Source organism: Silene latifolia, chromosome 10 (genome assembly GCF_048544455.1).
Source record: "Silene latifolia isolate original U9 population chromosome 10, ASM4854445v1, whole genome shotgun sequence".
NCBI classification, from domain to species: Eukaryota; Viridiplantae; Streptophyta; class Magnoliopsida; order Caryophyllales; family Caryophyllaceae; genus Silene; species Silene latifolia.
In genome coordinates this window covers 68,961,223-69,033,311 of record NC_133535.1, presented here as the reverse complement: position 1 = coordinate 69,033,311, position 72,089 = coordinate 68,961,223, and the positions used below count along the sequence as shown (strand labels likewise).

General features: G+C 36.7%; 1 protein-coding gene across 1 annotated transcript; it reads left to right on the top strand.

Annotated features, from left to right (window-relative positions):
* The first annotated feature begins 29,369 nt into the window (after window positions 1-29,369).
* LOC141607739 (uncharacterized) lies at window positions 29,370-44,955 on the top strand. Its single transcript, XM_074427089.1, has 2 exons — window positions 29,370-30,315; window positions 43,220-44,955. The coding sequence occupies exons 1-2, from the start codon at window positions 29,370-29,372 to the stop codon at window positions 44,953-44,955; spliced, it is 2,682 nt and encodes an 893-aa protein (XP_074283190.1).
* Window positions 44,956-72,089: the final 27,134 nt, after the last annotated feature.

Below are 72,089 nucleotides of genomic sequence, written 5' to 3'. Positions count from 1 at the left end.
TAATAAACAAGGACAAATGGTTTAAACAACGAGTCACAAGGACTAATGAACAAGGACAAATGACACAACGAGTCACAAGGACAAATGGTTTACACAAGGAGTCACAAGACTAATGAACAAGGACAAATTGTTTAAACAACGTGTCACAAAGACTAAAGAACTAGGACAAATGGTTCGCACAATGAGTCACAAGGTCTAAAGAACAAGGACAAATAGTTTACACAACGAGTCACAAGGACTAATGAACAAGGACAAATGGTTTACACAACGAGTCACAAGGACAAATGGTTTACACAACGAGTCACAAGAATAATGAACAAGGACAAATTGTTTAAACGAGTCACAAGGACAAATGGTTCACACAACGAGTCACAAGGTCTAAAGAACAAGGACAAATAGTTTACACAAGGAGTCACAAAGACTAATGAACAAGGACAAATGGATCACACAACGAGTCACAAGGACTAATGAGCAAGGATAAATGGTTCACACAGCAAGTCACAATAACAAGGACAAATGGTTTACACAACGAATCACAAGTACTAATAAACAAGGACAAATGGTTTAAACAACGAGTCACATAGACTAATGAAGAAGGACAAATGGTTTACACAACGAGTCACAAGACTAATGAACAAGGACAAATGGTTCACACAACGATTTACAAGGACTAATGAACAAGGACAAATGGCTCACACAACGAGTCACATGGACTAAAGAACAAGGACAGTTGGTTCACACAACGATTTAGAAGGACTAATGAACAAGGGCAAATAGTTTACACAACGAGTTAGAAGGACTAATGAACAAGGACAAATGATTCACACAACGAGTCACAAGGACTAATGAACAAGGAAAAATGGTTCACATAATAAGTCACAATAACAAGGACAATTGGTTTACACAACGAGTCACAAGAACTAAAAAACAAGGACAAATTGTTTAAACAACGAGTCACAAGGACTAAAGAACAAGGACAAATGGTTCACACAACGAGTCACAAGGTCTAAAGAACAAGGACAAATAGTTTACACAACGAGTCACAAGGACTAATGACCAAGGACAAATGGTTTACACAACGAGTCACAAGGACAAATGGTTAACACAACGAGTCACAAGACTAATGAACAAGGACAAATTATTTAAACAACGAGTCACAAGGACTAAAGAACAAGGACAAATGGTTCACTCAACGAGTCACAAGGTCTAAAGAACAAGGACAAATAGTTTACACAACGAGTCACAAGGACTAATGAACATGGACAAATGGTTCACACAACGAGTCACAAGGACTAATGAGCAAGGATAAATGGTTCACACAACAAGTCACAATAAAAAGGACAAATGGTTTATACAACGAATCAAAAGGACTAATAAACAAGGACAAATGGTTTAAACAACGAGTCACAAGGACTAATGAACAAGGACAAATGACACAACGAGTCACAAGGACAAATGGTTTACACAAGGAGTCACAAGACTAATGAACAAGGACAAATTGTTTAAACAACGTGTCACAAAGACTAAAGAACTAGGACAAATGGTTCGCACAATGAGTCACAAGGTCTAAAGAACAAGGACAAATAGTTTACACAACGAGTCACAAGGACTAATGAACAAGGACAAATGGTTTACACAACGAGTCACAAGGACAAATGGTTTACACAACGAGTCACAAGACTAATGAACAAGGACAAATTGTTTAAACGAGTCACAAGGACAAATGGTTCACACAACGAGTCACAAGGTCTAAAGAACAAGGACAAATAGTTTACACAAGGAGTCACAAAGACTAATGAACAAGGACAAATGGATCACACAACGAGTCACAAGGACTAATGAGCAAGGATAAATGGTTCACACCGCAAGTCACAATAACAAGGACAAATGGTTTACACAACGAATCACAAGTACTAATAAACAAGGACAAATGGTTCAAACAACGAGTCACATAGACTAATGAAGAAGGACAAATGGTTTACACAACGAGTCACAAGACTAATGAACAAGGACAAATGGTTAACACAACGAGTTACAAGGACTAACGAACAAGGACAAATGGCTCACACAACGAGTCACATGGACTAAAGAACAAGGACAGTTGGTTCACACAACGATTTAGAAGGACTAATGAACAAGGGCAAATAGTTTACACAACGAGTTAGAAGGACTAATGAACAAGGACAAATGATTCACACAACGAGTCACAAGGACTAATGAACAAGGAAAAATGGTTCACATAATAAGTCACAATAACAAGGACAAATGGTTTACACAACGAGTCACAAGAACTAAAAAACAAGGACAAATTGTTTAAACAACAAGTCACAAGGACTAAAGAACAAGGTCAAATGGTTCACACAACGAGTCACAAGGTCTAAAGAACAAGGACAAATAGTTTACACAACGAGTCACAAGGACTAATGAACAAGGACAAATGATTTACACGAGTCACAAGGACAAATGGTTTACACAACGAGTCACAAGACTAATGAACAATGACAAATTGTTTAAACAACGAGTCACAAGGACAAATGGTTCACACAACGAGTCACAAGGTCTAAAGAACAAGGACAAATAGTTTACACAAGGAGTCACAAGGACTAATGAACAAGGACAAATGGATCACACAACGAGTCACAAGGACTAATGAGCAAAGATAAATGGTTCACACAACAAGTCACAATAACAAGGACAAATGGTTTACACAACGAATCACAAGTACTAATAAACAAGGACAAATGGTTTAAACAACGACTCACATAGACTAATGAAGAAGGACAAATGGTTTACACAACGAGTCACAAGACTAATGAACAAGGACAAATGGTTCACACAACGAGTTACAAGGACTAATGAACAAGGACAAATGGCTCACACAACGAGTCACATGAACTAAAGAACAAGGACAGTTGGTTCACACAACGATTTAGAAGGACTAATGAACAAGGGCAAATAGTTTACACAACGATTTAGAAGGACTAATGAACAAGGACAAATGGTTTACACAACGAATCACAAGTACTAATAAACAAGGACAAATGGTTCAAACAACGAGTCACATAGACTAATGAAGAAGGACAAATGGTTTACACAACGAGTCACAAGACTAATGAACAAGGACAAATGGTTAACACAACGAGTTACAAGGACTAACGAACAAGGACAAATGGCTCACACAACGAGTCACATGGACTAAAGAACAAGGACAGTTGGTTCACCTAACGATTTAGAAGGACTAATGAACAAGGGCAAATAGTTTACACAACGAGTTAGAAGGACTAATGAACAAGGACAAATGATTCACACAACGAGTCACAAGGACTAATGAACAAGGAAAAATGGTTCACATAATAAGTCACAATAACAAGGACAAATGGTTTACACAACGAGTCACAAGAACTAAAAAACAAGGACAAATTGTTTAAACAACAAGTCACAAGGACTAAAGAACAAGGTCAAATGGTTCACACCACGAGTCACAAGGTCTAAAGAACAAGGACAAATAGTTTACACAACGAGTCACAAGGACTAATGAACAAGGACAAATGATTTACACGAGTCACAAGGACAAATGGTTTACACAACGAGTCACAAGACTAATGAACAAGGACAAATTGTTTAAACAACGAGTCACAAGGACAAATGGTTCACACAACAAGTCACAAGGTCTAAAGAACAAGGACAAATAGTTTACAGAAGGGGTCACAAAGACTAATGAACAAGGACAAATGGATCACACAACGAGTCACAAGGACTAATTAGCAAGGATAAATGAGTCACACAACAAGTCACAAAAACAAAAACAAATGGTTTACACAACGAATCACAAGTACTAATAAACAAGGACAAATGGTTTAAACAACGAGTCACATAGACTAATGAAGAAGGACAAATGGTTCACACAACGAGTAACATGGACTAAAGAACAAGGACAGTTGGTTCACACAACGATTTAGAAGGACTAATGAACAAGGGCAAATAGTTTACACAACGAGTTAGAAGGACTAATGAACAAGGACAAATGATTCACACAACGAGTCACAAGGACTAATGAACAAGGAAAAATGGTTCACATAATAAGTCACAATAACAAGGACAAATGGTTTACACAACGAGTTACAAGAACTAAAAAACAAGGACAAATTGTTTAAACAACGAGTCACAAGGACTAACGAACAAGGACAAATGGTTCACACAATGAGTCACAAGGTCTAAAGAACAAGGACAAATAGTTTACACAACGAGTCACAAGGACTAATGACCAAGGACAAATGGTTTACACAACGAGTCACAAGGACAAATGGTTAACACAACGAGTCACAAGGTCTAAAGAACAAGGACAAATAGTTTACACAATGAGTCCTAAGGACTAATGAACAAGGACAAATGGATCACACAACGAGTCACAAGGACTAATGAGCAAAGATAAATGGTTCACACAACAAGTCACAATAACAAGGACAAATGGTTTACACAACGAATCACAAGTACTAATAAACAAGGACAAATGGTTTAAACAACGACTCACATAGACTAATGAAGAAGGACAAATGGTTTACACAACGAGTCACAAGACTAATGAACAAGGACAAATGGTTCACACAACGAGTTACAAGGACTAATGAACAAGGACAAATGGCTCACACAACGAGTCACATGAACTAAAGAACAAGGACAGTTGGTTCACACAACGATTTAGAAGGACTAATGAACAAGGGCAAATAGTTTACACAACGATTTAGAAGGACTAATGAACAAGGACAAATGATTCACACAACGAGTCACAAGGACTAATGAACAAGGAAAAATGGTTCACATAATAAGTTACAATAACAAGGACAAATGGTTTACACAACGAGTCACAAGGACAAATGGTTTACACAACGAGTCACAAGACTAATGAACAAGGACAAATTGTTTAAACAACGAGTCACAAGGACAAATGGTTCACACAACAAGTCACAAGGTCTAAAGAACAAGGACAAATAGTTTACAGAAGGAGTCACAAAGACTAATGAACAAGGACAAATGGATCACACAACGAGTCACAAGGACTAATTAGCAAGGATAAATGGTTCACACAACAAGTCACAAAAACAAGGACAAATGGTTTACACAACGAATCACAAGTACTAATAAACAAGGACAAATGGTTTAAACAACGAGTCACATAGACTAATGAAGAAGGACAAATGGTTCACACAACGAGTCACATGGACTAAAGAACAAGGACAGTTGGTTCACACAACGATTTAGAAGGACTAATGAACAAGGGCAAATAGTTTACACAACGAGTTAGAAGGACTAATGAACATGGACAAATGATTCACACAACGAGTCACAAGGACTAATGAACAAGGAAAAATGGTTCACATAATAAGTCACAATAACAAGGACAAATGGTTTACACAACGAGTTACAAGAACTAAAAAACAAGGACAAATTGTTTAAACAACGAGTCACAAGGACTAACGAACAAGGACAAATGGTTCACACAACGAGTCACAAGGTCTAAAGAACAAGGACAAATAGTTTACACAACGAGTCACAAGGACTAATGACCAAGGACAAATGGTTTACACAACGAGTCACAAGGACAAATGGTTAACACAACGAGTCACAAGACTAATGAACAAGGACAAATTGTTTAAACAACGAGTCACAAGGACTAAAGAACAAGGACAAATGGTTCACTCAACGAGTCACAAGGTCTAAAGAACAAGGACAAATAGTTTACACAACGAGTCACAAGGACTAATGAACATGGACAAATGGTTCACACAACGAGTCACAAGGACTAATGAGCAAGGATAAATGGTTCACACAACAAGTCACAATAAAAAGGACAAATGGTTTATACAACGAATCAAAAGGACTAATAAACAAGGACAAATGGTTTAAACAACGAGTCACAAGGACTAATGAACAAGGACAAATGGTTTACACAACGAGTCACAAGGACAAATGGTCTACACAACGAGTCACAAGACTAATGAACAAGGACAAATTGTTTAAACAACGTGTCACAAAGACTAAAGAACTAGGACAAATGGTTCACACAACGAGTCACAAGGTCTAAAGAAAAAGGACAAATAGTTTACACAACGAGTCACAAGGACTAATGAACAAGGACAAATGGTTTACACAACGAGTCACAAGGACAAATGGTTAACACAACGAGTCACAAGACTAATGAACAAGGACAAATTGTTTAAACAACGAGTCACAAGGACTAAAGAACAAGGACAAATGGTTCACTCAACGAGTCACAAGGTCTAAAGAACAAGGACAAATAGTTTACACAACGAGTCACAAGAACTAAAAAACAAGGACAAATTGTTTAAACAACGAGTCACAAGGACTAAAGAACAAGGACAAATGGTTCACACAACGAGTCACAAGGTCTAAAGAACAAGGACAAATAGTTTACACAACGAGTCACAAGGACTAATGACCAAGGACAAATGGTTTACACAACGTGTCACAAGGACAAATGGTTAACACAACGAGTCACAAGACTAATGAACAAGGACAAATTGTTTAAACAACGAGTCACAAGGACTAAAGAACAAGGACAAATGGTTCACTCAACGAGTCACAAGGTCTAAAGAACAAGGAGTAATAGTTTACACAACGAGTCACAAGGACTAATGAACATGGACAAATGGTTCACACAACGAGTCACAAGGACTAATGAGCAAGGATAAATGGTTCACACAACAAGTCACATGAACTAAAGAACAAGGACAGTTGGTTCACACAACAATTTAGAAGGACTAATGAACAAGGGCAAATAGTTTACACAACGATTTAGAAGGACTAATGAACAAGGACAAATGATTCACACAACGAGTCACAAGGACTAATGAACAAGGAAAAATGGTTCACATAATAAGTTACAATAACAAGGACAAATGGTTTACACAACGAGTCACAAGGACAAATGGTTTACACAACGAGTCACAAGACTAATGAACAAGGACAAATTGTTTAAACAACAAGTCACAAGGACAAATGGTTCACACAACAAGTCACAAGGTCTAAAGAACAAGGACAAATAGTTTACAGAAGGAGTCACAAAGACTAATGAACAAGGACAAATGGATCACACAACGAGTCACAAGGACTAATTAGCAAGGATAAATGGTTCACACAACAAGTCACAAAAACAAGGACAAATGGTTTACACAACGAATCACAAGTACTAATAAACAAGGACAAATGGTTTAAACAATGAGTCACATAGACTAATGAAGAAGGACAAATGGTTCACACAACGAGTCACATGGACTAAAGAACAAGGACAGTTGGTTCACACAACGATTTAGAAGGACTAATGAACAAGGGCAAATAGTTTACACAACGAGTTAGAAGGACTAATGAACAAGGACAAATGATTCACACAACGAGTCACAAGGACTAATGAACAAGGAAAAATGGTTCACATAATAAGTCACAATAACAAGGACAAATGGTTTACACAACGAGTTACAAGAACTAAAAAACAAGGACAAATTGTTTAAACAACGAGTCACAAGGACTAACGAACAAGGACAAATGGTTCACACAACGAGTCACAAGGTCTAAAGAACGAGGACAAATAGTTTACACAACGAGTCACAAGGACTAATGACCAAGGACAAATGGTTTACACAACGAGTCACAAGGACAAATGGTTAACACAACGAGTCACAAGACTAATGAACAAGGACAAATTGTTTAAACAACGAGTCACAAGGACTAAAGAACAAGGACAAATGGTTCACTCAACGAGTCACAAGGTCTAAAGAACAAGGACAAATAGTTTACACAACGAGTCACAAGGACTAATGAACATGGACAAATGGTTCACACAACGAGTCACAAGGACTAATGAGCAAGGATAAATGGTTCACACAACAAGTCACAATAAAAAGGACAAATGGTTTATACAACGAATCAAAAGGACTAATAAACAAGGACAAATGGTTTAAACAACGAGTCACAAGGACTAATAAACAAGGACAAATGGTTTACACAACGAGTCACAAGGACAAATGGTTTACACAACGAGTCACAAGACTAATGAACAAGGACAAATTGTTTAAACAACGTGTCACAAAGACTAAAGAACTAGGACAAATGGTTCACACAACGAGTCACAAGATCTAAAGAAAAAGGACAAATAGTTTACACAACGAGTCACAAGGACTAATGAACAAGGACAAATGGTTTACACAACGAGTCACAAGACTAATGAACAAGGACAAATTGTTTAAACGAGTCACAAGGACAAATGGTTCACACAACGAGTCACAAGGTCTAAAGAACAAGGACAAATAGTTTACACAAGGAGTCACAAAGACTAATGAACAAGGACAAATGGATCACACAACGAGTCACAAGGACTAATGAGCAAGGATAAATGGTTCACACAACAAGTCACAATAACAAGGACAAATGGTTTACACAACGAATCACAAGTACTAATAAACAAGGACAAATGGTTTAAACAACGAGTCACATAGACTAATGAAGAAGGACAAATGGTTTACACAACGAGTCACAAGACTAATGAACAAGGACAAATGGTTTAAACAACGAGTCACATAGACTAATGAAGAAGGACAAATGGTTCACACAACGAGTCACATGGACTAAAGAACAAGGACAGTTGGTTCACACAACGATTTAGAAGGACTAATGAACAAGGGCAAATAGTTTACACAACGAGTTAGAAGGACTAATGAACAAGGACAAATGATTCACACAACGAGTCACAAGGACTAATGAACAAGGAAAAATGGTTCACATAATAAGTCACAATAACAAGGACAAATGGTTTACACAACGAGTTACAAGAACTAAAAAACAAGGACAAATTGTTTAAACAACGAGTCACAAGGACTAACGAACAAGGACAAATGGTTCACACAACGAGTGAAGGAAATGTAGATTCATATACATGTTAACATATTCTTATATGTCTAAATAATTTGTCATAAAATAAATTACGGATCTTATGCATGCAAACAATAATATAAATAGAGGAGAAATCATGTCCATACATTGTAAATTTCGGCTATTAGGGCACAAGAGAGATCTCCTTTCTCTTCTTGTTCTTGAGCTTTTCCAATGGAAGAACAAAGATCTAAGTGTAAGATCTCTCCCTATGTATAATACCCAAGGCTCCTCTTAATAAAAATTAATATTACAAGTACTAGTTATAATATTAATCAAGGTAGAAAATGGAACCAAAATATTTATAAACTTCTTATGTATTTCGGTTTTTAGAGAGATAATTAGGAGGATTTTTCTTCTCTCTAAAACAATATTTTGGATGATGGAATGAGAATGAAAATAATACACTACCTTTAGTATATTATTAGGCAAAATAAAAGAAAAACAATGATCACATTTTTCTTCCCAAAACCGTGTAAGAGGAGAAGGAAAGGGAAGCCAATGCATGGACTTGTTGCTCTTAACAATGTTCATAGGCTTGCATGGCTAGACCTCTAGTTAATCATTATGTTTTCTTATTAAAATACAAACACAATATTAAGTCTATTCCTCCCCTTTATTTTCGGCACTTTACATAATATGGTGTCCATATTATTTTTGTCAATTGTCTATATGTTACATGTCACATGTCACATATATTTGTTATGTATTTTTAACTTATTAAAAATCAACGTATTAATAAAAACACGTCATATACAAAATCGACTTGGTAATATCATAATTACTTGTACCAAAAATATTTTACCATTTATAAATCACAACAGATTGTATTTATAACAATTCATTCAAATTTAATTGTTACATTAAACAATTTATTTCATCCGAGTAATTATACAATTTAATCACTCAGACCGTATCTTATTTAATCACATTTCAATATGATACGTAAATTTTACTTCCAAAATCGTCCGTCAATTTTCTAGTAATTTAATTAACTCGTAACATTATACGATTAATTAAATAATCAATTAAGAGTATTGCCCTTTAGGTATGACCTAGGGGGTCAACTGATCACCACCGTCACACGACAGTAATGTCAAACTCTAGTCACCCAATCATTACCGATATATGTTGACCAGTTGACAGTAACAATATTACTTCCCAATTGTATTCATTTTAATGAGACTTAAACATGTGATCATCATGATCAACAGTCGTGATCGCATTATTGTCGGAGGACACATATTCCAACAATCTCCCACTTGTCCTCGACAAGTGTGCGTCACCAAATCTCTTGTCCTATTACTATCTCCCACTCAATGCAAGGTGTCTTTCAGGTCGTACTTGCAAGTGATCATATCGAGAGTGGTTTCCTCGATCTGGAGAATAACTGATTGACCGGATTTATCCACTCTGGATACCTTCCGAGCGTGGCCACGCATTTCCAGTTCATTACTCCTCGAGTGGCCCTGAGATATTGTTATAACCCTGACTAGGGGTGGACAATTCCTATCGCACTCATTCCCTTCGACTAGCCACAGCCATCATAACCCAAAATATGCCCATTTGACCCCATTTACGAAGGTCGTAGTAACACAAATCAAAGTTAATCAAACTGTGCCATCTTAGGTGAATAGTCTTTAGTCAAAAGAATCGACTCATTTGAATACTATAGTAGCTCTCGCCACGACCAGGCTATATAAATTTGCCAGAACTCTATAAGCGGTCATAAGGCCCGACAGAAAGTTCCTAACAATCTGCCTATGTGATCGACTAGTCATCTCACATGACTGTATGGCACTTGAACTTGCCATCAATCGCCTCACACTCTAGTCACTTCGAGACGTCACCTCATATAAGTAACTATGGGCAAAACAATGTTAATCCATGTTCACTTTAACGGGGTTCAATTGTCTCCACAACCCGTTTGGATGTAACAATGTACAAGGTGAGTTAATAATAACTCAAACGACAAATGTCGACATCACACTCGGGTAGTCAATATCATATTACAACCTTGTGATGTTTATCATAAGTGTAAACACTCATTGATTGCAATAGAAGTTTAACATCCCATGTGTCCATGTGTTCAAACATCTTACACTTGCTTCTTCCTTTACATTCATGTTCTCTCTCATAACATGAATCTTACCAAGCACACATCAAGGTTCCCAACCTTGGTTTTGGTTCTTTAACTTGAAAGAACTTTCTTATCGATCATCTCATAACGAACGAATTTGCTATGAATAATACAACTTGCACCGATCAAGTATTTCATCCACACACAATGCACTAGGTATATGTTTTGTAGAATCTTGTAACAATTGACAAGATTATTTAGCATAGCACTTCTCATAAGTCCTAGCTTTTACTAGGAAAGATTGTTATTGAATAACCTCTTATTCAACCAAGCATCTTTCCAAAAACTTCTCATTTCTCTTTCTAGGCTTGAAAGAATTGGGATTCTCATAAATCCTCACATTGTTCTCGGATTTTCTATAATATGTGCAACTTCTTGAAACATAATAGAACATTCCGTCAAACACTGAAATCGCTCATCGGATTCTACTCGAGAATTCATGACGTTTTTATTATGGCTCACCAAGTCAATCATCATGCTCTTATGCATATGATTCATAATTGGACATGTACATGATTATTCTAATGGCGGAAACATTAGTTACTAATAATCATGAGATCAACCGTTCTCAGGTTCAATGAACTACCATGACTGCTAAAGGTAATCCCATTTTTCATTCATATGAATAACCTATGTAAATGTTGATACGATGTGTATCTCTTTAATACTAATCCAACATCTCATGATGTAATTGGATTCATCATTGTCCATTTTTATCCAGAATTGAAAACTCAAAAGCTTCTTTATGAAAGAAGGTATTAGCTCGTCATTCTTTAATGAGTAATGAGTTTTATACATTCAAGGATGATAGCTCCCACTAAATTCCATGTCTTCACATGAGAATTTCCCAACTCCCACTCAATTCTACATATTTCAAAATTGACTTCTCAATCAAAATTTGTCAAGAATATAAATATAAATCGCTTTGCCAAGTTACTAGGATAAAACCATATATGTTCCCATCATATCCTTTCAAAATGCCTATTTTGAAGTGGTCTCATCTCAACCTTACGGAAAGAGATTTTAAATCTCTAACTCACTCATGTCATAATGATGTGTAGCAATGTCATTATTCAAATACAAATAATATTTAGAATAGGTCCTTTGGAATACCCTTTCGGAAGGAGGTTTAACCATTTCATAGCGAGGTTAAACAATGACATTTGCGTGGTTGTTGGCTATTGAAGATATCGGAATATCAATCTTTGCAACTTGATCATAACTAGTATGTTACTATGATTCATTTAGGCTCTTAAGTAAAACTCATGATTGAAACTATTGGTCAATTGATTCATAACCTTAGTCAAAAGCTTGTTAAGACTTTACATTAGTCATTTTTCTTCCAAAACTTCTTTTGGTCTCCTCGTGTAGTAATCTTGAGAATAAACTTTTATGATTACTTCACTTGGTCTCTTAAGTCATTTAGAACTAACTTGAGACTATAGATCTCATCTATTTGGTATACTATGTAAATAGATATACCTTCATTCAAATCATTCTCTTTTGCGTAGATCTTCATTTACACAAGTACACAATTATATCTTGCCTTGTGTGTTGTGTCCTCATTTTTCTCCCACTCTATCTTTAGAATGAATACACTAAACATTCAAAGATAGCATATGAGACACAAATTAATGATGTTGAAGTATAAGGAGAACTATCTCATAGATTAGACTAATAGTTATTGTATTCATATGTATACTTGGTGATTGCCATACCTTTAGGAGAGTTCATAGACTCAAAATCACTTTATAAGTGATCATACACACGCCTTAAGCATGTGGACATATAATGAAACCGGTCATTATATTTGTCTATTAGATCACTTTGAGTGAATAATCTTATGTTTCAAAACGCAAGCATTTTAAAGATGAATTTTAGAACATTAAAAGGATAAATGATAAAACGGGTGACTTGGGTTGCAAACCAAGTCACTATCATCCAAAATACAAATCATCATCCAAAATACCTTTCCATGTCGAACACGGAAACTAAAGTTCTAAAAATTCAAAGCATAACTTAAAATAAGACAATGAAAAACAAAGCTCCACAAGAGCTATCCTTAGCTTCTCCATGGTTTATCATGCTTGTTTTTCTTTTCCTTTGTCTTTGCTTGGTGGAGGCCCTATTTACAATAAAAAGGGAGATACATTATCACAACTTTGCATCATAATACCATAGTTGAATTTAGAAACATAAAAGAAGGTTAGTCATTTACCTACTGGAGTGATCTTTCCAGCTTTGATATCACCAAGGTATTTGGAACAATTCCTCTTCCAATGTCCCATGCCATTACAATAATGGCATTTGTCAAGAGGACCCTTCTTGACTTTGGAGGTGCTAGCTTCACAAGACTTAGCTTTGGTGAATGTGGGAGCTTGCTTTTTACCCTTTCTCCCATTCTTCTTGAACTTCCCCTTACTCTTTGTGCTTATGTTAAGCACATCCTTGGGAGGGTTCACATTTAACCCCATGTCCCTTTCGGCTTGCACAAGTAACTTGTGCAACTCCTCAAGAGATACATCCTTGTCTTGCATATTGAAATTCACCCGGAATTGCACATATGCCTTGACCTTAGACAAGGAGTGTAGAATCCTATCTACGATGAGTTCTTTGGGGATTTCAACCTTTTGAATTTTCAAGGTCTCGACAAGCTCCATGAGTTTGAGCACATGAGGGCTAACCTTTTGGCCCTCTTTGAAGTCGAGATCAAAAAATGCCGCGGCCGCCTCATATTGGACGATCCGCGGAGTTTGTGAAAACATGGTCACAAGTTTGGAGTAAATCTCATTAGCATTGCCCATTTTGAAGGCTCTCCGTTGGAGTTCCGCCTCCATCGCAAATATTAAGACATTTTTCATTGCGGCGGACTCCTTTTGGTAAGCCTCATAGGCTTCCCTAGTGGCCGCGGTGGACCTAGTGGAGGGCTCGGGTGGAGAGGCCTCGGTAAGGTAACGAAGCTTGTCGTCACCCTCGGCGGCTAATTTGAGTTGGGCATCCCACTCGGAGAAATTTGACCCATTCTTTTCAAGTTTACATCGATCCATAAAGGATCGGAGCCAAGATGAAGTAGCGAGTGGTGTAGCATTAGGAGTTGGTGTTGCCATTTGTTATGAATAAGAAGTGGTCTACAAAAAAAAATATAAGGAGTAAAACAATTGTCGTTTTAATTATACTCGTAAAAATGAATGATTTAAACAAGTTTTATGCATTTTTCTAGTGACCTCTACCCAACTAGAATAAATGATTCCAAGACCCAAATTCATATCGACTTAGGCACGGGGTAGCCGATGAAACCCTCATCAATATAACTCGGTGGATTAACCTTTTAATCGATTCTACTTTTAGAACTCTTGGTCGATAAAATTACTCTAATATTTATCTATAGCCCAAAACACATCAATAAGGGCACGGGGTAGCCGATGAAACCCTTATCAATTACTTTTGTTGAGTTCAATCCAAATTTCGAATAAATGTGTCCATTATCCAAACCCACATTAACTTAGGCACGGGGTAGCCGATGAAACCCTCATCAACATGAATTCGGTGGATTAGACATTTATCACCCACTTCCCCTACGTAACAAGGTTTGTACCCGGGGTAGCCGAGTGCACTCCCTCGCGAAATAGGTTTTCATGGTTTCTACTATTTGGTAAGGCTATGTCTCAATTGATAGTTTTAGCGTGAGGTCATGTCAATTTATTATCTATCACGTTTTAAGTGAACTAAAGCGGTGAACTACGATAATTCTAATTGACACGGTCGATAAACTCGATAAAATAACAATGCATGTTTAGTTATGGCGATTTAGCGATGCATGTGACATAAAATAAAATGCAAGCATAAAAGTAAATGAATCCTAGTATGGCCTTTCCTAAAATAGAAAAACTATTAATCTATTACATATTCGGAAACCAACTCCATTGGTCCCTTGAACTTCGGTTGTGGCACACATCTCGAGGTAACACCGTCTTTATGTATCGCCATTCTTGAAGAAATCCGTCTTTTGGAACTCCGGAATGAATAAAATTACATAATAAATTACATAATTTCCTATTATACATTTGTAACTAAAATAAAATAAATCTATTAAATTACAAAACGGTGATACGAGATCACAATAAAAATTACAACCGAATCGATATTCCCATACATTTCGGGAAATACCAATTAAAAATCTAAGGCCATACTAAGTAAATTACATAATTCAAAATTACATAAATTAAAATTATGACAATCATAAAGAAAAATGCAGCATTATAATATGTATGAACATGCTCAATTTTTATGCTAAATCGCCTTTAATTAGCCAATATCATATATTACTCGGTTTTTACGGGTTTGCGTGATTTCAACATTTTATAATCACAAAAATGCATAAACTCATATTTATGCATAAGTTAATTACCCTAACCTCTTAGGACTCAAAATATAGTCTCCACTAGTAATTTGACCATAATTAACTTTTATTTACAAAATTGTTCATAAAAGGACCAAAATTACAAAAATAAGCTATTAAACTTCAAATAAATCACAAAATTTCAAATAAATTCAAAATTTGAAATTTAAATTCATGAACATTCTGGAAAAATTCCATGACACTCATAATGTTCAAAATCTTAGGTTAAAATTTTGAAAATTTTAGGAAAAACAATGTTGCGGTTTATCGATATTTAATAAAATAATCATAAAAACATGGAAAAATTATTTTCATTAACTTTTCAATTTTAGATCTGAAAAATACAATAAAATGCAACATTAGACGTTTTTCCTAAGTCATAGAATATATTTTATTAATTTTCACTAATAATGTCACTATTTATGTCATTTTTCTTCAAAAATTCATAAATCATGCTAAAAGACTTCTTTATAGCCAATTATTTTACACACATCTTGTAAAATTGCATGTGACAACATATAAATTTTCTATGACCAGATTCGAAATTTAACTCATATTAACCTATTTTTCTCTTAAATCCATATTTAATAATGAAAAATTCATTTTTCGAGCATAACAAGTGCAAAAATTATGAAAAATTACAGGTTATCTCAAAATAGTATGTGTGACAACATATCCAAAAACCAAGTGAAAATTCGAAGTATAGCTAATTTTCGACCAAAAATGACATTTTTACTCATAAAATCACATTTAAATGTCATTATTATTAAATATGAACAATAAAAATCCGAAAAATTAACCAAAATATCCTAAAACACTTTAGGACCAGAAATATTAACATGCATGTAATTATTTCGTGATATATCATAATAACACAAATTTTACAAGTTTTATTTTGTTATTCATATAACTCGGAAAAACTTTTAACCAATTTGCATGCAAACAACCGTGGCTCTTGATACCGATTGAAGGAAATGTAGATTCATATACATGTTAACATATTCTTATATGTCTAAATAATTTGTCATAAAATAAATTACGGATCTTACGCATGCAAACAATAATATAAATAGAGGAGAAATCATGTCCATACATTGTAAATTTCGGCTATTAGGGCACAAGAGAGATCTCCTTTCTCTTCTTGTTCTTGAGCTTTTCCAATGGAAGAACAAAGATCTAAGTGTAAGATCTCTCCCTATGTATAATACCCAAGGCTCCTCTTAATAAAAATTAATATTACAAGTACTAGTTATAATATTAATCAAGGTAGAAAATGGAACCAAAATATTTATAAACTTCTTATGTATTTCGGTTTTTAGAGAGATAATTAGGAGGATTTTTCTTCTCTCTAAAACAATATTTTGGATGATGGAATGAGAATGAAAATAATACACTACCTTTAGTATATTATTAGGCAAAATAAAAGAAAAACAATGATCACATTTTTCTTCCCAAAACCGTGTAAGAGGAGAAGGAAAGGGAAGCCAATGCATGGACTTGTTGCTCTTAACAATGTTCATAGGCTTGCATGGCTAGACCTCTAGTTAATCATTATGTTTTCTTATTAAAATACAAACACAATATTAAGTCTATTCCTCCCCTTTATTTTCGGCACTTTACATAATATGGTGTCCATATTATTTTTGTCAATTGTCTATATGTTACATGTCACATGTCACATATATTTGTTATGTATTTTTAACTTATTAAAAATCAACGTATTAATAAAAACACGTCATATACAAAATCGACTTGGTAATATCATAATTACTTGTACCAAAAATATTTTACCATTTATAAATCACAACAGATTGTATTTATAACAATTCATTCAAATTTAATTGTTACATTAAACAATTTATTTCATCCGAGTAATTATACAATTTAATCACTCAGACCGTATCTTATTTAATCACATTTCAATATGATACGTAAATTTTACTTCCAAAATCGTCCGTCAATTTTCTAGTAATTTAATTAACTCGTAACATTATACGATTAATTAAATAATCAATTAAGAGTATTGCCCTTTAGGTATGACCTAGGGGGTCAACTGATCACCACCGTCACACGACAGTAATGTCAAACTCTAGTCAGCCAATCATTACCGATATATGTTGACCAGTTGACAGTAACAATATTACTTCCCAATTGTATTCATTTTAATGAGACTTAAACATGTGATCATCATGATCAACAGTCGTGATCGCATTATTGTCGGAGGACACATATTCCAACAACGAGTCACAAGGTCTAAAGAACAAGGACAAATAGTTTACACAACGAGTCACAAGGACTAATGACCAAGGACAAATGGTTTACACAACGAGTCACAAGGACAAATGGTTAACACAACGAGTCACAAGACTAATGAACAAGGACAAATTGTTTAAACAACGAGTCACAAGGACTAAAGAACAAGGACAAATGGTTCACTCAACGAGTCACAAGGTCTAAAGAACAAGGACAAATAGTTTACACAATGAGTCACAAGGACTAATGAACATGGACAAATGGTTCACACAACGAGTCACAAGGACTAATGAGCAAGGATAAATGGTTCACACAACAAGTCACAATAAAAAGGACAAATGGTTTATACAACGAATCAAAAGGACTAATAAACAAGGACAAATGGTTTAAACAACGAGTCACAAGGACTAATGAACAAGGGCAAATGGTTTACACAACGAGTCACAAGGACAAATGGTCTACACAACGAGTCACAAGACTAATGAACAAGGACAAATTGTTTAAACAACGTGTCACAAAGACTAAAGAACTAGGACAAATGGTTCACACAACGAGTCACAAGGTCTAAAGAAAAAGGACAAATAGTTTACACAACGAGTCACAAGGACTAATGAACAAGGACAAATGGTTTACACAACGAGTCACAAGGACAAATGGTTAACACAACGAGTCACAAGACTAATGAACAAGGACAAATTGTTTAAACAACGAGTCACAAGGACTAAAGAACAAGGACAAATGGTTCACTCAACGAGTCACAAGGTCTAAAGAACAAGGACAAATAGTTTACACAACGAGTCACAAGAACTAAAAAACAAGGACAAATTGTTTAAACAACGAGTCACAAGGACTAAAGAACAAGGACAAATGGTTCACACAACGAGTCACAAGGTCTAAAGAACAAGGACAAATAGTTTACACAACGAGTCACAAGGACTAATGACCAAGGACAAATGGTTTACACAACGTGTCACAAGGACAAATGTTTAACACAACGAGTCACAAGACTAATGAACAAGGACAAATTGTTTAAACAACGAGTCACAAGGACTAAAGAACAAGGACAAATGGTTCACTCAACGAGTCACAAGGTCTAAAGAACAAGGACAAATAGTTTACACAACGAGTCACAAGGACTAATGAACATGGACAAATGGTTCACACAACGAGTCACAAGGACTAATGATCAAGGATAAATGGTTCACACAACAAGTCACAATAAAAAGGACAACTGGTTTATACAACGAATCAAAAGGACTAATAAACAAGGACAAATGGTTTAAACAACGAGTCACAAGGACTAATGAACAAGGACAAATGGTTTACACAACGAGTCACAAGGACAAATGGTTTACACAAGGAGTCACAAGACTAATGAACAAGGACAAATTGTTTAAACAACGTGTCACAAAGACTAAAGAACAAGGACAAATGGTTTACACAACGAGTCACAAGGTCTAAAGAACAAGGACAAATAGTTTACACAACGAGTCACAAGGACTAATGACCAAGGACAAATGGTTTACACAACGAGTCACAAGGACAAATGGTTTACACAACGAGTCACAAGACTAATGAACAAGGACAAATTGTTTAAACAACGAGTCACAAGGACTAAATAACAAGGACAAATGGTTCACACAACGAGTCACAAGGTCTAAAGAACAAGGACAAATAGTTTACACAACGAGTCACAAGGACTAATGAACATGGACAAATGGTTCCCACAACGAGTCACAAGGACTAATGAGCAAGGATAAATGGTTCACACAACAAGTCACAAAAAAAAAGACAAATGGTTTATACAACGAATCACAAGGACTAATAAACAAGGACAAATGGTTTAAACAACGAGTCACAAGGACTAATGAACAAGGACAAATTGTTTAAACGAGTCACAAGGACAAATGGTTCACACAACGAGTCACAAGGTCTAAAGAACAAGGACAAATAGTTTACACAAGGAGTCACAAAGACTAATGAACAAGGACAAATGGATCACACAACGAGTCACAAGGACTAATGAGCAAGGATAAATGGTTCACACAACAAGTCACAATAACAAGGACAAATGGTTTACACAACGAATCACAAGTACTAATAAACAAGGACAAATGGTTTAAACAACGAGTCACATAGACTAATGAAGAAGGGCAAATGGTTTACACAACGAGTCACAAGACTAATGAACAAGGACAAATGGTTGAAACAACGAGTCACATAGACTAATGAAGAAGGACAAATGGTTCACACAACGAGTCACAAGGACTAATTAGCAAGGATAAATGGTTCACACAACAAGTCACAAAAACAAGGACAAATGGTTTACACAACGAATCACAAGTACTAATAAACAAGGACAAATGGTTTAAACAACGAGTCACATAGACTAATGAAGAAGGACAAATGGTTCACACAACGAGTCACATGGACTAAAGAACAAGGACAGTTGGTTCACACAACGATTTAGAAGGACTAATGAACAAGGGCAAATAGTTTACACAACGAGTTAAAAGGACTAATGAACAAGGACAAATGATTCACACAACGAGTCACAAGGACTAATGAACGAGGAAAAATGGTTCACATAATAAGTCACAATAACAAGGACAAATGGTTTACACAACGAGTTACAAGAACTAAAAAACAAGGACAAATTGTTTAAACAACGAGTCACAAGGACTAACGAACAAGGACAAATGGTTCACACAACGAGTCACAAGGTCTAAAGAACAAGGACAAATAGTTTACACAACGAGTCACAAGGACTAATGACCAAGGACAAATGGTTTACACAACGAGTCACAAGGACAAATGGTTAACACAACGAGTCACAAGACTAATGAACAAGGACAAATTATTTAAACAACGAGTCACAAGGACTAAAGAACAAGGACAAATGGTTCACTCAACGAGTCACAAGGTCTAAAGAACAAGGACAAATAGTTTACACAACGAGTCACAAGGACTAATGAACATGGACAAATGGTTCACACAACGAGTCACAAGGACTAATGAGCAAGGATAAATGGTTCACACAACAAGTCACAATAAAAAGGACAAATGGTTTATACAACGAATCAAAAGGACTAATAAACAAGGACAAATGGTTTAAACAACGAGTCACAAGGACTAATAAACAAGGACAAATGGTTTACACAACGAGTCACAAGGACAAATGGTTTACACAACGAGTCACAAGACTAATGAATAAGGACAAATTGTTTAAACAACGTGTCACAAAGACTAAAGAACTAGGAAAAATGGTTCACACAACGAGTCACAAGGTCTAAAGAAAAAGGACAAATAGTTTACACAACGAGTCACAAGGACTAATGAACAAGGACAAATGGTTTACACAACGAGTCACAAGGACAAATGGTTAACACAACGAGTCACAAGACTAATGAACAAGGACAAATTGTTTAAACAACGAGTCACAAGGACTAAAGAACAAGGACAAATGGTTCACTCAACGAGTCACAAGGTCTAAAGAACAAGGACAAATAGTTTACACAACGAGTCACAAGAACTAAAAAACAAGGACAAATTGTTTAAACAACGAGTCACAAGGACTAAAGAACAAGGACAAATGGTTCACACAACGAGTCACAAGGTCTAAAGAACAAGGACAAATAGTTTACACAACGAGTCACAAGGACTAATGACCAAGGACAAATGGTTTACACAACGTGTCACAAGGACAAATGTTTAACACAACGAGTCACAAGACTAATGAACAAGGACAAATTGTTTAAACAACGAGTCACAAGGACTAAAGAACAAGGACAAATGGTTTACTCAACGAGTCACAAGGTCTAAAGAACAAGGACAAATAGTTTACACAACGAGTCACAAGGACTAATGAACATGGACAAATGGTTCACACAACGAGTCACAAGGACTAATGAGCAAGGATAAATGGTTCACACAACAAGTCACAATAAAAAGGACAACTGGTTTATACAACGAATCAAAAGGACTAATAAACAATGACAAATGGTTTAAACAACGAGTCACAAGGACTAATGAACAAGGACAAATGGTTTACACAACGAGTCACAAGGACAAATGGTTTACACAAGGAGTCACAAGACTAATGAACAAGGACAAATTGTTTAAACAACGTGTCACAAAGACTAAAGAACAAGGACAAATGGTTTACACAACGAGTCACAAGGTCTAAAGAACAAGGACAAATAGTTTACACAACGAGTCACAAGGACTAATGACCAAGGACAAATGGTTTACACAACGAGTCACAAGAACAAATGGTTTACACAACGAGTCACAAGACTAATGAACAAGGACAAATTGTTTAAACAACGAGTCACAAGGACTAAAGAACAAGGACAAATGGTTCACACAACGAGTCACAAGGTCTAAAGAACAAGGACAAATAGTTTACACAACGAGTCACAAGGACTAATGAACATGGACAAATGGTTCCCAAAACGAGTCACAAGGACTAATGAGCAAGGATAAATGGTTCACACAACAAGTCACAAAAAAAAAGACAAATGGTTTATACCACGAATCACAAGGACTAATAAACAAGGACAAATGGTTTAAACAACGAGTCACAAGGACTAATGAACAAGGACAAATTGTTTAAACGAGTCACAAGGACAAATGGTTCACACAACCAGTCACAAGGTCTAAAGAACAAGGACAAATAGTTTACACAAGGAGTCACAAAGACTAATGAACAAGGACAAATGGATCACACAACGAGTCACAAGGACTAATGAGCAAGGATAAATGGTTCACACAACAAGTCACAATAATAAGGACAAATGGTTTACACAACGAATCACAAGTACTAATAAACAAGGACAAATGGTTTAAACAACGAGTCACATAGACTAATGAAGAAGGACAAATGGTTTACACAACGAGTCACAAGACTAATGAACAAGGACATATGGTTTAAACAACGAGTCACATAGACTAATGAAGAAGGACAAATGGTTCACACAACGAGTCACAAGGACTAATTAGCAAGGATAAATGGTTCACACAACAAGTCACAAAAACAAGGACAAATGGTTTACACAACGAATCACAAGTACTAATAAACAAGGACAAATGGTTTAAACAACGAGTCACATAGACTAATGAAGAAGGACAAATGGTTCACACAACGAGTCACATGGACTAAAGAACAAGGACAGTTGGTTCACACAACGATTTAGAAGGACTAATGAACAAGGGCAACTAGTTTACACAACGAGTTAGAAGGACTAATGAACAAGGACAAATGATTCACACAACGAGTCACAAGGACTAATGAACAAGGAAAAATGGTTCACATAATAAGTCACAATAACAAGGACAAATGGTTTACACAACGAGTTACAAGAACTAAAAAACAAGGACAAATTGTTTAAACAACGAGTCACAAGGACTAACGAACAAGGACAAATGGTTCACACAACGAGTCACATGTTCTAAAGAACAAGGACAAATAGTTTACACAACGAGTCACAAGGACTAATGACCAAGGATAAATGGTTTACACAACGAGTCACAAGGACAAATGGTTCACACAACGAGTCACAAGGTCTAAAGAACAAGGACAAATAGTTTACACAAGGAGTCACAAAGACTAATGAACAAGGACAAATGGATCACACAACGAGTCACAAGGACTAATGAGCAAGGATAAATGGTTCACACAACAAGTCACAATAACAAGGACAAATGGTTTACACAACGAATCACAAGTACTAATAAACAAGGACAAATGGTTTAAACAACGAGTCACATAGACTAATGAAGAAGGACAAATGGTTTACACAACGAGTCACAAGACTAATGAACAAGGACAAATGGTTGAAACAACGAGTCACATAGACTAATGAAGAAGGACAAATGGTTCACACAACGAGTCACAAGGACTAATTAGCAAGGATAAATGGTTCACACAACAAGTCACAAAAACAAGGACAAATGGTTTACACAACGAATCACAAGTACTAATAAACAAGGACAAATGGTTTAAACAACGAATCACATAGACTAATGAAGAAGGACAAATGGTTCACACAACGAGTCACATGGACTAAAGAACAAGGACAGTTGGTTCACACAACGATTTAGAAGGACTAATGAACAAGGGCAAATAGTTTACACAACGAGTTAAAAGGACTAATGAACAAGGACAAATGATTCACACAACGAGTCACAAGGACTAATGAACAAGGAAAAATGGTTCACATAATAAGTCACAATAACAAGGACAAATGGTTTACACAACGAGTTACAAGAACTAAAAAACAAGGACAAATTGTTTAAACAACGAGTCACAAGGACTAACGAACAAGGACAAATGGTTCACACAACGAGTCACAAGGTCTAAAGAACAAGGACAAATAGTTTACACAACGAGTCACAAGGACTAATGACCAAGGACAAATGGTTTACACAACGAGTCACAAGGACAAATGGTTAACACAACGAGTCACAAGACTAATGAACAAGGACAAATTATTTAAACAACGAGTCACAAGGACTAAAGAACAAGGACAAATGGTTCACTCAACGAGTCACAAGGTCTAAAGAACAAGGACAAATAGTTTACACAACGAGTCACAAGGACTAATGAACATGGACAAATGGTTCACACAACGAGTCACAAGGACTAATGAGCAAGGATAAATGGTTCACACAACAAGTCACAATAAAAAGGACAAATGGTTTATACAACGAATCAAAAGGACTAATAAACAAGGACAAATGGTTTAAACAACGAGTCACAAGGACTAATAAACAAGGACAAATGGTTTACACAACGAGTCACAAGGACAAATGGTTTACACAACGAGTCACAAGACTAATGAATAAGGACAAATTGTTTAAACAACGTGTCACAAAGACTAAAGAACTAGGAAAAATGGTTCACACAACGAGTCACAAGGTCTAAAGAAAAAGGACAAATAGTTTACACAACGAGTCACAAGGACTAATGAACAAGGACAAATGGTTTACACAACGAGTCACAAGGACAAATGGTTAACACAACGAGTCACAAGACTAATGAACAAGGACAAATTGTTTAAACAACGAGTCACAAGGACTAAAGAACAAGGACAAATGGTTCACTCAACGAGTCACAAGGTCTAAAGAACAAGGACAAATAGTTTACACAACGAGTCACAAGAACTAAAAAACAAGGACAAATTGTTTAAACAACGAGTCACAAGGACTAAAGAACAAGGACAAATGGTTCACACAACGAGTCACAAGGTCTAAAGAACAAGGACAAATAGTTTACACAACGAGTCACAAGGACTAATGACCAAGGACAAATGGTTTACACAACGTGTCACAAGGACAAATGTTTAACACAACGAGTCACAAGACTAATGAACAAGGACAAATTGTTTAAACAACGAGTCACAAGGACTAAAGAACAAGGACAAATGGTTTACTCAACGAGTCACAAGGTCTAAAGAACAAGGACAAATAGTTTACACAACGAGTCACAAGGACTAATGAACATGGACAAATGGTTCACACAACGAGTCACAAGGACTAATGAGCAAGGATAAATGGTTCACACAACAAGTCACAATAAAAAGGACAACTGGTTTATACAACGAATCAAAAGGACTAATAAACAAGGACAAATGGTTTAAACAACGAGTCACAAGGACTAATGAACAAGGACAAATGGTTTACACAACGAGTCACAAGGACAAATGGTTTACACAAGGAGTCACAAGACTAATGAACAAGGACAAATTGTTTAAACAACGTGTCACAAAGACTAAAGAACAAGGACAAATGGTTTACACAACGAGTCACAAGGTCTAAAGAACAAGGACAAATAGTTTACACAACGAGTCACAAGGACTAATGACCAAGGACAAATGGTTTACACAACGAGTCACAAGAACAAATGGTTTACACAACGAGTCACAAGACTAATGAACAAGGACAAATTGTTTAAACAACGAGTCACAAGGACTAAAGAACAAGGACAAATGGTTCACACAACGAGTCACAAGGTCTAAAGAACAAGGACAAATAGTTTACACAACGAGTCACAAGGACTAATGAACATGGACAAATGGTTCCCAAAACGAGTCACAAGGACTAATGAGCAAGGATAAATGGTTCACACAACAAGTCACAAAAAAAAAGACAAATGGTTTATACCACGAATCACAAGGACTAATAAACAAGGACAAATGGTTTAAACAACGAGTCACAAGGACTAATGAACAAGGACAAATTGTTTAAACGAGTCACAAGGACAAATGGTTCACACAACCAGTCACAAGGTCTAAAGAACAAGGACAAATAGTTTACACAAGGAGTCACAAAGACTAATGAACAAGGACAAATGGATCACACAACGAGTCACAAGGACTAATGAGCAAGGATAAATGGTTCACACAACAAGTCACAATAATAAGGACAAATGGTTTACACAACGAATCACAAGTACTAATAAACAAGGACAAATGGTTTAAACAACGAGTCACATAGACTAATGAAGAAGGACAAATGGTTTACACAACGAGTCACAAGACTAATGAACAAGGACATATGGTTTAAACAACGAGTCACATAGACTAATGAAGAAGGACAAATGGTTCACACAACGAGTCACAAGGACTAATTAGCAAGGATAAATGGTTCACACAACAAGTCACAAAAACAAGGACAAATGGTTTACACAACGAATCACAAGTACTAATAAACAAGGACAAATGGTTTAAACAACGAGTCACATAGACTAATGAAGAAGGACAAATGGTTCACACAACGAGTCACATGGACTAAAGAACAAGGACAGTTGGTTCACACAACGATTTAGAAGGACTAATGAACAAGGGCAACTAGTTTACACAACGAGTTAGAAGGACTAATGAACAAGGACAAATGATTCACACAACGAGTCACAAGGACTAATGAACAAGGAAAAATGGTTCACATAATAAGTCACAATAACAAGGACAAATGGTTTACACAACGAGTTACAAGAACTAAAAAACAAGGACAAATTGTTTAAACAACGAGTCACAAGGACTAACGAACAAGGACAAATGGTTCACACAACGAGTCACATGTTCTAAAGAACAAGGACAAATAGTTTACACAACGAGTCACAAGGACTAATGACCAAGGATAAATGGTTTACACAACGAGTCACAAGGACAAATGGTTCACACAACGAGTCACAAGGTCTAAAGAACAAGGACAAATAGTTTACACAAGGAGTCACAAAGACTAATGAACAAGGACAAATGGATCACACAACGAGTCACAAGGACTAATGAGCAAGGATAAATGGTTCACACAACAAGTCACAATAACAAGGACAAATGGTTTACACAACGAATCACAAGTACTAATAAACAAGGACAAATGGTTTAAACAACGAGTCACATAGACTAATGAAGAAGGACAAATGGTTTACACAACGAGTCACAAGACTAATGAACAAGGACAAATGGTTGAAACAACGAGTCACATAGACTAATGAAGAAGGACAAATGGTTCACACAACGAGTCACAAGGACTAATTAGCAAGGATAAATGGTTCACACAACAAGTCACAAAAACAAGGACAAATGGTTTACACAACGAATCACAAGTACTAATAAACAAGGACAAATGGTTTAAACAACGAATCACATAGACTAATGAAGAAGGACAAATGGTTCACACAACGAGTCACATGGACTAAAGAACAAGGACAGTTGGTTCACACAACGATTTAGAAGGACTAATGAACAAGGGCAAATAGTTTACACAACGAGTTAAAAGGACTAATGAACAAGGACAAATGATTCACACAACGAGTCACAAGGACTAATGAACAAGGAAAAATGGTTCACATAATAAGTCACAATAACAAGGACAAATGGTTTACACAACGAGTTACAAGAACTAAAAAACAAGGACAAATTGTTTAAACAACGAGTCACAAGGACTAACGAACAAGGACAAATGGTTCACACAACGAGTCACAAGGTCTAAAGAACAAGGACAAATAGTTTACACAACGAGTCACAAGGACTAATGACCAAGGACAAATGGTTTACACAACGAGTCACAAGGACAAATGGTTAACACAACGAGTCACAAGACTAATGAACAAGGACAAATTATTTAAACAACGAGTCACAAGGACTAAAGAACAAGGACAAATGGTTCACTCAACGAGTCACAAGGTCTAAAGAACAAGGACAAATAGTTTACACAACGAGTCACAAGGACTAATGAACATGGACAAATGGTTCACACAACGAGTCACAAGGACTAATGAGCAAGGATAAATGGTTCACACAACAAGTCACAATAAAAAGGACAAATGGTTTATACAACGAATCAAAAGGACTAATAAACAAGGACAAATGGTTTAAACAACGAGTCACAAGGACTAATAAACAAGGACAAATGGTTTACACAACGAGTCACAAGGACAAATGGTTTACACAACGAGTCACAAGACTAATGAATAAGGACAAATTGTTTAAACAACGTGTCACAAAGACTAAAGAACTAGGAAAAATGGTTCACACAACGAGTCACAAGGTCTAAAGAAAAAGGACAAATAGTTTACACAACGAGTCACAAGGACTAATGAACAAGGACAAATGGTTTACACAACGAGTCACAAGGACAAATGGTTAACACAACGAGTCACAAGACTAATGAAAAAGGACAAATTGTTTAAACAACGAGTCACAAGGACTAAAGAACAAGGACAAATGGTTCACTCAACGAGTCACAAGGTCTAAAGATGATGCGGGAGCAATGTCGAGCTCTAGCGTACTCTTACATAACGTTGATCTGAGTCCTTATTTTGGCGCTAAAAGAAATGCGAGTTATGTCACAATGATAAGTTGGACATCGAGCTCTAGCTGATCCAAGGAGTGCCGCCCAAGGAGAGTGCCGCCCAAGTTAGAGGATGATTTTAGTCTTCCTCACCTAGTTTTTACAAAAATCTAGCATATTTTTTTCTATATAATTTTAAATAATGCCTTGGTGCCCAAGCATGCCTAGGAAATAGTTTTTAGCATTTAATGTTGCCTTGGAGCCCAAGCACATATTTGCTATATAAGGGGCGAAAATCCTCATTTGTAATCATCCAATTTCAGAAATATAAACCCAAGTGTAGAGATTTTCTCTCAAACTTTGAATGCTTGCGAGTGTTCTTGTCTTCCTTGCGAGGTCGGCGCCATATTTCAACCTTGTTTACTGTGTGTTCTTGGTTGAAATATCCTTTGTTTCCCTCCTTGTTCTGTGTGGTCTTTGGTTGGGATTTCCAGTTTTAGTTGAGTTATCTTGCGAGGTTTCTTAGCTAATCCATATCCATTTTACTTAACATTTTCCGCTGCAATTTAAACTCTAAAAACACAAAAATATCACTCACAATACTTCACCAAATCAGTCCCCTTTTGTGTCTAACATTCACACCGATTTGGTATCCGATTTTACATCAAATTGGTTATCAGAGCTTTGTTCAAATTTGTTTCTTAACAAGTTTGTCTTGGGAAAAGCATAATCAAAAAAAAAAAAAAAAAAAAAAAAAAAAAAACTTCTTTGTTCACGTCGGTCTTTGTTCACCCGTGAAAAAAAAAAAAAAAAAAAAAAAAAAAAAAAAAAAAAAAAAAGATGTCTTATGATGGTTCATATCAAGAACCATGGGAGGAACGTATGGATGACTTAACAAAACGAATGGCACAAATGAATTACAAGATTGATCAGATTTGTAATCATACTCTTAGAAAGAAGGGGAAAAGGCATGTTGAAAGTTCAGATTCCGATGAGAGCCATCATTCCATTCCTGAACCAAGGAGGAATAATGATGATGATCGTGGATTAAAACTTGATATCCCGGAGTTTGAAGGGGAACTTGATGCTGAAAAATTCCTAGATTGGGTGAGACAAGCAGAGAGAGTCTTTGAATATAAAGGCTATGATGAACACAAGCAATTCAAGGTTGCTACCTTGAAAATGACCAAGTATGCATCCTTGTGGTATGAGAACCTTAAGAAGCAAAGAAGGCGTGAAAGAAAGAGTAAGATTGAGACTTGGGATAAGTTGAAGAAGCACTTGCAAAAACGCTTCGTGCCAAGAGACTATGAACAAGAGCAGTACTTGATGCTTACATCTCTTTCTCAAGGTAATTTAAGTGTGACTGATTACATTAAGGAGTTTGAAAGACTAATTATGGTGTGTGACCTTGAGGAACGGGAGGAGATGCAAATTGCTCGGTTCATTAAGGGTTTGAGTCCTTCATTGGCCCAACGAGTTGAAGTTCAGAATTTCCTTGATTTTAATGATGTGTGTAAGCTTGCTCTTAAGTTTGAAAAGCAGGACAAAGGAAAGAAACCCCTGGTTGCTCGTGATGGTTCTAAGGGTGTTAATCCTTTTTATAAGTCAAGCGCTACATCATCGTTCAATAAGGAAGCCAAAAAGGAAGAACCCAAAGACAAAGGCAAAGGAGTTGCTACTGATTTTAAAAATATGGGTGCTAGGAGATGCTTTAAATGCCAAGGTTATGGACACATCGCTAACGAATGTCCCCAAAAGAGAGCGCTTACTCTTCAAGAGTTAGGTGAGATTACTCCATGTTTCGTGGTGACAAATGAGACGGAGGTCAATGAAGGAAATGTAGATTCATATACATATTTAACATACTCATATATGTCTAATTAATTTGTCATAAAATTAAAACGGATTTTATGCATGCAAACATTAATAAAAGAGAAGAGAAATAATGTCCTTACATTGTATATTTCGGCTATTAGGGCACAAGAGAGATCTCCTTTCTCTTCTTGTTCTTGAGCTTTTCCAATGGAAGAACAAAGATCTAAGTGTAAGATCTCTCCCTATGTATTATACCCAAGGCTTCCTCTTAATCAAATTAATATTACAAGTACTAGTGTGATATTAATTTTGTAGAAAAATTGAACCAAAAATATTTGGTTTTGAGCTCTCAAAACCGGTTGAGAGAATAGGAGAGGAAGAGTGATTATTTTGTCACACTAAAATAATTTTTGATAAGAATGAATGAATGAATATCTTCACACACTAATCCATATAGTGCATAATAGAAAAATAAGAAAAGAACCCTTGTTCTTTTCTATGTGAAACCGGGTAGGGTGAGGAGAGATGGCCAATGCATGGTCTTTGTGGTCTTACACAAAAACACTAGGTGTGCATGCCTAAATTAGAGAAGCAATGATGAATTCCACTAATACAAATTAACACAATATGTTAATTAAGCCTCATTATTTCGGTCCATAATGTAATATGGATTTCATATTATTTTTGTCAAATGTCAATATGTCACATGTCATATGTAACATAAATTGTTTATGTATTTTTAATTAATACGTTGATTTTTAATACGTTGATTTGGTAATATGTCAAATGTCAAATGTCAATATGTATTTTTGTTAATTAATACGTTGATTTTTAATATATTAAAAATACATAAACAATTTATGTTACATATGACATGTGACATATTGACATTTGACAAAAATAATATGAAATCCATATTACATTATGGACCGAAATAATGAGGCTTAATTAACATATTGTGTTAATTTGTATTAGTGGAATTCATCATTGCTTCTCTAATTTAGGCATGCACACCTAGTGTTTTTGTGTAAGACCACAAAGACCATGCATTGGCCATCTCTCCTCACCCTACCCGGTTTCACATAGAAAAGAACAAGGGTTCTTTTCTTATTTTTCTATTATGCACTATATGGATTAGTGTGTGAAGATATTCATTCATTCATTCTTATCAAAAATTATTTTAGTGTGACAAAATAATCACTCTTCCTCTCCTATTCTCTCAACCGGTTTTGAGAGCTCAAAACCAAATATTTTTGGTTCAATTTTTCTACAAAATTAATATCACACTAGTACTTGTAATATTAATTTGATTAAGAGGAAGCCTTGGGTATAATACATAGGGAGAGATCTTACACTTAGATCTTTGTTCTTCCATTGAAAAGCTCAAGAACAAGAAGAGAAAGGAGATCTCTCTTGTGCCCTAATAGCCGAAATATACAATGTAAGGACATTATTTCTCTTCTCTTTTATTAATGTTTGCATGCATAAAATCCGTTTTAATTTTATGACAAATTAATTAGACATATATGAGTATGTTAAATATGTATATGAATCTACATTTCCTTCAATCGGTATCAAGAGCCACGGTTGTTTGCATGCAAATTGGTTAAAAGTTTTTCCGAGTTATATGAATAACAAAATAAAACTTGTAAAATTTGTGTTATTATGATATATCACGAAATAATTACATGCATGTTAATATTTCTGTTCCTAAAGTGTTTTAGGATATTTTGGTTATTTTTTCGGATTTTTATTGTTCATATTTAATAATAATGACATTTAAATGTGATTTTATGAGTAAAAATGTCATTTTTGGTCGAAAATTAGCTATACTTCGAATTTTCACTTGGTTTTTGGATATGTTGTCACATATATTATTTTGAGATAACCTGTAATTTTTCATAATTTTTGCACTTGTTATGCTCGAAAAATGAATTTTTCATTATTAAATATGGATTTAAGAGAAAAATAGGTTAATATGAATTAAATTTCGAATCTGGTCATAGAAAATTTATATGTTGTCACATGCAATTTTACAAGATGTGTGTAAAATAATTGGCTATAAAGAAGTCTTTTAGCATGATTTATGAATTTTTGAAGAAAAATGACATAAATAGTGACATTATTAGTGAAAATTAATAAAATATATTCTATGACTTAGGAAAAACGTCTAATGTTGCATTTTATTGTATTTTTTCAGATCTAAAATTGAAAAGTTAATGAAAATAATTTTTCCATGTTTTTATGATTATTTTATTAAATATCGATAAACCGCAACATTGTTTTTCCGGAAAATTTTCGAAATTTTTAACCTATGATTTTGAACATTATGAGTGTCATGGAATTTTTCCAGAATGTTCATGAATTTAAATTTCAAATTTTGAATTTATTTGAAATTTTTGGATTTATTTGAAGTTTAATAGCTTATTTTTGTAATTTTGGTCCATTTATGAACAATTTTGTAAATAAAAGTTAATTATGGTCAAAATAATTAGTGAAGACTATATTTTGAGTCCTAAGAGGTTAGGGTAATTAACTCATGCATAAATATGAGTTTATGTATTTTTGTGATTATAAAATGTTGAAATCACGCAAATCCGTAAAAACCGAGTAATATACGATATTGGCTAATTAAAGGCGATTTAGCATAAAAATTGAGCATGTTCATACATATTATAATGCTGCATTTTCTTTATGATTGTCATAATTTTAATTTATGTAATTTTGAATTATGTAATTTACTTAGTATGGCCTTAGATTTTTAATTGGTATTTCCAGAAATGTATGGGAATATCGATTCGGTTGTAATTTTTATTGTGATCTCGTATCACCGTTTTGTAATTTAATAGATTTATTTTATTTTAGTTACAAATGTATAATAGGAAATTATGTAATTTATTATGTAATTTTATTCATTCGGAGTTCCCAAAGACGGATTTCTTCAAGAATGGCGATACATAAAGACGGTGTTACCTCGAGATGCGTGCCACAACCGAAGTTCAAGGGACCAATGGAGTTGGTTTCCGAATATGTAATAGATTAATAGTTTTTCTATTTTAGGAAAGGCCATACTAGGATTTATTTATCTTTATGCTTGCATTTTATTTTATGTCACATGCATCGCTAAATCGCCATAACTTAACATGCATTGTTATTTTATCGAGTTTATCGACCGTGTCAATTCGAATTATCGTAGTTCACCGCTTTAGTTCACTTAAAACGTGATAGATAATAAATTGACATGACCTCTCGCTAAAACAACTAATTGAGACATAGCCTTACCAAATAGTAGAAACCATGAAAACCTATTTCGCGAGGGAGTGCACTCGGCTACCCCGGGTACAAACCTTGTTACGTAGGGGAAGTGGGTGATAAATGTCTAATCCACGAATTCATATTGATGAGGGTTTCATCGGCTACCCCGTGCCTAAATTGATATGGGTTTGGATAATGGACACATTTATTCGAAATTTGGATTGAACTCAACAAAAGTAATTGATAAGGGTTTCATCGGCTACCCCGTGCCCTTGTTGATGTGTTTTGGGCTATAGATAAATATTAGAGTAATTTTATCGACCAAGAGTTCTAAAAGTAGAATCGATTAAAAGTTAATCCACCGAGTTATATTGATGAGGGTTTCATCGGCTACCCCGTGCCTAAGTTGATATGAATTTGGGTCTTGGAATCATTTATTATAGTTGGGTAGAGGTCACTATATAAATGTTCATATCTTGTTATAATTGCAAGTATGATTTAAAAAGACAAATGTTAATATTTCCTTTCCTCCATATTTGTAGTGCATTACAATGAATCCCTCAAATGCTACCGCACCGATAACCATTGAGTCATATCACCATGTTCTTGACGACGTATGCTCCAACAATAATTTCGATACAACTAGAGAACTTCATTTCGGGATAGGTTCGGATGGAAACCTTAATTTCATCACCACTTCTAAACCACCCACTACTACTAGACCTCGTGTGAGTCCGTCTCGGGAAGACTACCTCATACGATCTATAGGGTCTTTATCTCTGGAAGATAAGGATGCCAAAGCTAGTGGGAGCTCTAGCAATCAAGTTCTTGCTTCAAAGGGCAAGAGGTTCAAGAAGAAAGGAAAGAAAATCAAAAACTTCAAGCAAGTTAATGATGAGTGCCATTATTGCTATGGCATGGGACATTGGCTTAGGAATTGCCCTATGTATTTGCGAAATATAAGGGAAGGACTCATTACTCCAAAAGGTACAATTCCTAAAGAAATTTATGTTATTGATATAAATTATACTTCCACTACGACATGGGTACTAGATACCGGTTGTGGTTCTCACCTTTGTAATCATTTACGGGGTTTAAGAGATGTGGAGAGGCTTAGCAAGGGAGATGTGGATCTTAGACTTGGAAATGGAGCTCGGGTAGCGGCCGAATCCAAAGGAACTTATGTTCTAGCTTTGCCAAACGGTTTTGAGTTGTATTTGCATAATTGTTTTTATGTTCCTACGCTCTCTAAAAACATTATTTCAATCGCCATGCTAGACATGGACGGTTTTTGTTTTGTCATTAAGAACAATCGTTGCTCTATTTCAAGGAATGATTTGGTTATTGGCCAAGCTACTTCCATTAATGGCATTTACATTTTAGAGACCTCAAATCCAACAAATGATATTTATAACATACAATCAAAGAAACTCAAAACAAGTGACCCAAGTGAAGCGTTCATTTGGCATTGTCGATTAGGTCACATAAACGAGAATCGCATCAAAAGATTAATTTCTACTAATGTGATTACCCCATTTGATTATCAATCATTTGGTACATGCGAATATTGCCTACTTGGCAAAATGACTCGTAATCCTTTTAGCGGTAAAGGGACACGAGCTAGTGAGCTATTAGGACTCATACACACCGATGTATGCGGACCAATGAGTATCACCGCTCGTGGTAATTATGACTACTTTATAACCTTCACCGATGACTTAAGTAGATATGGGTATATCTATTTAATGAAACACAAGAGTGAAGCATTTGAGAAATTCAAGGAATTCCAAAACGAAGTAGAGAACCAATTGAACAAAAGGATTAAGGCACTACGATCCGATCGTGGTGGTGAATACCTTAGCCTTGAATTTGATTCACACTTGAAAGGTTGTGGCATTATATCACAACTTTCTCCACCCGGAACACCACAACTGAATGGTGTTGCCGAAAGGAGGAATCGAACCCTACTTGATATGGTTCGATCCATGATGAGTCAAACCGAGTTACCGAACTCGTTTTGGGGATTTGCAATCAAACGCAATTCTATCTTTAAATAATAGTCCCACTAAGGCCACCGAAAAGACTCCATTTGAGACATGGAAAGGAAGGGTTCCAAATCTATCCTATATGAAAATTTGGGGATGTGATGCTTACGTCAAGGCTAAACCCGACAATAAGCTTGCCCCAAGATCCGAAAAATGCATCTTTGTAGGTTATCCTTTGACCTCTCGAGGTTACTACTTCTACAAACCTCAAGAAAACAAAGTGTTTGTGTCTAGTGAGGCTGTCTTCTTAGAAAGTCAATTTATTTCTAAGAGACAGAGTGGGAGAAATTTTGAACTTGACGAAGTTCAAGAGCCACAAACCGAGATAGAGACGCAAGAAGATGTTCCTTCGTCGTCTAACGCGGTTGCACCTCCTCCTCTAAGAAGGACGGGCCGAGTTATTCGCCATCCCGATCGATATGTGGGACTTATCGAAGAAGATGGAACGCTCGATGTGTTGCTTATGGAAAGTGACGAGCCCGCCACCTACAAGGCCGCAATCTCTAGTCCTAATTCCACCTTATGGCTTGAAGCCATGAAGTCCGAAATGGATTCTATGCTTGAAAACCAAGTTTGGGACTTGGTAGATTTGCCTAAAGGGGCAAGACCCCTCCAATGCAAATGGATATTCAAGGTCAAAAATGGCATAGAAGGACATGACGATGTCTACAAAGCTAGGCTAGTGGCAAAAGGATTTACCCAAGTCCAAGGTCTCCATTATGATGAGACCTTCGCCCCGTAGCCATGCTAAGATCCATACGGATTTTGTTAGCGATCGCCGCATTTCATGATTATGAAATTTGGCAAATGGATGTCAAAACCGCTTTTCTAAATGGGCATTTAGAAGAGGAGGTGTACATGATACAACCCGAAGGTTTTGTTGATTCTAAAAATCCTAACAAAGTGTGCAAGCTTAAGAGATCCATTTATGGTCTTAAGCAAGCATCTAGAAGTTGGAATCATCGATTCAATCATGTTATAAAAGAAAATGGTTTCACTCGAAATGTTGAGGAACCATGTTTATACATGATGAAATTGGGAGCAATGTTGTGTTCCTAATCTTGTATGTCGATGACATACTACTCATTGGAAATGATATTCCAATGTTGTCTTTGTTAAGAAGTGGTTAGGTAACCACTTCCAAATGAAGGATTTAGGAGAGGCACAACGCATATTAGGTATCCGGATCTATAGAGATAGACCCAAGAGGATATTGGCACTAAGTCAAGAGTCTTATGTTGATAAGATTCTTCGACGATTCAACATGGACAAATCCAAAAGGGGTTTGGTACCTATGGTAACCGGAACGATATTGAGCAGGACTCAATGTCCCTCCGAACCCCATGATGTTGAACGCATGAAGTTGATCCCTTACGCTTCGCATTTGTTGGATCAATCATGTATGCCATGATATGCACACGTCTCGATGTCTCGTATGCCTTGAGCATGACGAGTAGATATCAAGGAAATCCAGGTGTGAGAGTCACTGGATTCTTTGTCAAGAACATCCTTAAGTACTTGAGAAGAACTAAGGACTCTATCCTTGTGTTTGGAGGAGACACTGAGTTGCGTGTTACAGGATACACGGACTCAAGTTTTCAAACAGATAGAGATGACATGAAATCACAAGCTGGTTTTGTTTTCATACTCAATGGTGGTGCCGTAAGCTGGAGAAGCTTCAAGGAAGTCAGAATCGCGGATTCGACAACGGAGAGGTCGAGTACATAGCAAAGCATCGAAGCGCCAAGGAAGCTATGTGGATCAAGCAATTCACGGAAGGTCTAAAAGTAGTACCTACCGCCGATGATCCCATCACTCTCTATTGTGATAATAGTGGGACGATCTTCCAAGCTAAGGAGCCAAAGTCTAGTAATAGATCTAGACATGTACTTAGAAAGTATCATGTAATAAGAGATTTCATTGAAAGAAAGGAAATTGCGATTTGTAAGGTTGGGACGGATGACAACATAGCCGATCCGCTCACCAAGCCTTTATCGCAGGCTAAGCATGATGGGCATATTGCGTCCATGGGACTTAAACGTGTACCAAATTTTTGTTAGATTTTGAAATGAAATAAAAGTGTTATTTTTGTTCATGTTCATAATCGCATTTGTCTTTTATCCTTAATTTATACTTTGTTACATCCAAACGGGTTGTAGAGACAATTGAACCCCGTTAAAGTGAACATGGATTAACATTGTTTTGCCCATAGTTACTTATATGAGGTGACGTCTCGAAGTGACTAGAGTGTGAGGCGATTGATGGCAAGTTCAAGTGCCATACCGTCATGTGAGATGACTAGTCGATCACATAGGCGATGTTATTAGGAACATTTTGTCGGGCCTTATGACCGCTTATAGAGTTCGGCAAATTTATATAGCCTGGTCGTGGCGAGAGCTACTATAGTATTCGAATGAGTCGATTCTTTTGACTAAAGACTATTCTCCTAAGATGGCACGATTTGATTAACTTTGATTTGTGTTACTACGACCTTCGTAAATGGGGTCAAATGGGCATATTTTGGGTTATGATGGTGTGGCTAGTCGAAGGGAATGAGTGCGATAGGAATTGTCCACCCCTAGTCGGGGTTATAACAATATCTCGGGGCCACTCGAGGAGTAATGAATTGGAAATGCGTGGCCACGCTCGGAAGGTATCGAGTGGATAAATCCGGTCAATCAGTTATTCTCCGGATCGAGGAAACCACTCTCGATATGATCACTTGCAAGTACGACCGAAAGACACCTTGCATTGAGTGGGAGATAGTAATAGGACAAGAGAATTGGTGACGCACACTTGTCGAGGACAAGTGGGAGATTGTTGGGAAATGTGTCCTCAACAATAGTGCGATCACATGATTTAAATATCATTACTAAATCTCATTTTAAGAATACAATTGGGAAGTAATATTGTTACTGTCAACTGGTCAACATATATCGGTAATGATTGGCTGACTAGAGTTTGACATTACTGTCGTGTGACGGTGGTGATCAGTTGACCCCCTAGGTCATACCTATAGGGCAATTCTCTTAATTGATCATTTAATTAATCGCATAATGTTACGAGTTAATTAAATTATTTGAAAAATTGACGGACAATTTTGGAAGTAAAATTTACGTATCAAATTGAAATGTGATTAAATGAGATACGGTCTGAGTAATTGAATTGTATCATTACTCGGATGAAATTATTGTTTAAAGAAACGATTGGACTTGAATGAATTATTATAAATGCGATTTATAAAAGGGCAAAATATTTTGGTACAAGTAATTATGAATTGCTAGGTCAATTTTGTATATGACGTATTTTAATTAATACGTTGATTTTTAATATATTAAAAATACATAAACAATTTATGTTACATATGACATGTGACATATTGACATTTGACAAAAATAATATGAAATCCATATTACATTATGGACCGAAATAATGAGGCTTAATTAACATATTGTGTTAATTTGTATTAGTGGAATTCATCATTGCTTCTCTAATTTAGGCATGCACACCTAGTGTTTTTGTGTAAGACCACAAAGACCATGCATTGGCCATCTCTCCTCACCCTACCCGGTTTCACATAGAAAAGAACAAGGGTTCTTTTCTTATTTTTCTATTATGCACTATATGGATTAGTGTGTGAAGATATTCATTCATTCATTCTTATCAAAAATTATTTTAGTGTGACAAAATAATCACTCTTCCTCTCCTATTCTCTCAACCGGTTTTGAGAGCTCAAAACCAAATATTTTTGGTTCAATTTTTCTACAAAATTAATATCACACTAGTACTTGTAATATTAATTTGATTAAGAGGAAGCCTTGGGTATAATACATAGGGAGAGATCTTACACTTAGATCTTTGTTCTTCCATTGGAAAAGCTCAAGAACAAGAAGAGAAAGGAGATCTCTCTTGTGCCCTAATAGCCGAAATATACAATGTAAGGACATTATTTCTCTTCTCTTTTATTAATGTTTGCATGCATAAAATCCGTTTTAATTTTATGACAAATTAATTAGACATATATGAGTATGTTAAATATGTATATGAATCTACATTTCCTTCAATGAGCATTTGAGGGATTCATTGTAATGCACTACAAATATGGAGGAAAGGAAATATTAACATTTGTCTTTTTAAATCATACTTGCAATTATAACAAGATATGAACATTTATATAGTGACCTCTACCCAACTATAATAAATGATTCCAAGACCCAAATTCATATCAACTTAGGCACGGGGTAGCCGATGAAACCCTCATCAATATAACTCGGTGGATTAACTTTTAATCGATTCTACTTTTAGAACTCTTGGTCGATAAAATTACTCTAATATTTATCTATAGCCCAAAACACATCAACAAGGGCACGGGGTAGCCGATGAAACCCTTATCAATTACTTTTGTTGAGTTCAATCCAAATTTCGAATAAATGTGTCCATTATCCAAACCCATATCAATTTAGGCACGGGGTAGCCGATGAAACCCTCATCAATATGAATTCGGTGGATTAGACATTTATCACCCACTTCCCCTACGTAACAAGGTTTGTACCCCGGGGTAGCCGAGTGCACTCCCTCGCGAAATAGGTTTTCATGGTTTCTACTATTTGGTAAGGCTATGTCTCAATTAGTTGTTTTAGCGAGAGGTCATGTCAATTTATTATCTATCACGTTTTAAGTGAACTAAAGCGGTGAACTACGATAATTCGAATTGACACGGTCGATAAACTCGATAAAATAACAATGCATGTTAAGTTATGGCGATTTAGCGATGCATGTGACATAAAATAAAATGCAAGCATAAAGATAAATAAATCCTAGTATGGCCTTTCCTAAAATAGAAAAACTATTAATCTATTACATATTCGGAAACCAACTCCATTGGTCCCTTGAACTTCGGTTGTGGCACGCATCTCGAGGTAACACCGTCTTTATGTATCGCCATTCTTGAAGAAATCCGTCTTTTGGAACTCCGGAATGAATAAAATTACATAATAAATTACATAATTTCCTATTATACATTTGTAACTAAAATAAAATAAATCTATTAAATTACAAAACGGTGATACGAGATCACAATAAAAATTACAACCGAATCGATATTCCCATACATTTCGGGAAATACCAATTAAAAATCTAAGGCCATACTAAGTAAATTACATAATTCAAAATTACATAAATTAAAATTATGACAATCATAAAGAAAATGCAGCATTATAATATGTATGAACATGCTCAATTTTTATGCTAAATCGCCTTTAATTAGCCAATATCGTATATTACTCGGTTTTTACGGATTTGCGTGATTTCAACATTTTATAATCACAAAAATACATAAACTCATATTTATGCATGAGTTAATTACCCTAACCTCTTAGGACTCAAAATATAGTCTTCACTAATTATTTTGACCATAATTAACTTTTATTTACAAAATTGTTCATAAATGGACCAAAATTACAAAAATAAGCTATTAAACTTCAAATAAATCCAAAAATTTCAAATAAATTCAAAATTTGAAATTTAAATTCATGAACATTCTGGAAAAATTCCATGACACTCATAATGTTCAAAATCATAGGTTAAAAATTTCGAAAATTTTCCGGAAAAACAATGTTGCGGTTTATCGATATTTAATAAAATAATCATAAAAACATGGAAAAATTATTTTCATTAACTTTTCAATTTTAGATCTGAAAAAATACAATAAAATGCAACATTAGACGTTTTTCCTAAGTCATAGAATATATTTTATTAATTTTCACTAATAATGTCACTATTTATGTCATTTTTCTTCAAAAATTCATAAATCATGCTAAAAGACTTCTTTATAGCCAATTATTTTACACACATCTTGTAAAATTGCATGTGACAACATATAAATTTTCTATGACCAGATTCGAAATTTAATTCATATTAACCTATTTTTCTCTTAAATCCATATTTAATAATGAAAAATTCATTTTTCGAGCATAACAAGTGCAAAAATTATGAAAAATTACAGGTTATCTCAAAATAATATATGTGACAACATATCCAAAAACCAAGTGAAAATTCGAAGTATAGCTAATTTTCGACCAAAAATGACATTTTTACTCATAAAATCACATTTAAATGTCATTATTATTAAATATGAACAATAAAAATCCGAAAAAATAACCAAAATATCCTAAAACACTTTAGGACCAGAAATATTAACATGCATGTAATTATTTCGTGATATATCATAATAACACAAATTTTACAAGTTTTATTTTGTTATTCATATAACTCGGAAAAACTTTTAACCAATTTGCATGCAAACAACCGTGGCTCTTGATACCGATTGAAGGAAATGTAGATTCATATACATATTTAACATACTCATATATGTCTAATTAATTTGTCATAAAATTAAAACGGATTTTATGCATGCAAACATTAATAAAAGAGAAGAGAAATAATGTCCTTACATTGTATATTTCGGCTATTAGGGCACAAGAGAGATCTCCTTTCTCTTCTTGTTCTTGAGCTTTTCCAATGGAAGAACAAAGATCTAAGTGTAAGATCTCTCCCTATGTATTATACCCAAGGCTTCCTCTTAATCAAATTAATATTACAAGTACTAGTGTGATATTAATTTTGTAGAAAAATTGAACCAAAAATATTTGGTTTTGAGCTCTCAAAACCGGTTGAGAGAATAGGAGAGGAAGAGTGATTATTTTGTCACACTAAAATAATTTTTGATAAGAATGAATGAATGAATATCTTCACACACTAATCCATATAGTGCATAATAGAAAAATAAGAAAAGAACCCTTGTTCTTTTCTATGTGAAACCGGGTAGGGTGAGGAGAGATGGCCAATGCATGGTCTTTGTGGTCTTACACAAAAACACTAGGTGTGCATGCCTAAATTAGAGAAGCAATGATGAATTCCACTAATACAAATTAACACAATATGTTAATTAAGCCTCATTATTTCGGTCCATAATGTAATATGGATTTCATATTATTTTTGTCAAATGTCAATATGTCACATGTCATATGTAACATAAATTGTTTATGTATTTTTAATATATTAAAAATCAACGTATTAATTAAAATACGTCATATACAAAATTGACCTAGCAATTCATAATTACTTGTACCAAAATATTTTGCCCTTTTATAAATCGCATTTATAATAATTCATTCAAGTCCAATCGTTTCTTTAAACAATAATTTCATCCGAGTAATGATACAATTCAATTACTCAGACCGTATCTCATTTAATCACATTTCAATTTGATACGTAAATTTTACTTCCAAAATTGTCCGTCAATTTTTCAAATAATTTAATTAACTCGTAACATTATGCGATTAATTAAATGATCAATTAAGAGAATTGCCCTATAGGTATGACCTAGGGGGTCAACTGATCACCACCGTCACACGACAGTAATGTCAAACTCTAGTCAGCCAATCATTACCGATATATGTTGACCAGTTGACAGTAACAATATTACTTCCCAATTGTATTCTTAAAATGAGATTTAGTAATGATATTTAAATCATGTGATCGCACTATTGTTGAGGACACATTTCCCAACAGTCAATTCTGTCCAGAACGATGGAGATGAAGAAGATGATGAGGTTCACACTCATATTGTGGAACCATCATATGACACTGATAAGGAGATGTTCGTGGTGAGAAACTTGCATATTCAATCCACACCGATTGAAATGGAGCAACGTGAGCAGATTTTCCATGCTCGTTGTAAGGTGCGTGGTAAGAATTGCAATTTGATTATTGATAGTGGGTCTTGCACAAATGCGGTTGCTACTGAATTGGTGGATTCCTTTAAGCTTGAGACTCGTAATCACCATAAACCATACATGCTGCATTGGTTGAATGAAAACAGTGGGATTAAAGTCAAGAAACAAGCTTTGCTTTCATTTGTTATGGGTCCCTATGAAGATGAAGTATGGTGTGACGTGTTACCCATGAGTGCGTGTCATATTCTATTGGGACGACCATGGCAGTTTGATAGAGAAGTTGTTCATCAAGGAAGGGATAACATTTACATTGTTAGTAAGGGTAAAAACAGATTCCACTTGAAACCCTTGTCACCTAACAAAGTAAAGAAGAAAAATGAGAATTTGTTTATGAATGCTAAAGAATTTGTTGAAGCATTAGAACAAGGGGAACAAGCTTATGTTCTTATGGTTCGAGATGTGGAAGAGGGAATTGGAGTTCATGACGAGACTGTCCAAATGTTGTTGAATGAGTTTGGTGATGTGTTCCCGGAAGAGTTGCCACTTGGATTACCTCCTAAGCGTAGCATAGAGCACCAAATTGATCTTATTCCAGGAGCTACACTTCCAAACAAACCAGCCTATCGATGCAATCCAGAAGAGGCAAAAGAGTTGCAAAGACAAGTGCAAGAGTTGATTGATCGAGGCTATGTGCAAGAGAGTCTTAGTCCTTGTGCCGTACCTGCTCTTTTGGTACCCAAGAAGGATGGGACATGGCGTATGTGTATTGATAGCCGAGCAGTGAACAATATTACAATCAAGTATCGCTTTCCTATGCCGAGACTAGATGATATGCTTGATGAGTTGAATGGAGCTCGTGTGTTCTCGAAAATTGATCTTCGAAGTGGTTATCATCAAATGAGGATCCGAGAAGGTGACGAATGGAAAACAGCCTTCAAAACAAAGCAAGGGTTGTATGAGTGGCTTGTTATGCCATTTGGGTTATGCAATGCTCCTAGTTCTTTCATGCGGCTGATGAATGAGGTCCTAAGGCCATTTCTTAATAAGTTTGTTGTTGTTTATCTTGATGACATTCTTATTTACAGCAAAAATAAGGAGCAACACTTGGAACATTTGAGAAAGGTATTTGAGAAGTTAAGAGAACAGAAACTTTATGGAAAGCTCGAGAAATGCATGTTCATGGTGCCTAGTGTGACCTTTCTTGGTTATATCGTTGGAAAAGAAGGGGTGAGCGTTGATCCTTCAAAAGTGGAAGCAATTCAATCGTGGCCTATCCCTAAAACAACTACTGAAGTTAGAAGTTTTCATGGATTGGCTTCGTTTTATCGAAGGTTCATTCAGAATTTTAGCTCTATTGTTGCACCTATCACCGAGCTAACAAAGAAAGGAGAGTTTGTGTGGAATCCAAGTGCACAAAAGGCATTTGATGAGATCAAAGATAAGTTGTGTTCAGCACCTATTCTAGCTTTGCCCAACTTTGACAAATTGTTCGAAGTTGAATGCGACGCTAGCGGAGTTGGAGTTGGAGCTGTTCTAATCCAAGAGAAACGACCTCTTTGCATTCTTTCTTGAGAAATTGGGTGGAGCAAGGCTGAAGTATTCCACCTATGACAAAGAGTTCTATGCGATTGTGCGAAACTTTGGATCATTGGGCTCATTATCTTCGCCCAAAACCATTTGTTACGCATTTCGATCACGAAGCTCTAAAGCACATTCATGGGCAACAAAAGTTGAATGCAAGACATGCCAGATGGGTAGAGTTCCTACAATCCTTTACCTTTTCTTCAAAGTATAAAATGGGAAACTCTAATGTTGTGGCTGATGCGCTTTCAAGGAGGCATTGTTTGCTTGTTGCACTTGATGCGAGGTTACTTGGATTTGAGCAATTGAAAGAATTATACAAAGATGATCCTGATTTTTCAAACGAACTTATTAGTCCTACTAATTTGTTCTCGGTGCAAGAAGGATATTTGTTCAAAGGAAACAAGCTTTATATTCCTAAGAGCTCAATTCGAGAGCTATTGGTTAGAGAAGCGCATGGAGGAGCGTTGGCTGGACACTTTGGCGTCAATAAGACTTATGATATCCTTGGAGAGCACTTCTATTGGCCTAAGATGCTCAAGGATGTGCAAGATGTGATAACAAGGTGTGCTACATGCCAAATATCGAAAAGTTCATTCACTAAAGGGCTTTACACTCCCTTACCCGTCCCTACACAACCATGGAACGAGGTAAGCATGGATTTTATTGTTGGGTTGCCGCGAACTCAAAGAGGTAAAGATTCAATCATGGTGGTGGTTGATCGATTCTCAAAAATGGCTCATTTCATACCATGTCACAAAACTGATGATGCTTCTAAGGTTTTTGAGTTGTATTACAAGGAAGTTGTTCGTCTACATGGCATTCCTAAAACTATTGTTTCCGATCGAGACACTAAGTTTTTAAGCTACTTTTGGAAGACGTTGTGGCGTTTGGTTGGTACTAAGCTGTTATTTAGTACTTCTCACCATCTCCAAACTGATGGTCAAACGGAGGTGACAAATCGAACTCTTGGAAGTTTGTTACGAGGTTTAGTGAGTAAGAGCACAAAGGATTGGGATGTGAAGTTGGCACATGCTGAGTTTGCCTATAATCGTACACCGTCTATGACTACTGGCCGTGCACCATTCGAGATCGTTTATGGGATAAATCCTTATCTCCCTATTGATCTTATTCCTATTCCAAAGAAGGATACGGTAAGTTTTGAAGCTAAGGAAAGACAAGCTGCATTCTTGCGTACTTGTGAGCAAATCAAAGCTCAAATTGAGAAGGCTAATGCAAGATACAAGGAGAAAGCTAATAAGCATCATAAACAGCCTACATTCAAGGTGGGAGATCTTGTTTGGTTACATCTTCGCAAGGAGAGGTTTCCCTCTAAACGAAAGAACAAGTTAATGCCAAGGGCCGATGGTCCATTTCGAGTGCTTGAACGCTACGGTGAAAGTGCTTACAAAATTGAACTCCCTGATGAATATGGTGGTGTAAGTGCTACTTTCAATATTGGTGATCTATCTCTGAACTAAAACTATCAGATTTGAGTTGATATTAGACACGAAATTCCCAAATGACAAACAAAGAAAACTCAGCTTGTTTAGGACTCAAGGTATGACTTAATTCGAACACAAAGCAATGAATTAAGCCTAGGACTCGTCCAAGCACTTAGCAAAGGACTTATCCAACCTCCTAGCACTAAGCAAGGGAGTTTTATCAAGCACAAAGCAAAGATAAAGAAGAAAGAAAGCAGGTTGCTTCTTAGGGTTTTTTCATTCAAAATAATCTGATTTTGTCTAAGGGTTGTGCTTGCTTTTATAGGACAAGCAAGACAATCTCCTCCCTTCATCTAAGATAGCATCCTATGGCCACAAAAAGAGCTGCTAATACCACCAAACACGGCAGCCAAGGACCTTACAAGAAATCAGAAAAGAAAAGGACATAAAGCATAAAAGATAGAAAGTAAACTAATAGTACAACAATCCCTTGTTTACTAGCTCAAGTCTTGTTTATGCACACTTGGACTCACTTGGAAGACTTTGGCAATGCTGCAAATACTCTTCTAAGGGCCCTTGAGCTATGTTTGATCAAAAGAGGAATGTTGATAGCGACATAATGCACATAAAACGAAGCCTGCTCCAGCCATGTTCTGATTGCGCTGTTCTAAAAGCTTGGCAAACTCAATGATAGGAAAAGCTTTGGGATACAAGTTCCTACACAAAAACGTCCCAAACTCACCAAAGATTAATCCCATGCTGGAAAAAGGCACGACTTCTTAGACGGAATTCATGTTAGACCTCAATCTTGTGCAAGGTCCAAAACGGGTTCAAAAGAGGAATGCTCGGTGAATTCTCTTCAATCTCCCCTTCTTGAAAAGGATTTGCCCTCAAATCCTGGCCATTATCATCTTCAATCTCTTCATAATAAGGACTTAAATCCCCAACATTGAATGTGCCATGGACCTCATAATCTCCGGGCAAGTTAATCTTGTAGGCATTGGACCCAATCTTTTCGAGGACTTCGAATGGACCATCCGCTCTTGGCATGAGCTTGTTCTTCCTTTTGGCTGGAAATCTTTCTTTTCTTAGGTTAATCCAAACAAGATCCCCTACTTCAAAGTTTGTGGCTTGCTTAGGACCCTTGGCCCTTGCTTTGTATGCTTCATTTGTTTTCTCAATTTGCTTCTTAACTTGAGCATGGATTTGTAGCATTTGCTCAACTCTTTTCTTAGCATCGAAATCAATCTTTTTCCTTTGGATGGGTGCCAAATCAGTGGGCATGAGGGGATTGGCGCCATAAACAACTTCAAATGGAGACTTGCCCGTGCTTGAAGAAGGAGCCCTATTGAAGGCAAACTCGGCTTGAGCTAGTTTGAGATCCCAATCCTTCAATGATTTAGAAACCGTGCACCTTAGGATTCTCCCTAGAGTCTTGTTAGTCACCTCCGTTTGTCCATCAGTTTGGGGGTGATGGGAGGTGCTAAATAAGAGCCTAGTCTTTAGTAGCTTCCACAAGGACCTCCAAAAATGGCTCATGAACTTTGAATCCCTATCCGAGACAATAGACTTGGGAACTCCATGGAGCTTAACCACCTCTTTGAAGTATAAATCAGCCACACTAGATGCATCCTCCGTTTTCTTACAAGCAATGAAGTGAGCCATCTTGCTAAACCTATCCACAACAACCATGATGGAGTCCTTGCCTCTTTGAGTTCTTGGCAAAGCAACTATGAAATCCATGCTAATGTCTTCCCATGGCTGGTTTGGGACGGGTAAAGGGGTATAGGGGCCTGTTTTGAAGTAGGACTTGGATTGTTGACATGGAGCACACCTCTTGATAACATCTTGGACATCCCCAAGCATCTTAGGCCAATAGAAATGCTCTTGGAGTATGTCATAGGTCTTTTGAATGCCAAAGTGCCCGGCAAGACCATTGGAGTGTGCTTCTCGTACCAACAAGCTTCTATAGGGACTCCTTGGCACACACAAACGGTTTCCACGAAACAAGAACCCCTCTTGGACCAAGTAATGACCCCCCTTAGCTCGTCCATTTTGCAATGACCCCCACTCCTCCTTGAAATCTGGATCCTTTTGGTAAAACTCTTTCATGTGCTCAAACCCAAGCACTCTTTGTTCCATGTAACTCAACATAATGAACCTCCTTGATAGAGCATCCGCAACCACGTTATCCTTCCCTTCTATGTACTTGCTTGCAAAGTTGAATGATTGTAAGAACTCAACCCATTTGGCATGTCTATGGTTGAGCTTATGCTGCCCATTGATGTACTTAAGAGCCTCATGATCCGAATGAAGAACAAAGGGCCTTGGCTTGAGGTAATGGCTCCAATGAGTTAAGGCTCTTACAATGGCATAGAACTCTTTGTCATAAGTTGAGTAATTTAGCTTGGCACCACTCAATTTCTCACTAAAGTAAGCAATTGGCTTGTGCTCTTGAACAAGGACAGCCCCAATGCCAATGCCACTAGCATCACACTCAACTTCAAATAACTTATCAAAATTTGGCAAAGCAAGAATAGGAGACTCACATAGCTTTTCCTTGATGGTGTTGAAGGAAGTTTCAGCCTTATCTCCCCATTTGAACTCCCCCTTCTTCATACATTCAGTTATAGGAGCCATGAGAGTGCTAAAATCCTTGATAAACCTCCTATAGAATGATGCTAACCCATGAAAGCTCCTCACATCCGTGATATTCCTAGGAATAGGCCATGACTTGATTGCTTTAACCTTCTCTTGATCAACTAATATGCCACGGTCAGAAATGATGAAACCTAAGAATTGGACTTCACTTTGCATAAAAGAACACTTCTCAAGCTTCCCATACAACTTGTGTTCCCTAAGAGTGTCAAACAATATTTGCAAATGATTGAGGTGCTCTTCTTTGTTAGGACTATACACCAAGATGTCATCAAAGTATACAACAACAAAGCTGCCCAAGTGAGGCCTAAGCACTTCATTCATAAGCCTCATGAAAGTGCTTGGTGCATTAGAAAGACCAAATGGCATGACAAGCCATTCATACAACCCATGCTTTGTTTTGAATGCGGTTTTCCACTCATCTCCTTCTTTGATTCTTACTTGATGATAACCTTGCCTTAAATCAATCTTTGAAAACAGTTTGGCTCCACTAAGCTCATCTAGGATGTCATCAAGCCTTGGTATAGGAAACCTATACTTGATGGTTATGTTGTTGATGGCTCTACTATCGGTGCACATCCTCCATGACCCATCTTTCTTGGGCACAAGCAAGGCTGGAACGGCACAAGGGCTAAGGCTCTCCCTCACAAAACCCTTGCTCATGAGCTCTCCAATTTGTTGTTGCAATTCTTGGCTAGCTTTAGGATCACTTCTATAGGCTGCCTTGTTGGGTAGAGTAGCTCCCGGAATGAAATCAATTTGATGTTCAATTCCTCTAAGAGGAGGCAAACCACTAGGAAGCTCATTTGGAAACACATCACCATAGGTTTTGAGTAGGCGTTGGACCTCACTAGGCAGCCCCTTCTCTTGCTCTCCCACCACTTCCTTGGCTATAAGCACATACACGTCCCTATCCTCCTTTAACTCTTGCAACATTTCTGCCCCATTGATTAGCAACACTTCCTTAGATGGTTCAAGCATGGAGGGTGTTGGAATATGCTTGAGAACAGGTGGTAAAGGTGCTAGGATGACCTTTCTTGAGCCAAATTTGAAGGTGTAGGTGTTGTCTTTACCATGATGAACCGAGTCCCTATCAAACTCCCACGGTCTCCCAAGTAGCAAGTGACAAGCATCCATTGGAAGAACATCACAAAGAGCTTCATCTACATAGTTTTTGCCAATGGAAAAAGGAACCAAGCATTGCTTATCAACCCTCACTTCAGCCCCTTTGTTGAGCCACCTTAGCTTATAAGGACTAGGATGGTCTTGTGTAGGTAATGATAGTTTGTCAATGAGAGTACTAGAGGCAACATTGGTACAACTCCCTCCATCAATGATAAGATTACAAACCCTCCCTTTAATGGTGCACCTAGACCTGAAAATTTGTTGTCTTTGGTCCATTTCCAAGGGTTGGGGTTAGGTATGCATCACTCTCCAAGTAACCAAGCTAAGACCCGCATCCGGCATAACCACATCATCCTCCTCATGGTCCGTTCCTTCCCTTTCCTCATCACACACAAGAATCTCATCATCTCCCCAATGAACCACTTCAAAGCTACTAAGGGCTCTCTTGGTTGGGCATTCTTTGGCAAAGTGACCATAACCTTGGCATTGGTAACATTTTTTGAGAGGCATGGTCTTTTTTTGTGAGGTTTTGGCTGCTTTTCCCTTGTCAAGTATGGTGGTTTTGTTTTGAGAGGGTGGTTCATTGATTTTGAAACTGGTTGGGGGTCTAAAGGTGGCTGTTTTGGTGGTTGGTTTGGTGGTTGTAGCCTTCCCTTTACCCATTTTCTCAACCCTTAAAGCCAAGTTAACGGCTTCATCAAAGGACCATACTTGTTGCATTCTAACCCTATGAGCAATCTTAGTATCTAACCCTTCAACAAATCTAGCAATTTTCTGTTCGGGCTTCTCATTGAGTTCACATTGCAAAGTAAGTTGTTCAAAGTCTCTAAGATATGACTCAAGTGGTTGTTGGTCTTGTTTAAGTTGTGTGAGCTTAATGAAAATGTCTTGAGTGTACTCTTTAGGTATAAACTTCTCATTAAGCTTCTTTTTCAGTTTTAACCAAGACTTAATAGGTTCCTTACCATCCCTTCTTCTCTGATTTTTAAGTTCTCATACCAAAGGGAGGCATAGCCTTTGAGTTTCAAGATTGCAACTTTAAAAGCTTTGCCATCAGAATAACCTTTAAACTCAAAGACTCTTTCAATGGTCCTAAACCAATCTAACAAATCCTCGGGGTTTAAACTACCATGAAAATCAGGAATTTCTACCTTTAAGTCTTTGTTGGGCTCTCCATGAAAGGCCTCGGCCATGGACTCCTCCGAATCAGAAAGCTCCTCTTCCTCATGGCCACCATGAGCTCGTCCTCTCCCCATGAAGCCACGGCCTCTACCCCTGCCTCTAGGTGGTCGTCCTCCTCTTGGTGGTGGTGTTGGAATATTAGCCATGATAACATTGAGAGATTCTAGCAACAAATCACATTTTTCAGAAAGTTGAGTAACTTGTGTTTCAATTCCAGCAATCCTTTCTTCACTCATGGTTGTTTTTTGTGTTTTTAATGTGGTTAGGGTATAATGAACTCACAAAGAAAGGATTTTTGTTGTTAACCAAAGCTCTGATAACCAATTTGAACTAAAACTATCAGATTTGAGTTGATATTAGACACGAAATTCCCAAATGACAAACAAAGAAAACTCAGCTTGTTTAGGACTCAAGGTATGACTTAATTCGAACACAAAGCAATGAATTAAGCCTAGGACTCGTCCAAGCACTTAGCAAAGGACTTATCCAACCTCCTAGCACTAAGCAAGGGAGTTTTATCAAGCACAAAGCAAAGATAAAGAAGAAAGAAAGCAGGTTGCTTCTTAGGGTTTTTTCATTCAAAATAATCTGATTTTGTCTAAGGGTTGTGCTTGCTTTTATAGGACAAGCAAGACAATCTCCTCCCTTCATCTAAGATAGCATCCTATGGCCACAAAAAGAGCTGCTAATACCACCAAACACGGCAGCCAAGGACCTTACAAGAAATCAGAAAAGAAAAGGACATAAAGCATAAAAGATAGAAAGTAAACTAATAGTACAACAATCCCTTGTTTACTAGCTCAAGTCTTGTTTATGCACACTTGGACTCACTTGGAAGACTTTGGCAATGCTGCAAATACTCTTCTAAGGGCCCTTGAGCTATGTTTGATCAAAAGAGGAATGTTGATAGCGACATAATGCACATAAAACGAAGCCTGCTCCAGCCATGTTCCTGATTGCGCGCTGTTCTAAAAGCTTGGCAAACTCAATGATAGGAAAAGCTTTGGGATACAAGTTCCTACACAAAAACGTCCCAAACTCACCAAAGATTAATCCCATGCTGGAAAAAGGCACGACTTCTTAGACGGAATTCATGTTAGACCTCAATCTTGTGCAAGGTCCAAAACCGGGTTCAAAAGAGGAATGCTCGGCTGAATTCTCTTCAATCTCCATACTTGGATGATGAAAATTTGAGGACAAATTCTTTTGAAGAAGGAGAGAATGATGCGGGAGCAATGTCGAGCTCTAGCGCACTCTTACATAACGTTGATCCGAGTCCTTATTTTGGCGCTAAAAGAAATGCGAGTTATGTCACAATGATAAGTTGGACATCGAGCTCTAGCTGATCCAAGGAGTGCCGCCCAAGGAGAGTACCGCCCAAGTTAGAGGATGATTTTAGTCTTCCTCACCTAGTTTTTACAAAAATCTAGCATATTTTTTTCTATATAATTTTAAATAATGCCTTGGTGCCCAAGCATGCCTAGGAAATAGTTTTTAGCATTTAATGTTGCCTTGGAGCCCAAGCACATATTTGCTATATAAGGGGCGAAAATCCTCATTTGTAATCATCCAATTTCAGAAATATAAACCCAAGTGTAGAGATTTTCTCTCAAACTTTGAATGCTTGCGAGTGTTCTTGTCTTCCTTGCGAGGTCGGCGCCATATTTCAACCTTGTTTACTGTGTGTTCTTGGTTGAAATATCCTTTGTTTCCCTCCTTGTTCCTGTGTGGTCTTGGTTGGAGATTTCAGTTTTAGTTGAGTTATCTTGCGAGGTTTCTTAGCTAATCCATATCCATTTTACTTAACATTTTCCGCTGCAATTTAAACTCTAAAAACACAAAAATATCACTCACAATACTTCACCAAATCAGTCCCCTTTTGTGTCTAACATTCACACCGATTTGGTATCCGATTTTACATCAAAAGAACAAGGACAAATAGTTTACACAACGAGTCACAAGAACTAAAAAACAAGGACAAATTGTTTAAACAACGAGTCACAAGGACTAAAGAACAAGGACAAATGGTTCACACAACGAGTCACAAGGTCTAAAGAACAAGGACAAATAGTTTACACAACGAGTCACAAGGACTAATGACCAAGGACAAATGGTTTACACAACGTGTCACAAGGACAAATGGTTAACACAACGAGTCACAAGACTAATGAACAAGGACAAATTGTTTAAACAACGAGTCACAAGGACTAAAGAACAAGGACAAATGGTTCACTCAACGAGTCACAAGGTCTAAAGAACAAGGACAAATAGTTTACACAACGAGTCACAAGGACTAATGAACATGGACAAATGGTTCACACAACGAGTCACAAGGACTAATGAGCAAGGATAAATGGTTCACACAACAAGTCACAATAAAAAGGACAACTGGTTTATACAACGAATCAAAAGGACTAATAAACAAGGACAAATGGTTTAAACAACGAGTCACAAGGACTAATGAACAAGGACAAATGGTTTACACAACGAGTCACAAGGACAAATGGTTTACACAAGGAGTCACAAGACTAATGAACAAGGACAAATTGTTTAAACAACGTGTCACAAAGACTAAAGAACAAGGACAAATGGTTTACACAACGAGTCACAAGGTCTAAAGAACAAGGACAAATAGTTTACACAACGAGTCACAAGGACTAATGACCAAGGACAAATGGTTTACACAACGAGTCATAAGAACAAATGGTTTACACAACGAGTCACAAGACTAATGAACAAGGACAAATTGTTTAAACAACGAGTCACAAGGACTAAAGAACAAGGACAAATGGTTCACACAACGAGTCACAAGGTCTAAAGAACAAGGACAAATAGTTTACACAACGAGTCACAAGGACTAATGAACATGGACAAATGGTTCCCACAACGAGTCACAAGGACTAATGAGCAAGGATAAATGGTTCACACAACAAGTCACAAAAAAAAGACAAATGGTTTATACCACGAATCACAAGGACTAATAAACAAGGACAAATGGTTTAAACAACGAGTCACAAGGACTAATGAACAAGGACAAATTGTTTAAACGAGTCACAAGGACAAATGGTTCACACAACCAGTCACAAGGTCTAAAGAACAAGGACAAATAGTTTACACAAGGAGTCACAAAGACTAATGAACAAGGACAAATGGATCACACAACGAGTCACAAGGACTAATGAGCAAGGATAAATGGTTCACACAACAAGTCACAATAACAAGGACAAATGGTTTACACAACGAATCACAAGTACTAATAAACAAGGACAAATGGTTTAAACAACGAGTCACATAGACTAATGAAGAAGGACAAATGGTTTACACAACGAGTCACAAGACTAATGAACAAGGACAAATGGTTTAAACAACGAGTCACATAGACTAATGAAGAAGGACAAATGGTTCACACAACGAGTCACAAGGACTAATTAGCAAGGATAAATGGTTCACACAACAAGTCACAAAAACAAGGACAAATGGTTTACACAACGAATCACAAGTACTAATAAACAAGGACAAATGGTTTAAACAACGAGTCACATAGACTAATGAAGAAGGACAAATGGTTCACACAACGAGTCACATGGACTAAAGAACAAGGACAGTTGGTTCACACAACGATTTAGAAGGACTAATGAACAAGGGCAACTAGATTACACAACGAGTTAGAAGGACTAATGAACAAGGACAAATGATTCACACAACGAGTCACAAGGACTAATGAACAAGGAAAAATGGTTCACATAATAAGTCACAATAACAAGGACAAATGGTTTACACAACGAGTTACAAGAACTAAAAAACAAGGACAAATTGTTTAAACAACGAGTCACAAGGACTAACGAACAAGGACAAATGGTTCACACAACGAGTCACAAGTTCTAAAGAACAAGGACAAATAGTTTACACAACGAGTCACAAGGACTAATGACCAAGGACAAATGGTTTACACAACGAGTCACAAGGACAAATGGTTAACACAACGAGTCACAAGACTAATGAACAAGGATAAATTGTTTAAACAACGAGTCACAAGGACTAAAGAACAAGGACAAATGGTTCACTCAACGAGTCACAAGGTCTAAAGAACAAGGACAAATAGTTTACACAACGAGTCACAAGGACTAATGAACATGGACAAATGGTTCACACAACGAGTCACAAGGACTAATGAGCAAGGATAAATGGTTCACACAACAAGTCACAATAAAAAGGACAAATGGTTTATACAACGAATCAAAAGGACTAATAAACAAGGACAAATGGTTTAAACAACGAGTCACAAGGACTAATAAACAAGGACAAATGGTTTACACAACGAGTCACAAGGACAAATGGTTTACACAACGAGTCACAAGACTAATGAACAAGGACAAATTGTTTAAACAACGTGTCACAAAGACTAAAGAACTAGGACAAATGGTTCACACAACGAGTCACAAGGTCTAAAGAAAAAGGACAAATAGTTTACACAACGAGTCACAAGGACTAATGAACAAGGACAAATGGTTTACACAACGAGTCCCAAGACTAATGAACAAGGACAAATTGTTTAAACGAGTCACAAGGACAAATGGTTAACACAACGAGTCACAAGACTAATGAACAAGGATAAATTGTTTAAACAACGAGTCACAAGGACTAAAGAACAAGGACAAATGGTTCACTCAACGAGTCACAAGGTCTAAAGAACAAGGACAAATAGTTTACACAACGAGTCACAAGGACTAATGAACATGGACAAATGGTTCACACAACGAGTCACAAGGACTAATGAGCAAGGATAAATGGTTCACACAACAAGTCACAATAAAAAGGACAAATGGTTTATACAACGAATCAAAAGGACTAATAAACAAGGACAAATGGTTTAAACAACGAGTCACAAGGACTAATAAACAAGGACAAATGGTTTACACAACGAGTCACAAGGACAAATGGTTTACACAACGAGTCACAAGACTAATGAACAAGGACAAATTGTTTAAACAACGTGTCACAAAGACTAAAGAACTAGGACAAATGGTTCACACAACGAGTCACAAGGTCTAAAGAAAAAGGACAAATAGTTTACACAACGAGTCACAAGGACTAATGAACAAGGACAAATGGTTTACACAACGAGTCCCAAGACTAATGAACAAGGACAAATTGTTTAAACGAGTCACAAGGACAAATGGTTCACACAACGAGTCACAAGGTCTAAAGAACAAGGACAAATAGTTTACACAAGGAGTCACAAAGACTAATGAACAAGGACAAATGGATCACACAACGAGTCACAAGGACTAATGAGCAAGGATAAATGGTTCACACAACAAGTCACAATAACAAGGACAAATGGTTTACACAACGAATCACAAGTACTAATAAACAAGGACAAATGGTTTAAACAACGAGTCACATAGACTAATGAAGAAGGACTAATGGTTTACACAACGAGTCACAAGACTAATGAACAAGGACAAATGGTTTAAACAACGAGTCACATAGACTAATGAAGAAGGACAAATGGTTCACACAACGAGTCACATGGACTAAAGAACAAGGACAGTTGGTTCACACAACGATTTAGAAGGACTAATGAACAAGGGCAAATAGTTTACACAACGAGTTAGAAGGACTAATGAACAAGGACAAATGATTCACACAACGAGTCACAAGGACTAATGAACAAGGAAAAATGGTTCACATAATAAGACACAATAACAAGGACAAATGGTTTACACAACGAGTTACAAGAACTAAAAAACAAGGACAAATTGTTTAAACAACGAGTCACAAGGACTAACGAACAAGGACAAATGGTTCACACAACGAGTCACAAGGTCTAAAGAACAAGGACAAATAGTTTACACAACGAGTCACAAGGACTAATGACCAAGGACAAATGGTTTACACAACGAGTCACAAGGACAAATGGTTAACACAACGAGTCACAAGACTAATGAACAAGGACAAATTGTTTAAACAACGAGTCACAAGGACTAAAGAACAAGGACAAATGGTTCACTCAACGAGTCACAAGGTCTAAAGAACAAGGACAAATAGTTTACACAACGAGTCACAAGGACTAATGAACATGGACAAATGGTTCACACAACGAGTCACAAGGACTAATGAGCAAGGATAAATGGTTCACACAACAAGTCACAATAAAAAGGACAAATGGTTTATACAACGAATCAAAAGGACTAATAAACAAGGACAAATGGTTTAAACAACGAGTCACAAGGACTAATGAACAAGGACAAATGGTTTACACAACGAGTCACAAGGACAAATGGTTTACACAACGAGTCACAAGACTAATGAACAAGGACAAATTGTTTAAACAACGTGTCACAAAGACTAAAGAACTAGGACAAATGGTTCACACAACGAGTCACAAGGTCTAAAGAAAAAGGACAAATAGTTTACACAACGAGTCACAAGGACTAATGAACAAGGACAAATGGTTTACACAACGAGTCACAAGGACAAATGGTTAACACAACGAGTCACAAGACTAATGAACAAGGACAAATTGTTTAAACAACGAGTCACAAGGACTAAAGAACAAGGACAAATGGTTCACTCAACGAGTCACAAGGTCTAAAGAACAAGGACAAATAGTTTACACAACGAGTCACAAGAACTAAAAAACAAGGACAAATTGTTTAAACAACGAGTCACAAGGACTAAAGAACAAGGACAAATGGTTCACACAACGAGTCACAAGGTCTAAAGAACAAGGACAAATAGTTTACACAACGAGTCACAAGGACTAATGACCAAGGACAAATGGTTTACACAACGAGTCACAAGGACAAATGGTTTACACAAGGAGTCACAAGACTAATGAACAAGGACAAATTGTTTAAACAACGTGTCACAAAGACTAAAGAACAAGGACAAATGGTTTACACAACGAGTCACAAGGTCTAAAGAACAAGGACAAATAGTTTACACAACGAGTCACAAGGACTAATGACCAAGGACAAATGGTTTACACAACGAGTCACAAGGACAAATGGTTTACAAAACGAGTCACAAGACTAATGAACAAGGACAAATTGTTTAAACGAGTCACAAGGACTAAAGGACAAGGACAAATGGTTCACACAACGAGTCACAAGGTCTAAAGAACAAGGACAAATAGTTTACACAACGAGTCACAAGGACTAATGAACATGGACAAATGGTTCCCACAACGAGTCACAAGGACTAATGAGCAAGGATAAATGGTTCACACAACAAGTCACAAAAAAAAAGACAAATGGTTTATACAACGAATCACAAGGACTAATAAACAAGGACAAATGGTTTAAACAACGAGTCACAAGGACTAATGAACAAGGACAAATTGTTTAAACGAGTCACAAGGACAAATGGTTCACACAACGAGTCACAAGGTCTAAAGAACAAGGACAAATAGTTTACACAAGGAGTCACAAAGACTAATGAACAAGGACAAATGGATCACACAACGAGTCACAAGGACTAATGAGCAAGGATAAATGGTTCACACAACAAGTCACAATAACAAGGACAAATGGTTTACACAACGAATCACAAGTACTAATAAACAAGGACAAATGTTTTAAACAACGAGTCACATAGACTAATGAAGAAGGACAAATGGTTTACACAACGAGTCACAAGACTAATGAACAAGGACAAATGGTTTAAACAACGAGTCACATAGACTAATGAAGAAGGACAAATGGTTCACACAACGAGTCACATGGACTAAAGAACAAGGACAGTTGGTTCACACAACGATTTAGAAGGACTAATGAACAAGGGCAAATAGTTTACACAACGAGTTAGAAGGACTAATGAACAAGGACAAATGATTCACACAACGAGTCACAAGGACTAATGAACAAGGAAAAATGGTTCACATAATAAGTCACAATAACAAGGACAAATGGTTTACACAACGAGTTACAAGAACTAAAAAACAAGGACAAATTGTTTAAACAACGAGTCACAAGGACTAACGAACAAGGACAAATGGTTCACACAACGAGTCACAAGGTCTAAAGAACAAGGACAAACAGTTTACACAACGAGTCACAAGGACTAATGACCAAGGACAAATGGTTTACACAACGAGTCACAAGGACAAATGGTTAACACAACGAGTCACAAGACTAATGAACAAGGACAAATTGTTTAAACAACGAGTCACAAGGACTAAAGAACAAGGACAAATGGTTCACTCAACAAGTCACAAGGTCTAAAGAACAAGGACAAATAGTTTACACAACGAGTCACAAGGACTAATCAACATGGACAAATGGTTCACACAACGAGTCACAAGGACTAATGAGCAAGGATAAATGGTTCACACAACAAGTCACAATAACAAGGACAAATTGTTTATACAACGAATCAAAAGGACTAATAAACAAGGACAAATGGTTTAAACAACGAGTCACAAGGACTAATGAACAAGGACAAATGGTTTACACAACGAGTCACAAGGACAAATGGTTTACACAACGAGTCACAAGACTAATGAACAAGGACAAATTGTTTAAACAACGTGTCACAAAGACTAAAGAACTAGGACAAATGGTTCACACAACGAGTCACAAGGTCTAAAGAAAAAGGACAAATAGTTTACACAACGAGTCACAAGGACTAATGAACAAGGACAAATGGTTAACACAACGAGTCACAAGGACAAATGGTTAACACAACGAGTCACAAGACTAATGAACAAGGACAAATTGTTTAAACAACGAGTCACAAGGACTAAAGAACAAGGACAAATGGTTCACTCAACGAGTCACAAGGTCTAAAGAACAAGGACAAATAGTTTACACAACGAGTCACAAGAACTAAAAAACAAGGACAAATTGTTTAAACAACGAGTCACAAGGACTAAAGAACAAGGACAAATGGTTCACACAACGAGTCACAAAGTCTAAAGAACAAGGACAAATAGTTTACACAACGAGTCACAAGGACTAATGACCAAGGACAAATGGTTTACAAAACGTGTCACAAGGACAAATGGTTAACACAACGAGTCACAAGACTAATGAACAAGGACAAATTGTTTAAACAACGAGTCACAAGGACTAAAGAACAAGGACAAATGGTTCACTCAACGAGTCACAAGGTCTAAAGAACAAGGACAAATAGTTTACACAACAAGTCACAAGGACTAATGAACATGGACAAATGGTTCACACAACGAGTCACAAGGACTAATGAGCAAGGATAAATGGTTCACACAACAAGTCACAATAAAAAGGACAACTGGTTTATACAACGAATCAAAAGGACTAATAAACAAGGACAAATGGTTTAAACAACGAGTCACAAGGACTAATGAACAAGGACAAATGGTTTACACAACGAGTCACAAGGACAAATGGTTTACACAAGGAGTCACAAGACTAATGAACAAGGACAAATTGTTTAAACAACGTGTCACAAAGACTAAAGAACAAGGACAAATGGTTTACACAACGAGTCACAAGGTCTAAAGAACAAGGACAAATAGTTTACACAACGAGTCACAAGGACTAATGAACAAGGACAAATGGTTAACACAACGAGTCACAAGGACAAATGGTTAACACAACGAGTCACAAGACTAATGAACAAGGACAAATTGTTTAAACAACGAGTCACAAGGACTAAAGAACAAGGACAAATGGTTCACTCAACAAGTCACAAGGTCTAAAGAACAAGGACAAATAGTTTACACAACGAGTCACAAGGACTAATGAACAAGGACAAATGGTTAACACAACGAGTCACAAGGACAAATGGTTAACACAACGAGTCACAAGACTAATGAACAAGGACAAATTGTTTCAACAACGAGTCACAAGGACTAAAGAACAAGGACAAATGGTTCACTCAACGAGTCACAAGGTCTAAAGAACAAGGACAAATAGTTTACACAACGAGTCACAAGAACTAAAAAACAAGGACAAATTGTTTAAACAACGAGTCACAAGGACTAAAGAACAAGGACAAATGGTTCACACAACGAGTCACAAAGTCTAAAGAACAAGGACAAATAGTTTACACAACGAGTCACAAGGACTAATGACCAAGGACAAATGGTTTACACAACGTGTCACAAGGACAAATGGTTAACACAACGAGTCACAAGACTAATGAACAAGGACAAATTGTTTAAACAACGAGTCACAAGGACTAAAGAACAAGGACAAATGGTTCACTCAACGAGTCACAAGGTCTAAAGAACAAGGACAAATAGTTTACACAACGAGTCACAAGGACTAATGAACATGGACAAATGGTTCACACAACGAGTCACAAGGACTAATGAGCAAGGATAAATGGTTCACACAACAAGTCACAATAAAAAGGACAACTGGTTTATACAACGAATCAAAAGGACTAATAAACAAGGACAAATGGTTTAAACAACGAGTCACAAGGACTAATGAACAAGGACAAATGGTTTACACAAGGAGTCACAAGACTAATGAACAAGGACAAATTGTTTAAACAACGTGTCACAAAGACTAAAGAACAAGGACAAATGGTTTACACAACGAGTCACAAGGTCTAAAGAACAAGGACAAATAGTTTACACAACGAGTCACAAGGACTAATGACCAAGGACAAATGGTTTACACAACGAGTCACAAGGACAAATGGTTTACACAACGAGTCACAAGACTAATGAACAAGGACAAATTGTTTAAACAACGAGTCACAAGGACTAAAGAACAAGGACAAATGGTTCACACAACGAGTCACAAGGTCTAAAGAACAAGGACAAATAGTTTACACAACGAGTCACAAGGACTAATGAACATGGACAAATGGTTCCCACAACGAGTCACAAGGACTAATGAGCAAGGATAAATGGTTCACAAAACAAGTCACAATAACAAGGACAAATTGTTTATACAACGAATCAAAAGGACTAATAAACAAGGACAAATGGTTTAAACAACGAGTCACAAGGACTAATGAACAAGGACAAATGGTTTACACAACGAGTCACAAGGACAAATGGTTTACACAACGAGTCACAAGACTAATGAACAAGGACAAATTGTTTAAACAACGTGTCACAAAGACTAAAGAACTAGGACAAATGGTTCACACAACGAGTCACAAGGTCTAAAGAAAAAGGACAAATAGTTTACACAACGAGTCACAAGGACTAATGAACAAGGACAAATGGTTAACACAACGAGTCACAAGGACAAATGGTTAACACAACGAGTCACAAGACTAATGAACAAGGACAAATTGTTTAAACAACGAGTCACAAGGACTAAAGAACAAGGACAAATGGTTCACTCAACGAGTCACAAGGTCTAAAGAACAAGGACAAATAGTTTACACAACGAGTCACAAGAACTAAAAAACAAGGACAAATTGTTTAAACAACGAGTCACAAGGACTAAAGAACAAGGACAAATGGTTCACACAACGAGTCACAAAGTCTAAAGAACAAGGACAAATAGTTTACACAACGAGTCACAAGGACTAATGACCAAGGACAAATGGTTTACACAACGTGTCACAAGGACAAATGGTTAACACAACGAGTCACAAGACTAATGAACAAGGACAAATTGTTTAAACAACGAGTCACAAGGACTAAAGAACAAGGACAAATGGTTCACTCAACGAGTCACAAGGTCTAAAGAACAAGGACAAATAGTTTACACAACGAGTCACAAGGACTAATGAACATGGACAAATGGTTCACACAACGAGTCACAAGGACTAATGAGCAAGGATAAATGGTTCACACAACAAGTCACAATAAAAAGGACAACTGGTTTATACAACGAATCAAAAGGACTAATAAACAAGGACAAATGGTTTAAACAACGAGTCACAAGGACTAATGAACAAGGACAAATGGTTTACACAACGAGTCACAAGGACAAATGGTTTACACAAGGAGTCACAAGACTAATGAACAAGGACAAATTGTTTAAACAACGTGTCACAAAGACTAAAGAACAAGGACAAATGGTTTACACAACGAGTCACAAGGTCTAAAGAACAAGGACAAATAGTTTACACAACGAGTCACAAGGACTAATGACCAAGGACAAATGGTTTACACAACGAGTCACAAGGACAAATGGTTTACACAACGAGTCACAAGACTAATGAACAAGGACAAATTGTTTAAACAACGAGTCACAAGGACTAAAGAACAAGGACAAATGGTTCACACAACGAGTCACAAGGTCTAAAGAACAAGGACAAATAGTTTACACAACGAGTCACAAGGACTAATGAACATGGACAAATGGTTCCCACAACGAGTCACAAGGACTAATGAGCAAGGATAAATGGTTCACACACCAAGTCACAAAAAAAAAGACAAATGGTTTATACAACGAATCACAAGGACTAATAAACAAGGACAAATGGTTTAAACAACGAGTCACAAGGACTAATGAACAAGGACAAATGGTTTACACAACGAGTCACAAGGACAAATGGTTAAAACAAGGAGTCACAAGACTAATGAACAAGGACAAATTGTTTAAACAACGTGTCACAACGACTAAAGAACTAGGACAAATTGTTCACACAACGAGTCACAAGGTCTAAAGAACAAGGACAAATAGTTTACACAACGAGTCACAAGGACTAATGAACAAGGACAAATGGTTTACACAACGAGTCACAAGGACAAATGGTTTACACAACGAGTCACAAGACTAATGAACAAGGACAAATTGTTTAAACAACGAGTCACAAGGACTAAAGAACAAGGACAAATGGTTCACTCAACAAGTCACAAGGTCTAAAGAACAAGGACAAATAGTTTACACAACGAGTCACAAGGACTAATGAACAAGGACAAATGGTTAACACAACGAGTCACAAGGACAAATGGTTAACACAACGAGTCACAAGACTAATGAACAAGGACAAATTGTTTCAACAACGAGTCACAAGGACTAAAGAACAAGGACAAATGGTTCACTCAACGAGTCACAAGGTCTAAAGAACAAGGACAAATAGTTTACACAACGAGTCACAAGAACTAAAAAACAAGGACAAATTGTTTAAACAACGAGTCACAAGGACTAAAGAACAAGGACAAATGGTTCACACAACGAGTCACAAAGTCTAAAGAACAAGGACAAATAGTTTACACAACGAGTCACAAGGACTAATGACCAAGGACAAATGGTTTACACAACGTGTCACAAGGACAAATGGTTAACACAACGAGTCACAAGACTAATGAACAAGGACAAATTGTTTAAACAACGAGTCACAAGGACTAAAGAACAAGGACAAATGGTTCACTCAACGAGTCACAAGGTCTAAAGAACAAGGACAAATAGTTTACACAACGAGTCACAAGGACTAATGAACATGGACAAATGGTTCGTAACGAGTCACAAGGACTAATGAGCAAGGATAAATGGTTCACACAACAAGTCACAATAAAAAGGACAACTGGTTTATACAACGAATCAAAAGGACTAATAAACAAGGACAAATGGTTTAAACAACGAGTCACAAGGACTAATGAACAAGGACAAATGGTTTACACAAGGAGTCACAAGACTAATGAACAAGGACAAATTGTTTAAACAACGTGTCACAAAGACTAAAGAACAAGGACAAATGGTTTACACAACGAGTCACAAGGTCTAAAGAACAAGGACAAATAGTTTACACAACGAGTCACAAGGACTAATGACCAAGGACAAATGGTTTACACAACGAGTCACAAGGACAAATGGTTTACACAACGAGTCACAAGACTAATGAACAAGGACAAATTGTTTAAACAACGAGTCACAAGGACTAAAGAACAAGGACAAATGGTTCACACAACGAGTCACAAGGTCTAAAGAACAAGGACAAATAGTTTACACAACGAGTCACAAGGACTAATGAACATGGACAAATGGTTCCCACAACGAGTCACAAGGACTAATGAGCAAGGATAAATGGTTCACAAAACAAGTCACAATAACAAGGACAAATTGTTTATACAACGAATCAAAAGGACTAATAAACAAGGACAAATGGTTTAAACAACGAGTCACAAGGACTAATGAACAAGGACAAATGGTTTACACAACGAGTCACAAGGACAAATGGTTTACACAACGAGTCACAAGACTAATGAACAAGGACAAATTGTTTAAACAACGTGTCACAAAGACTAAAGAACTAGGACAAATGGTTCACACAACGAGTCACAAGGTCTAAAGAAAAAGGACAAATAGTTTACACAACGAGTCACAAGGACTAATGAACAAGGACAAATGGTTAACACAACGAGTCACAAGGACAAATGGTTAACACAACGAGTCACAAGACTAATGAACAAGGACAAATTGTTTAAACAACGAGTCACAAGGACTAAAGAACAAGGACAAATGGTTCACTCAACGAGTCACAAGGTCTAAAGAACAAGGACAAATAGTTTACACAACGAGTCACAAGAACTAAAAACAAGGACAAATTGTTTAAACAACGAGTCACAAGGACTAAAGAACAAGGACAAATGGTTCACACAACGAGTCACAAAGTCTAAAGAACAAGGACAAATAGTTTACACAACGAGTCACAAGGACTAATGACCAAGGACAAATGGTTTACACAACGTGTCACAAGGACAAATGGTTAACACAACGAGTCACAAGACTAATGAACAAGGACAAATTGTTTAAACAACGAGTCACAAGGACTAAAGAACAAGGACAAATGGTTCACTCAACGAGTCACAAGGTCTAAAGAACAAGGACAAATAGTTTACACAACGAGTCACAAGGACTAATGAACATGGACAAATGGTTCACAAAACGAGTCACAAGGACTAATGAGCAAGGATAAATGGTTCACACAACAAGTCACAATAAAAAGGACAACTGGTTTATACAACGAATCAAAAGGACTAATAAACAAGGACAAATGGTTTAAACAACGAGTCACAAGGACTAATGAACAAGGACAAATGGTTTACACAACGAGTCACAAGGACAAATGGTTTACACAAGGAGTCACAAGACTAATGAACAAGGACAAATTGTTTAAACAACGTGTCACAAAGACTAAAGAACAAGGACAAATGGTTTACACAACGAGTCACAAGGTCTAAAGAACAAGGACAAATAGTTTACACAACGAGTCACAAGGACTAATGACCAAGGACAAATGGTTTACACAACGAGTCACAAGGACAAATGGTTTACACAACGAGTCACAAGACTAATGAACAAGGACAAATTGTTTAAACAACGAGTCACAAGGACTAAAGAACAAGGACAAATGGTTCACACAACGAGTCACAAGGTCTAAAGAACAAGGACAAATAGTTTACACAACGAGTCACAAGGACTAATGAACATGGACAAATGGTTCCCACAACGAGTCACAAGGACTAATGAGCAAGGATAAATGGTTCACACACCAAGTCACAAAAAAAAAGACAAATGGTTTATACAACGAATCACAAGGACTAATAAACAAGGACAAATGGTTTAAACAACGAGTCACAAGGACTAATGAACAAGGACAAATGGTTTACACAACGAGTCACAAGGACAAATGGTTAAAACAAGGAGTCACAAGACTAATGAACAAGGACAAATTGTTTAAACAACGTGTCACAACGACTAAAGAACTAGGACAAATTGTTCACACAACGAGTCACAAGGTCTAAAGAACAAGGACAAATAGTTTACACAACGAGTCACAAGGACTAATGAACAAGGACAAATGGTTTACACAACGAGTCACAAGGACAAATGGTTTACACAACGAGTCACAAGACTAATGAACAAGGACAAATTGTTTAAACAACGAGTCACAAGGACTAAAGAACAAGGACAAATGGTTCACTCAACAAGTCACAAGGTCTAAAGAACAAGGACAAATAGTTTACACAACGAGTCACAAGGACTAATGAACAAGGACAAATGGTTAACACAACGAGTCACAAGGACAAATGGTTAACACAACGAGTCACAAGACTAATGAACAAGGACAAATTGTTTCAACAACGAGTCACAAGGACTAAAGAACAAGGACAAATGGTTCACTCAACGAGTCACAAGGTCTAAAGAACAAGGACAAATAGTTTACACAACGAGTCACAAGAACTAAAAACAAGGACAAATTGTTTAAACAACGAGTCACAAGGACTAAAGAACAAGGACAAATGGTTCACACAACGAGTCACAAAGTCTAAAGAACAAGGACAAATAGTTTACACAACGAGTCACAAGGACTAATGACCAAGGACAAATGGTTTACACAACGTGTCACAAGGACAAATGGTTAACACAACGAGTCACAAGACTAATGAACAAGGACAAATTGTTTAAACAACGAGTCACAAGGACTAAAGAACAAGGACAAATGGTTCACTCAACGAGTCACAAGGTCTAAAGAACAAGGACAAATAGTTTACACAACGAGTCACAAGGACTAATGAACATGGACAAATGGTTCACAGAACGAGTCACAAGGACTAATGAGCAAGGATAAATGGTTCACACAACAAGTCACAATAAAAAGGACAACTGGTTTATACAACGAATCAAAAGGACTAATAAACAAGGACAAATGGTTTAAACAACGAGTCACAAGGACTAATGAACAAGGACAAATGGTTTACACAAGGAGTCACAAGACTAATGAACAAGGACAAATTGTTTAAACAACGTGTCACAAAGACTAAAGAACAAGGACAAATGGTTTACACAACGAGTCACAAGGTCTAAAGAACAAGGACAAATAGTTTACACAACGAGTCACAAGGACTAATGACCAAGGACAAATGGTTTACACAACGAGTCACAAGGACAAATGGTTTACACAACGAGTCACAAGACTAATGAACAAGGACAAATTGTTTAAACAACGAGTCACAAGGACTAAAGAACAAGGACAAATGGTTCACACAACGAGTCACAAGGTCTAAAGAACAAGGACAAATAGTTTACACAACGAGTCACAAGGACTAATGAACATGGACAAATGGTTCCCACAACGAGTCACAAGGACTAATGAGCAAGGATAAATGGTTCACAAAACAAGTCACAATAACAAGGACAAATTGTTTATACAACGAATCAAAAGGACTAATAAACAAGGACAAATGGTTTAAACAACGAGTCACAAGGACTAATGAACAAGGACAAATGGTTTACACAACGAGTCACAAGGACAAATGGTTTACACAACGAGTCACAAGACTAATGAACAAGGACAAATTGTTTAAACAACGTGTCACAAAGACTAAAGAACTAGGACAAATGGTTCACACAACGAGTCACAAGGTCTAAAGAAAAAGGACAAATAGTTTACACAACGAGTCACAAGGACTAATGAACAAGGACAAATGGTTAACACAACGAGTCACAAGGACAAATGGTTAACACAACGAGTCACAAGACTAATGAACAAGGACAAATTGTTTAAACAACGAGTCACAAGGACTAAAGAACAAGGACAAATGGTTCACTCAACGAGTCACAAGGTCTAAAGAACAAGGACAAATAGTTTACACAACGAGTCACAAGAACTAAAAAACAAGGACAAATTGTTTAAACAACGAGTCACAAGGACTAAAGAACAAGGACAAATGGTTCACACAACGAGTCACAAAGTCTAAAGAACAAGGACAAATAGTTTACACAACGAGTCACAAGGACTAATGACCAAGGACAAATGGTTTACACAACGTGTCACAAGGACAAATGGTTAACACAACGAGTCACAAGACTAATGAACAAGGACAAATTGTTTAAACAACGAGTCACAAGGACTAAAGAACAAGGACAAATGGTTCACTCAACGAGTCACAAGGTCTAAAGAACAAGGACAAATAGTTTACACAACGAGTCACAAGGACTAATGAACATGGACAAATGGTTCACACAACGAGTCACAAGGACTAATGAGCAAGGATAAATGGTTCACACAACAAGTCACAATAAAAAGGACAACTGGTTTATACAACGAATCAAAAGGACTAATAAACAAGGACAAATGGTTTAAACAACGAGTCACAAGGACTAATGAACAAGGACAAATGGTTTACACAACGAGTCACAAGGACAAATGGTTTACACAAGGAGTCACAAGACTAATGAACAAGGACAAATTGTTTAAACAACGTGTCACAAAGACTAAAGAACAAGGACAAATGGTTTACACAACGAGTCACAAGGTCTAAAGAACAAGGACAAATAGTTTACACAACGAGTCACAAGGACTAATGACCAAGGACAAATGGTTTACACAACGAGTCACAAGGACAAATGGTTTACACAACGAGTCACAAGACTAATGAACAAGGACAAATTGTTTAAACAACGAGTCACAAGGACTAAAGAACAAGGACAAATGGTTCACACAACGAGTCACAAGGTCTAAAGAACAAGGACAAATAGTTTACACAACGAGTCACAAGGACTAATGAACATGGACAAATGGTTCCCACAACGAGTCACAAGGACTAATGAGCAAGGATAAATGGTTCACACACCAAGTCACAAAAAAAAAGACAAATGGTTTATACAACGAATCACAAGGACTAATAAACAAGGACAAATGGTTTAAACAACGAGTCACAAGGACTAATGAACAAGGACAAATGGTTTACACAACGAGTCACAAGGACAAATGGTTAAAACAAGGAGTCACAAGACTAATGAACAAGGACAAATTGTTTAAACAACGTGTCACAACGACTAAAGAACTAGGACAAATTGTTCACACAACGAGTCACAAGGTCTAAAGAACAAGGACAAATAGTTTACACAACGAGTCACAAGGACTAATGAACAAGGACAAATGGTTTACACAACGAGTCACAAGGACAAATGGTTTACACAACGAGTCACAAGACTAATGAACAAGGACAAATTGTTTAAACAACGAGTCACAAGGACAAATTGTTCACACAACGAGTCACAAGGTCTAAAGAACAAGGACAAATAGTTTACACAAGGAGTCACAAAGACTAATGAACAAGGACAAATGGATCACACAACGAGTTACAAGGACTAATGAGCAAGGATAAATGGTTCACACAACAAGTCACAATAACAAGGACAAATGGTTTACACAACGAATCACAAGTACTAATAAACAAGGACAAATGGTTTAAACAACGAGTCACATAGACTAATGAAGAAGGACAAATGGTTTACACAACGAGTCACAAGACTAATGAACAAGGACAAATGGTTCACACAACGAGTTACAAGGACTAATGAACAAGGACAAATGGCTCACACAACGAGTCACATGGACTAAAGAACAAGGACAGTTGGTTCACACAACGATTTAGAAGGACTAATGAACAAGGGCAAATAGTTTACACAACGAGTTAGAAGGACTAATGAACAAGGACAATTGATTCACACAACGAGTCACAAGGACTAATGAACAAGGAAAAATGGTTCACATAATAAGTCACAATAACAAGGACAAATGGTTTACACAACGAGTCACAAGAACTAAAAAACAAGGACAAATTGTTTAAACAACGAGTCACAAGGATTAAAGAACAAGGACAAATGGTTCACACAACGAGTCACAAGGTCTAAAGAACAAGGACAAATAGTTTACACAACGAGTCACAAGAACTAATGACCAAGGACAAATGGTTTACACAACGAGTCACAAGGACAAATGGTTTACACAACTAGTCACAAGACTAATGAACAAGGACAAATTGTTTAAACAACGAGTCACAAGGATTAAAGAACAAGGACAAATGGTTCACACAACGAGTCACAAGGTCTAAAGAACAAGGACAAATAGTTTACACAACGAGTCACAAGGACTAATGAACATGGACAAATGGTTCACACAACGAGACACAAGGACCAATAAGCAAGGATAGATGGTTCACACAACAAGTCACAATAAAAAGGACAAATGGTTTATATAACGAATCATAAGGACTAATAAACAAGGACAAATGGTTTAAACAACGAGTCACAAGGACTAATGAACAAAAACAAATGGTTTACACAACGAGTCACAAGGACAAATGGTTTACACAAGGAGTCACAAGACTAATGAACAAGGACAAATTGTTTAAACAACGTGTCACAAAGACTAAAGAACAAGGAAAAATGGTTTACACAACGAGTCACAAGGTCTAAAGAACAAGGACAAATAGTTTACACAACGAGTCACAAGGACGAATGACCAAGGACAAATGGTTTACACAACGAGTCACAAGGACAAATGGTTTACACAACGAGTCACAAGACTAATGAACAAGGACAAATTGTTTAAACAACGAGTCACAAGGACTAAAGAACAAGGACAAATGGTTCACACAACGAGTCACAAGGTCTAAAGAACAAGGACAAATAGTTTACACAACGAGTCACAAGGACTAATGAACATGGACAAATGGTTCACACAACGAGTCACAAGGACTAATGAGCAAGGATAAATGGTTCGCACAACAGGTCACAATAAAAAAGACAAATGGTTTATACAACGAATTACAAGGACTAATAAACAAGGACAAATGGTTTAAACAACGAGTCACAAGGACTAATGAACAAGGACAAATGGTTTACACAACGAGTCACAAGGACAAATGGTTAACACAAGGAGTCACAAGACTAATGAACAAGGACAAATTGTTTAAACAACGTGTCACAAAGACTAAAGAACTAGGACAAATGGTTCACACAACGAGTCACAAGGTCTAAAGAACAAGGACAAATAGTTTACACAACGAGTCACAAG

Bases quoted from the DNA above. Each gene is read 5' to 3' on its own strand.
- LOC141607739 (XM_074427089.1), top strand. From the start codon at position 29,370: ATGTCTTATGATGGTTCATATCAAGAACCATGGGAGGAACGTATGGAT. The intron at 30,316-43,219 runs GTGAGATTACTC...ATTTCCCAACAG, and splicing joins GCTTACTCTTCAAGAGTTAG to TCAATTCTGTCCAGAACGAT.